General features: G+C 39.0%; 1 protein-coding gene and 1 long non-coding RNA gene across 3 annotated transcripts; both read left to right on the forward strand.

The window, feature by feature from the left end:
- Window positions 1-4,508: 4,508 nt before the first annotated feature.
- Window positions 4,509-7,545, forward strand: LOC131364407 (uncharacterized). The gene is made up of 5 exons (XR_009206468.1): window positions 4,509-4,682; window positions 4,796-4,884; window positions 5,052-5,163; window positions 5,252-5,355; window positions 7,490-7,545. It is a non-coding gene; the product is annotated as an uncharacterized LOC131364407 (long non-coding RNA).
- Window positions 7,546-46,750: 39,205 nt separating this feature from the next.
- LOC131365124 (uncharacterized) lies at window positions 46,751-51,860 on the forward strand. Of its 2 annotated transcripts, XM_058408751.1 has the most exons (5): window positions 46,751-46,805; window positions 47,366-47,704; window positions 49,078-49,218; window positions 50,413-50,462; window positions 51,416-51,860. In XM_058408751.1, the coding sequence occupies exons 1-5, from the start codon at window positions 46,772-46,774 to the stop codon at window positions 51,521-51,523; spliced, it is 672 nt and encodes a 223-aa protein (XP_058264734.1). In that variant the 5' UTR covers window positions 46,751-46,771; the 3' UTR covers window positions 51,524-51,860. The 2 variants fall into 2 exon arrangements, with proteins under 2 accessions (XP_058264734.1, XP_058264735.1); XM_058408752.1 differs by lacking the exon at window positions 50,413-50,462.
- Window positions 51,861-72,089: the final 20,229 nt, after the last annotated feature.

Genomic DNA, 72,089 nt, shown 5'->3' on the forward strand with positions numbered 1-72,089 from the left:
TGTACCCTGTGGAGGTGTCCAAGTAGATTATTTTGGTACTAGATTTGGGTCACAGCGTCACATGACCTAGAAGCTATTGAAGAAAGTGTTTTTTTTTTTCAGTCGTACAGAAATTTGTCGACGGTCCCTAAACTACCGCTTCCGAATGTCTGTCTAATGTTTGAATATCAAGCTAACTTCACTGCGGTCGTGTATGTCGCTGTACCTTTTAAGACATTTTAGCTTCAAAATTAAAAATCATAATGTCAATTATTTAAGCTGTTTTCTTTGCAAATCCCTTACTTGTTATAATGAGATACACTATATTGCCAAAAGTATTTGCTCACCTGCCTTGACTCGCATATGAACTTAAGTGACATCCCATTCCTAATCCATAGGGTTCAATATGACGTCGGTCCACCCTTTGCAGCTATAACAGCTTCAACTCTTCTGGGAAGGCTGTCCACAAGGTTTAGGAGTGTGTTTATGGGAATTTTTGACCATTCTTCCAGAAGCGCATTTGTGAGGTCACACACTGATGTTGGACGAGAAGGCATGGCTCTCAGTCTCCGCTCTAATTCATCCCAAAGGTGTTCTATCGGATTGAGGTCAGGACTCTGTGAAGGCCAGTCAAGTTCATCCACACCAGACTCTGTCATCCATGTCTTTATGGACCTTGCTTTGGTCACTGGTGCACAGTCATGTTGGAAGAGGAAGGGGCCAGCTCCAAACTGTTCCCACAAAGTTGGGAGCATGGAATTGTCCAAAATGTCTTGGTATGCTGAAGCATTCAGAGTTCCTTTCACTGGAACTAAGGGGCCAAGCCCAGCTCCTGAAAAACAACCCCACACCATAATCCCCCCTCCACCAAACTTTACACTTGGCACAATGCAGTCAGACAAGTACCGTTCTCCTGGCAACCGCCAAACCCAGACTCGTCCATCAGATTGCCAGATGGAGAAGCGTGATTCGTCACTCCAGAGAACGCGTCTCCACTGCTCTAGAGTCCAGTGGCGGCGTGCTTTACACCACTGCATCCGACGCTTTGCATTGCACTTGGTGATGTATGGCTTGGATGCAGCTGCTCGGCCATGGAAACCCATTCCATGAAGCTCTCTGCGCACTGTTCTTGAGCTAATCTGAAGGCCACATGAAGTTTGGAGGTCTGTAGCGATTGACTCTGCAGAAAGTTGGCGACCTCTTTCGCACTATGCGCCTCAGCATCCGCTGACCCCCGCTCCATCAGTTTACGTGGCCTACCACTTCGTGGCTGAGTTGCTGTCGTTCCCAAACACTTCCACGTTCTTATAATACAGCTGACAGTTGACTGTGGAATATTTAGGAGCAAGGAAATTTCACGACTGGATTTGTTGCACAGGTGGCATCCTATCACAGTTCCACGCTGGAATTCACTGAGCTCCTGAGAGCGACCCATTCTTTCACAAATGTTTGTAAAAACAGTCTGCATGCCTAGGTGCTTGATTTTATACACCTGTGGCCATGGAAGTGATTGGAACACCTGATTCTGATTATTTGGATGGGTGAGCGAATACTTTTGGCAATATAGTGTATGTATGGTGTTATAACACTACACATCACTTGTGTGTTGTAGTTATCCCCTGTCTCTCTGCATAGCCATGGAGAAAAGGTGGGAAGAAGTGTTCAACTTTCTTTCTCTGGGATCATACCCATCTGGGTATAGCAAGTCCCAGAAATTAAACCTTAGGAGGTACGCTTCGAAATTTGCAGTAAAGGGTGAGCATCTGAAATACATTCAAATTAAGCTAGCGTCTCGGCAAGATAGCCGTTTTATGATTCTAGTTCTTTAATGGATGTTTACTGCAGAGGGAGAGCTCTTTTTTGGAAGCAGAAGAGCCATAAAATCCAAAGATGATGCCAAAAAGCTCTTCAAGGATTTTCACTCCTCTCCAATAGGGGGGCATTCAGGCATCTTAAAAACAAGATCTGCTATCTGCTCCAGATTTTACTGTCTTGGCTTGGCATGTCCATCGATATTGACAACTGGGTATGTATTTGGAATTATTTTTTGAACTGTTGTGAAAATAAATATTAACAGCTTGTTTCTTAAAGGTCTTGGAATGTGACAAAAGCCAGAAGATTGGGAGACCTTTGACAGCTGCACAGTCGTTAGAGTGTATAAAGGTAAATGTTTACAGTTTTGTCTTGATAACAATAGCTATTAATAAAGAAATGTTGAAAATGTATTTTTCCTTGAGAGGTGTCTGCTGTGTGGGAGCTCATTGGTATAGATTTAACTGGACCTCCCAAAAACTGTGGCTGGCTTCCAGTATATTTTAACAGCCACAGATTATTTTTCAAAATGGGTTGAGGCTTTCCCATTAAGGAATAAAACTGCAGCTGAAGTGGGACGCCATATTTGCTCCATCATATATAGACATGGCTGTCCCAAAAGAATCCTCTCTGACCAGGGAAGAGAATTTGTGAATGAAGTATGTGCATTTTTTTTTACAAATACAAACCAGGAATTATTCCAGTGTGCTTTTTTTTTTTACAGTAACTTTTTTGTTTCAGCTCAACAACAGCCTCTGTGACATATTGGGAATTGACCGAAGTGTGACAGCTGCCTATCATCCCCAAACCAATGGCCTGGATGAGAAAATGACAACATTCCACCCTTGTGTTCCACCCTTGTGTTCCACCCTTGTGTTTCTTAGAGCTCTCACAAAATTGGTCAGTGAGAAGCAGAACAACTGGGATGTCTACTTGGATGCTACGTTGTTTTCATTGAGATCAAAGATGCAGACCACTACAAAATATTCTCCATTTCTTTTGATGTATGGGAGGGAGGCAGTTTTCCCCTCTGAGGTTCCTGTTGACATGCCGGTCAGTTTGTTTCTGGAGTCCTTTAAAAACTACTTGTAATGAACTTGGCAAGATGAGTTCATTTTCTTCACCAGTCATATATATATATACTTACATATTATTATTATTATTATTATTATTATTATTATTATTATATTAATATATTAATATATTTATCATATATATATATATATATATATATATATATATATATATATATATATTACTGTACCTTTTTTCTTTTTAGCTTTCCACTGTACTTCTTCTTGATGAGACAACTTGTGGTGCATTTCTGGACAAAAAAAGAATAATTGGGAACTAGTAAAAAAAATCAGCAGCAGAAAATATCACCAAGTTAACAACAAACAACAAACAAAATCAGGCCTATGAAAAAAGAGTACAGAAGAAGTACAAAAATATGGTTTATCGTGTCAGAGATGAGGTGCTGCTGTTCAACATGAGGAAGCGGGGAAGGAAGGGAGGAAGAATCGAGCCTGATTTTTCCGGACCTTATGTCATTCAGGCAATACATGGCAAGCTGGTTACATTTTCCAGTTCTGAAGGGGTAACTTTGAAGAATAGGTACAATGTCAGCCACATCAAGCCTTACAGAAGAAGCCAAACTGAAAGTCCAGTCCACAGTCAACGATCACCCAAGATCCACAAAGAAAGCAAGATGAGGCCATTTTCTGATGCCCACACTCACTGACCATGGGAGAGGATTCGGAAGTAACAACTGAAGACGCTTCCACATTGCCACAGAGGCCTTCAGTTATTCATTTTGCTCCCAAAAAAAACATTAAAATCCATGATGTCAGAATAGAGGTAAAAGCAAAATCACTACCTGAAAAGCCTGCATGCATCTGCCTTGAATATAATGCCTCTGGTTTAGTGTTTATTTAATCTAAAAGTTTACATCTCACTACATGTTGTAGAACTGTGCATGTGATAAATAAACAATCTTGAATGTTGAATGATTGACAGGATGCCTCAGCGAACGTAAAGGAAAGCATAGAGGAAGGAGGTCGTGATCACTGAGTTCTATGTTTGACAGTTGACCTGTTGGTCATTTGGTCACGTTTGTTTGAATGTTCAAATTGTGCATGTTGGCCTGTTGGCCATTTTGACCATTTTGTGGTTTGGCCATTTTGTGGTTTGGTCACTGCTTCTCAAATACAGTATATTGCCAAAAGTATGTGGATGCCTCTTCAAGTGAATGGATTTGGCCAGGTGTCATCATTGTATTGAAGGGGAATCTTAATTATGTAGCATGCAAAGACATTCTAGGGACCTGGGTGCATCCAATGTTGTTAGATAAACTCTGTATTCATTATACTGGGTTTAAAACTAAAAATTAAACAAGCAAAAGTAAGTATAGTGTTCAGGTGTCCATGTACTTTTGGCAGAACACCAACAGTAATAGTAAAAAAATCTGTTTTAACATTTATGTTGTGTTTTCACTTGGAATGCTGTGGGATGCAGAAGATGACGGCCGGGTGGAAGCAGTTGTTGGACCCTACAAACTGTATGATTCGTCTTTCCGTACTCTGTATGGGACCGAGTGGCTGGTTGGTGATGTAAGAGACTAAATATCAGTGTTGAAAATGTATTAAGAAATCTAAAATTGTTAAATTTATTTTTTACATCGCAGGTTATTGATGCATACTTGCACATGCTCACTGAAAGGCAGCAGGCAAGTGGGAATTATATTTATGTAGCTTTTCTTAGATTTTTCTTATAATCCAGCATTATAAATTTACATTTTTTTAAATACAGAAACCTGTTCACCATCTCAGTGCTGTTGTTGCAACTTCATTTTTTTCTGGACAATTCCAGATACTCAGAAAGGTTTTTAGTGGGTTGGTTACCTTTTTTTGGCTTATTTTACAGTCCAATATTATTTATCAGTGACATTATTTGCATGTATCTTATATATAGATAAGAATAACATGAATGAATTAAACATTTCTAGATTGTCAACATTTCTGAAAAGGCCTTGGTGTTGATTGATCCATTGGCAAATGAAGGTTCCTATGAACGTAAATTGCTACGAAACTGGAGGTAAGAGTGTCTGTAGTAAACTTTCACATTTAAAAACACATTAATTAGAGTTTAAGCTGACCTTTGCAATTTTACAGAGCAATGTTTGAAGCTCTTAATGTTAAGAGAACTGAAGCATTATTACTGGTCTGTGTTCTTCTTTTCATTTAAAAAAAAACAATAATCAGGAATTACTTGAGAATGACAGGCTATGGAGACCAGGGAGCAAAATGGACAGTACAGACAATGCAACACAACAAGCAGCATGAGTCCAGCAGCTGTGGCATTTTAGTGTTGATGGTAAACATTTTTATACTAATGGTATAGGCACGTTATACGTTTATAAGTAACTGAAATTACTATTATGAATTAAAATGACATTTTGCAGTTCGCAGAAGATTATCTCGTGAGGGAAGACATCAGTACTGTCCAGACGTCTGCACAAGCCATTAACAAGATTTGAAGTGGCTTGTGCACTGCTTCAGTGTAAAGGTCAGTGGCATCAAAAAAATATTTTTTTATTTATAAATCCAGAGGAGGACGAAGACAAAGTACAGATACGGCTCATCAGATGTTACTTGAAAGTTCTACTGACAGATGTTTACTTAAGTTAAAATACAGAAGTACTTACTTAAGAATTAAAGTGACGAATCGCATCCAAAATGTTGGGAAGAACTGAAGTTGATTGTTGATTGGCTGTCTCAGTGCCACCTATAGATTATCTAATCACGTTTTAGGAAGGAAACAGCAACAAAATAGCCAACTAAATAAATATCCTACTAAGGCTTTCCACACTTTTTTTAAATTAACATCTAATAAACATGAGTTTGGTAATGATATATAGGTTTGGGTAATGAGGTTAATTATTTCGGTAATGATAACTATACTAGTCTGAGATTTATACTGAGACTAGTCTGAGATAATGCAGAAAGAAACATAATATTTGCACAATCATGCATTTCAACGTTTACCTAAAAAACATGAACCATTTTACCATGGCACTAAAAAATAACTGACCACTGTATTTTTTTTCTTTTCATGTTGCTTCTTAGTCAGCTCTTCAGTTTTCTGTATTTTACCAGTTTGTTTTTGATTCCTGGAAGCAGAAAGAAAGCATTACATTAAATTAGTCTCATAACATGGGGGAAAATATTTTATATATACATCATATAGTATAGACTTGATGCTTACTGTGTGTGTGTGTGTGTGTGTGTGTGTGTGTATACTCTGTACATTTCATGTACATTTCCTAACACTGTAGGGTGTTTTTTGCTAATTCCACCTGCTGTAACATCTCCAAACCTAACCTCTCTCCCTCCTTCTGTACTCCTCCAGCAGTTCTGGGTTTCTGTAGAATTTTTCCCTGAACTTTGTCACCCTGGCCTTTGCTAAAGCTTTTTTTTTTCACACTTGCTGATTGTCTACAATGAAACAAACCATAAAGCAAAATATCAACATTTAGGAAATTTGAAATTAATATTAAATTCATAGGAGATATTTAAAAGTTATACACAATATGCTTAAATTCTCATTCCCATTATATAAGTTCTCTTTACCACAACTGGCCTTACATGGTTGCGGTGTATGAGAATGGTGTTGCGGAGGATGAGGTGCCTCAGGATGTTTTGCTAACAATAGAGAAGCCATGATGGCTTTACAATTGTTTTCTCAATGCATATAGTTAGACCTCAATAAAGTACATTTTCATAAAAAAATTGTAAATCTAAAAATTTTCGAAATGTGGAAAACTTTCTGTTTCGGTAATGATAATCAAAATGTCATGTTAACATTCTTACAATAGAATATTTAACATTTAACTGGAGAGATATAAAGAGATGTGGGATCTTACCTGGTCACCATGGTAACTGTCCCATGTGCTCCATCACTCTATCACACTTTATTTCCATTCTATATGTGTGTTTAAACAGTCCTCAAAAAGTGTTGTGGAGGATGAGAACATCAGGCATGGACACATCATTTTCCTACTTTTTTCCCCCATTATTATTATTATACATGAATATTCAGTAAATAATTTTTCTGTCATCTAGAATAATTTAGTAGAACTTCCATATAGTTTTTTTTTTTTTCAAATTTTTTATGTTAATTTGTTTAAATTAAATCATAACACACATTCAGACACAGCGGGACGTGTTGCCGTAATGAGAATTTCAGCAGATAATGCAGTAAAATAGAAAAATAATTCATTCTCATGTTGAAATTCCACATTGTGCAAGGTAGAGAACAGTATTGTCTTTATTCTGGTGCTTTTTTATATCATTAAATTACACATTTTATATTCAAAATCATTAGTGCCGTGGTGTTTCAGTGGTTTCGTGAGAATCACCCAAGTATTTGACCGCTTTGCAAAACATGACTTGATACTTGGTGGTAAAACCCTTGTTGGCAATCACAGACGTCAGACGTTTCTTGTAGTTGGGATATCTGTGTATATTGTATCTAGGTATGCGTGTATGAATATGTGAATGTTTGTTTATGAATACTCTGTTAAATGTATTTGCTTTCTCACTCATAACTAAAATATTTGTAGTGTAATGTGATTCATCTACTCATAGAGAATAAGTGAAGCTACTACTGTTTAAAACCTTATGAAAACCATTGTTTTTAGGGAATGCAGCATGGTGTGCTCCTCACTCGAACATCATGCCAACAAGAGCATGATTGAAATGGTAAAGTATAACAAACGTGTTCTGTATGATCAGTTTACTCCTAAACGTGTGTGCATATTACCATATTCTGGAGTCTTTTGTTTCTAATGCCTTTTTATTGATTTTGTTTCCTTTTTTGTAGGTGCAGTGTGATTCCTTGCCGTAGGTGAATGTTGAATGAGCCCAGTATGAGAAAGAAAGTTGTGAACCATATTTGTGCAAAAAATGTTACAAATAATAAATGTTCTGGTGTGGCAGATCCAGACACAATCTTCAAATACTCTCTGTAATTGTTTTCTTTAGTGTCCACAGCTGGTCTACTGTTCTGCTACTGATATAAAATTATTTAAAATAATCTGTCAAAGACAATTAGACAAGTTTTATTCAGCTACCGTGTCTTCTTAAAATAATTTAGGTAGTCAGATGTATAAATATCAGAACATGCTCCCCATGTTCTTACAGTACAGATGGTGTTAGAGGTGGTGTAATATCAAGTGATTTTACACTGGGAGCATTATTTGATAGGGGATCATGGTCTGTCGAGACATGCTACCCATGAATTCTTAATGAATAATCTTATAATGAAGTATCAAAACATGCTCCCGGCACTCTAACAGTACAATGAGCCCCTTTTAATATGCCACAACACTAAGAGTTATACCTTTAAAGTATATACACAACTGGACATGTGAACCCGTACGGTAGCATTTTTCAATAAGGTAGCGCGAATCGATAGAGTCTGCTAACGATTCGTGCTACGGTAGCATTTTTCGACAAAGCAGCAAAACTCAACAAAACACCAGAATTTCAAGCCCCAGCGGCTCCCACGCTGCAACTGCTGTGACCCAGGGATGAGTTTAATCTAGCCCCGAAAGTTTTATCCCGAGGAATTAATGTCATCGGTTCAGTTGAGCACTTTTGCTGTGTACTGTACACGATTTTGACTGACATCTCTCTCCGTACACACACACACACACACACACACACACACACACACACACACACACACACACACACACACTAGAACCGCTCTCGCGATACTTCAATGTCCTACACCTATCGGCTTTCACACCATGTGACTAAAACACCTTACAGCCCTTGAGAGGGACAGTAATAAAAAATGTCAGAAAACACAACAATATTATTCAGATAAAAGTCTAACTTCTAAGTTTTAATGTTAACACAGTTGATAAAAGTCCCTAACAAATGTATGTTGTGTCACAAAGGAGGCCCACTGTCTCTGATTCTGAAACCCCGTGACATACAGGACCCTTTAGAATATTATTCCATACACAAGACGTACAAAAGCCTTCAATTAAATAAGCCTAAAGATAGATCTAAATAAAATATAAACTGTTAAAGCACTAAGACATTACAGACTGAACATCATGACTTTCTATTATCCAGCTAATGCAGTATTTAAGTTAAAATACAGACATGGTTTAGGTGAACAGTGGACCAGAACAGACTCCATCATTCGGCTGTTCTGTCTACAGAAAAATAAATTCTCAGCTCTATAAATACTAGTATGGTAGCTGACCGTTTTACTCAAGTAAGAAGAGAAGAGAAGAGAAGAGAAGAGAAGAGAAGAGAAGAGAAGAGAAGAGAAGAGAAGAGAAGAGAAGAGGCTGTAAAAAATAAAAAATAAACAAAGAATAATACATACAGTAGTGGCATCATAAATCAGGAATAAAATAATAGGTGCATGTATAATATAGTTTTTTGTAAAATAATAATAATAATTATTATTTTTATTATAATAATTAATATAATATAATATATAATAATATTATTATTATTATTATTATTATTATTAATAATGGATCTACACAGCACTGCTTCACACACAAGCTGTAAAAGAGATAATATTGCATGGTATACCTGTGAGAAAAAATGTAATGAATTAACGAACTCATTTTTTAGTAGCAAGACTCTGAAATGATGGGAGGAGTCAGAAAAAAGACTGAATGAAATTTTCTAAAGTTGCATACTGTTTGTGTTCATTTGTGTTTATTATTAAACAATATTACATAAAAATACTCTTCCAGCATGTTATTCTTGCTTACCCCCTCTCCCTAATTAACTCCTGATGTTTTCAAATCCTAGAAACGTCCCTGGTTGTGACCATGAGAAAGTCTCACCCTGTGCTCTGACCACAGACTCCATAATAGGCATATGTGAAGAAATAATTCCACTGTGCTGTAATGTATGTGACAAATAAAGGCTCCTATTCAAATTGCCACTTTTGTCACTCACACCTGAAAACACATTTCCATTTATTTCAATGGATATCAAAAAATAACTAAACAGAAAAAACTAGCATCCAAATATAACGATCATACACACACCTTAAAACAGACCACTGAAAAATTAGAATGAAAATGGCAGCAAACAAAACTAGTATTATTTCAAACAGCATTGAAAGGGAGCCATCTGATTAAGGTTGTGTCCTCTTGCTGGGGTTGCTTGACCTTAGGGCAGCTTTTGACACCTTTGATCAAACTACTCTACTTGAGAGGCTAGTAAATTCAATTCAATTCTATTTCCAACATTTCCGAGATGTCTGCATGCCAGGCTAACAAATGTGATGGAACTAGCTAATTTTAAAAAGGTTGTTTCTTCTAGCTAAAAGGTAAAATTTGACCATTTAAGAATTCTAATTATTTAAATAAAGTATTATTTAATACAGAGAGGCTAAATAGAAACAAATGTTTACCTGCAGGTGAGCACAGAAATGAGCCACAGATTCATTATAGTACTGATGGCAAAATGCAGCTTTTCTTCCTAAAATTATGAAAAGGTTAATTACTTAAAGCCTATAAGACTATTTGATTAATACAGTTTCTCTGCTGCTGAGCACTTCACCCTGTTCATTGTGATGTCACATTGTGGGCGTGGTTAACATTCAGAGAACCTCCCTCAGAGATTTAAGGCCTTCTTCCATTTCCATGAGTTTTATAGGAGTTATTTGGCGATAAATAGAAGGACAGATTTGGTCATGACAGTCGAGTCTCATGAATTTAAAGTTACAGTGGTATTTTCTGTTGTTTTTACCAGCTGGGGAAGAAGTTGCAAGGCTGCTGATAATACATTTTCTTAGCTATTTATACATTAATTAATGTCATTTAGCTCAAATCTCGTTTTTACACGGATTTCTCTCATGCTGGAAGATTTAACAAAGTGAGACTTATGAATTATAAATGTTACTTCTTATTGCAGTATTCTATTTTTTTTTGTAAATGAAGGAATCGGTCCCTTTAATTACGGCTCAGTGTCATTTTTTTCAAACGGTGATAAAGTCGGTGATGTGTGGATGAGACTGATAACTTTTTTTTTTTTTTACTGTAACTAATAAAGAAATGATGATAATGTATTCAGTGTTGTTTTTGATCATCCAGTTATTCTGTTGTAGTACAAGTGTCAATGTTCAAATGTTCTCACAGACAGTGATTTATTTAAAAATACAAAAATATTAGAAGAAGAACTGGGAAGAGGAAGCCTTTATCACCACACATACATTACAGCACAGTGGAATTCTTTTCTTCACATAACCCAGCTGAGGAAGTTGGGGTCAGAGCGCAGGGGAAGCTATGATACAGCACCAGTAAGTTGCCGAGGGGGGACAAGTGAGAAGGGTCACACACCTGAGCGTTATAGTATTGATTATAGTAATTATAGTAATGATTTGTTCTCTGTTGTTTTCTGTTGCAGAGATAAGTGAGATAGATAGATAGATAGATAGATAGATAGATAGATAGATAGATAGATAGATAGATAGATAGATAGATAGATAGATAGATGGATGAGCACAATGAGCAGTGTGTCTGTGTGTGTGTGTGTGAGAGAGAGAGAGAAAGTAAAAGTGAAAGGAAAAATAAAAATCCCCCTTTCTCACCCACAGCTCTGTGTGCTCCTCACTCCGTCCCCGTCTCTCTCTCTCTCTCTCTCTCACTCTCTCAGAGATATTTTCGTTTCATTTTACAAGGTCATGTTTTGAATGAAGCAAATGTGAAACTAAAAGAATAATTGAATTTGAGTTGTTTATTATTATTTAAAGAGTTAAGCATCAGTCTCTAAATGTGTTTTGTTCCAGCGAGTCCCTCATACAGTAAATGATTCAAATCAGTCTGTTGACTTGTGTAATCCAGCTGTAAAAGACAGATGGTTCATTTGAATGGGCTGTTTTACCTCGTATTATGTCTGTTATGCTTTCATAATACATTCATGCTGTTGTTTATGCTTCATTTGTTGTTTGCTAATCTGGATTTAATTTTATAAATGAATGTACACATGCACATTTAGTTTAATTGGGTTGGGGTGTAGTGGAAAAAAAAAACACTACAAAGGGGACCATTGTCTTAGACCACATTTATTTACTTATTTAGGAATCCAAGGAAGAGAAAACATGAAAGAAGAGAAAAGAGGATGATCGCTGATCGAGAACAATTCACCCCTACATCATCTAGACAGAGCGAGAGAATCAAAAATCAATCAGTCAATCAATCAATCAGTCAATCAATCAATCAATCAACCACTAAACAAAAGCTTGATGGTGGTAGTTTTAGAATTTAACACTCACCTGTAATGCTTAACTTATTAACATTCTCTACAGGAGTTTCTTAAGGAGAAAAGAAAAAAGAGGAATATTAAAGATTTCATTTTAATATGGTGCCAGATCCACACGTGTAGTGATTCATGAGGCTCACCTTAACATTGCCTGATAAGATTTATAAAGGAAACTAATGAGTGCATCATAAACATTTATATAATATACACACAACCATTTGGAGATATGACATGATGTAACTAAACAGTGGATGGAACATAAAGACTATATTATTATATATATTATTATATAATAATGTGGTGTTTAATAAACAAGCAAACAAAATCAAGTCATTCAAACAAACAAATAACTAACATGTTTGGTTACATTGCAGCATAGTTTCTGCATGTAGACTGAAATAAATGTTGCAGACTTCAGTGCCATAACTTTGTGGTTCTTAATAAATCCAGCTGATAAGTTCATTCATTCATTGTCTATACCCACTTATTCCTAGGACTCCTAGGGTCACAGGGGTCTGCTGGAGCCTATCCCAGCGCACATAGGGTGAAAGGCAGGGGTACACCCTGGACAGGTCGCCAGTCCATCACAGGGCCACACATAGACAAACAACCACACACACACACTCACTCACTCCTATGGAGGATTTAGAATTACCAGTCAACCTAATGTACATGTCTTTGGACTGTGGGAGGAAACCGGAGTACCCGGAGTAAACCCACGCAGGCACGGGGAGAACATGAAAACTCCACACAGAAAGGCCCCAGTTCGACCCCAGAATTTGAACCCAGGACCTTCTTGCTGTGAGGCAACAGTGCTAACCACTAAGCCACCGTGCTGCCCAGCTGATAAGTTTCCTGCTGATTTTCTTCAGGGGTTTCTTTGGGTGAAAAAATAGAAAGAAATTCAATTTTATTTTTGACAATTTTTATAGATTCGTTCTTTATCTAGTTCATCCAGTTAGTGCCTGGACTTCAGGACTCAATGTTCCACCATCCTCAGTGAAGTTCATTAGATGTCTGATGTAAAGTTGCGAGGACCGACGGTGTGTATATTCTTACTAGGGGAAAAACAAACACTTTGTCATTGTACAATTTGTGAAGGTGCAGGACGCAACCCTGAAACTGCAAATGGTTTAGATTTCAGGTAAAGACACATGATGGTGATGACATTTTATAGCCGTCTTTATTTAATAATGGTAATGGAGTATTTCTCTGCTTTAAATAATGACATGGTTTAATATCTAGATTTAATTTATTTACATTCTGGAGTTTATTTTCTTAAATAAATAATGTAATGATTAATGTAATGATAATGTAAAAATCACATGTGAAAAATTAAATGTTAACAAAAACATCCACCATGTCTGTAAATCTGTGAAACGTGTACAAAAATTCATTAATTTTACATTTAAATTGTGATTATTTCCCTATGAAACTCGTGTGATTTTTCTCTAGAGTGGCTTCAGGGGCTGGAAAACTTACCCAGAAGAACTACAAAATTTACAAAAAAAAAAAAAGATTCTGAATGTATTTTAACTGTTTAAATTACTGTGTTTATGAATATCTAAAATAACTTTAATAAACATGATCATTCACACACTAACTAGCTCCCCAGGTACGTAAATACCAAGCCATTGTTACAGCACAGAGTTTACAGTAATTACACTACACTTGCTTCCAGTGACATTTACTGCACATTGTTGAGTGTTTATGTGTCTCATTTCTGAAATTCCACATCATGAAGAGTACAAATAAATGCAGAACTAATTTGTAAAATTTGTGACAGTTACTCTGTGTGAACACAAAGTGCACTCTCAGCATGCTGAAGTGGTTTATTCATCTACTATAACACTTACTTGGCAAATTCAGCTTTCTTTTTTTTTTATTCAAGACAGACATCATACTTTCCACCTGTTTAGTTATATTTAATGCAGTGGAATGTACAAAATGAGTCAGTTCCTGTTCTCACTTATGTTATAGCAGCTATGACGCTGCTATACAGTGAAATGAAACAGCGCTTCTCCAGGACCTGGTGCTACAGAAACATACAACATAAAGATCAAATATGAAAAAAACAGAGCTAGGCCCAAGGTTTTTGTCCTAGCCACATAAAGTGCAAAGTGTGCAGCTAGGTGCAAACAGCGCAAAGACAAGACAGTGCAGAAACAGTAGGTACAAAAACACAGGACACTGTGCTGAAAAAGAAAGTGTTATGAAATGTAAAAAATGAAATGGTATAAAAATAAAATGATGTACAGAGTAGCAGCGGTTGAGGTAGTGCAAATAGATATAGGCATAAACATAAATATAAACATAGCAGCGTAATGAAATAATAACAGGGTTTGACGTAATGCAATAAATAGTGAACAATATAAGTGATACAGGTGAAAGAGTGTGTGTGTATGTGTGTGTGTGTGTGTAAGAGAGAGAGAGAGAGAGAGAGAGAGAGAGATTTCTACAGTTCAGTTCTCTTTAGTCTCTTTAGTCTTGTAGTCTTCATTTTTTATTTGAAGTTTATATAGTCTAATTTTTTCTCTTTTGCCTGAATATTTTACACTGTCAGGTTTCGTTGTCTAAATCTTTACTTGCATATTGCAGTTAATTGTTCTTTTGTTTTCTCTCGGGAGAAGCCTTTTTTCCGGTTTTCAAACAAACAATCGGAGGAAAAACCACTCAGGGTTCATAACACTGAGACTGTGTCTGTTCCCCAAACCAAACGAAAATGTTTGAACAATCAGAAAATTTGTTTCAGTAACCTGATTCTAGATGATAGTGAATGCACAGCCAGCACCTTTGATCTGAAGCTAGGACTGTTAAATATAAGATCTCTGTCAACTAAAACACTTATAATTAATGAACTGATTACTGATCAGGAGTTCAGTGTTCTTTGTTTAACAGAAACATGGATTAAACAAAACGAGTACGTAGCATTAAATGAAGCTTGTCCGCCTGGCTATAGCTATATACATCAACCGCGTCTAACAGGCAGGGGAGGAGGTGTCGCAGTTATTCATGATAAGCTAAGCGCCACACAAAAACCCAGACATCAGCTCAACACATTCGAAGTTCTTTATACTAACCTAACGTATGCAAGTACTAATAATAAGTTCAGAGTCAATTCCACTAATTGTTATTTACAGACCCCCAGGGCCATACTCTGAATTCCTCAGTGAATTTGGAGATTTTACTTCAAACCTTGTTGTTTCTTTAGACAAAGCATTAATTAGTAGGAGACTTCAACATTCATTTTGATAAGCCAGAAGACCCTCTGAGAACAGCAGTTGTGTCCATCTTAGATTCATTAGGTGTTAATCAAAATGTAATAGGACCCACTCATAATGGAGGTTACACTCTGGATCTCATTTTTACATTCGGATTAAATATAGAAAACATAGGTCACTCTTCCACAGTCGGAAGCTATCTCAGATCATTATCTTGTTTCATTTAAAATGCGTCTTTGTCACGAGTTGCGCATTGTGCCACATTACCGTATCAAGCGTACATTTACTTCTGCTACTGCAGAGAGATTTACCGATAGTCTCCCGGAATTATCACACATGATTGGTTCACCTTCTGACCCTACAGAACTTGACCAGGCGACTGATTACCTGGAGTCAATGTTTCGGAACACCCTAGAAACTGTAGCTCCACTTAAAGGGAGAATAATTAAAGAGAAGAAACTAGCACCCTGGTACAACGACCACATACGAGCTTTAAAACAATCAGCTAGGAAACTAGAGCGTAAATGGCGTCAAACTAAATTAGCAGTATTCCAGATTGCGTGGAAGGAAAGCCTTCTGAGATACAAAAATTCTCTTAGTGCTGCTAGATCAGCGTATCTCTCTTCCCTAATCGAAGATAACAAAAACAATCCTAAATTTTTATTTAGTACTGTAGCAAAACTAACTAGTAGTATAACCACTGTAGAAAAGCGCACACTATCTATATTTAGCAGCAATGAATTATTTCAATGAAAAAACTGACAATATCAGGCAAAAAATTCTGACTATTAATTTAAAACCAAATTATTTGATATATTATCTAAAGAATTATCTAGTTATTTCTGATCAGAGCTTAGAGTGCTTCACTCCACTTCAAGAGCCTGATCTAATTTTGCTAATTTCTTCAAAACTTTCAACCTGCATTCTAGATCCTTTACCCACATCTTTCCTTAAACAGATATTACCAGTAGCTACTGAACCCCTTCTAAAAGTAAATAATTCTTCTCTAAGCACTGGCTATGTGCCTAAATCTTTTAAGCTAGCAGTTATCAAACCCCTGATTAAAAAAAAAAAAAAAAGACCTTGACCCCTGTCAGCTGTCTAACTATAGACCGATATCAAACCTGCCCTTTATCTCCAAGATCCTAGAAAAGGCTGTAGCACAGCAGTTATGTTCAGACCTGCATAGAAATAACATTTATGAAATGTATCAGTCAGGATTCAGGCCTCATCATAGCACAGAGACAGCACTGGTTAAAGTGGTCAATGACCTGTTACTGGCTTCTGATCAGGGTTGTGTCTCCTTACTGGTGCTACTGGATCTTAGTGCAGCTTTTGACACCATTGACCACACTGTTCTACTTGATACACATGTTGATACCAACATGTTGTTGGTGTTAAAGGAACAGCCCTCTCCTGGCTCAAATCTTATTTGACTGACCGTTATCAGTTTGTAGATCTAGATGGTGACTTCTCCATGCATACCAAGGTTATGTTCAGTGTTCTACAAGGTTCTGTCTTAGGCCCACTGCTTTTCTCCCTATATATGTTACCCCTTGGTGCAATTAATCGTAAACATGGTATTAGCTTCCACTGTTATGCCGACAACACACAGCTATATGTCTCAGCTAAATCAGATGAGAGACACCAGCTTATTAAGATAGAAGAATGTGTAAAGGACATTAGACATTGGATGGTCACTAACTTCCTCCTGCTTAATTCGGACAAGACAGAGGTGCTAGTACTAGGACCACATGCAGCTAGAAGTAAGCTTTCTGATTACAGAGTAACGGTGGATGGTCTTTCAGTTTTATCTTGTCCAGCAGTAAAAAATCTTGGTGTGATTATTGATTCTGGTCTTTCGTTTGAAGCTCATGTAGATAATATCACTCGAGTAGCCTTCTTCCATCTCAGAAATATTGCTAAGATAAGAAATATGATGTCACTTCATGATGCAGAAAAACTAGTTCATGCTTTTGTTACCTCTAGGTTGGATTATTGTAATGTCTTACTGTCTGGATGTTCCAGTAGGAGCATAAACAAGCTCCAGTTAGTCCAGAATGCAGCAGCTAGAGTCCTAACTAGAACCAGAAGATATGAACACATCACTCCTATTTTATCCACACTACATTGGCTCCCAGTTAAATTTCACATTGATTATAAAATCCTGTTACTGAACTATAAAGCATTAAATAGTCTCGCGCCGCAGTACCTGAGCGATCTTTTAGTCTTTTATGATCCGCCACGCCTACTCCGATCAAAGGGTGCTGGTTATTTGGTAGTACCTCAAGTAGCAAAGGCTACAGCAGGGGGCGGAGCTTTCTCTTTCAAAGCCCCACAGTTATGGAACAGCCTTCCAATTAGTGCTTCGGATTCAGACACAGTCTCAATGTGGTTGGATGCTTTATGTCCCGGGAAGCCTTCATGTCTGTCACCTTCTGGCTGTCCCTTTTAGTTATGATGTCATAGCTAGTCTTGCCTGCACTTTACACATAATCTACATTGTCTTTAAACATCACATGATCAGAATCATACTTAATATCTTTCTCTCTCTGTCTTTCTCTGTCGAGCTATACACCCCACTCCTGAGCTCCCAGTGTTTGCCAGTTTCCAGTGTGACCACTGCCCTACCCCTAGTCAGAGTCTCGTCGCTTGGTGGTGCTTACTCATGCTGTGGATGGCTGTCTGTGGACCAGGAGACAGCCATGGACAGAGCCACTTGGGGACTTTCACACAGTCAAAGATCTGCCATTACATCGGTCAGCTTGTGACAGCAAAGAATGTGTCTATAATGACCTTAGAAACTACACTGACCTAATAGGTCCTCATGGGCCATTGATTTCTGTTGTAGAAAGGACATTAAATCAGTTACAGTTACATTATTTACTGTTTAGTGTCACCTAAATGAGGATGGGTTCCCTTCTGAGCCTGGTTCCTCTCAACGTTTCTTCCTCATATCATCCCAGGGAGTTTTTCCTTGCTACCGTCGCCATGGGCTTGCTCATTAGGGATACAATAGTTTAATAATTTATTCTTATTTCTAGTTATTTAGTTATTTTTTTATTTTCATTTTTTCCCCTCCCCTTTCATACAATGTTCATTGTAAAAGGCGCTATACAAAATAAATTGAATTGAAGTGTAAACTCCTTTGTCCTGAAGATGCTGCACTATGTAAAGTTCGAGCTTTATCTTGATATAAACCTGCGCTACTGTCAGATCTGCTGTTATAAAGAATTTATCAACAACTTCTAACCAATCAGAGTCCAGAACTCAGCAGCGCTGTGGTTTTCTGATATCTACATACCATCGACTGAGAGCTTGACCCGCTGGACTAAAACCCATTTTGTAGATCTGGATCTCTCCACACGCCTCACAGACAGGTAGCTCTCGTAGGTTCCTGCATCAGTGAGTCTGACATTCTTCAGCACCAGAGAACAGTTTCCATTAAGCAGCTTGTCTTGAGGAACATCTACACGGCCCATATATCCTTCACCCTCGTACAGTTCCACACCCTTTCTCTCAAACACAGTCTCAGAAACCGTGCTCCACTGAACATGAGGTATTTGGACGGAGACGTTCCTCCACTCACACGGCAGGATAACTGTGGAACCCACTCGAGCTGATATCCAAGATTCTGCTATGTCTGTGGAAGCATTAAAAAAAACAATTTTACCACCTTTAGTCAATTATTTTATATTTGGAGGGTCAGGTTGCTGTAATTTTACTGACAGAAGACACATACCTATACTCGAAAGCCACATGATGCAAATATAATGAAGGGGGATCATGATTTGACTTTATAAAGTGCAGATTTTCTAAGATTTGCAAAAGAAAGCCACAATTAGCATGAGTACAGCTGATTTTCTGCAATGCACATCTAAACTTCACATTATGACTTAGCATGCATGAGTTGACAAGAAAGCATAATAAAAGACAAAACACAAGAATACATTATAACAATAAGATAAGATTTTTTTACTTTGTTTAGAACAACCCTTTCTGATTTCCCAATCAGTGACACTTTCACTTTTAAATTCATTCAATTTCAACTCTTTTTTTTTCTTTGTCTCTCATCACTTCACAGATTTAGATAAAGTTATGTCTTTCATGAATATCTATAATTTTAAACGATTTCACCTTTTTTCCACACATCCTCCTCACTTTTCTGAATAAAAGTTGCTATGAAAAGGAGTTAAAACACACTGCTGTACATCACTCCACCTCCACTGGCAGGATAAAGTGATAAGTGAAGATGAATGAATGACTGATTCATCTGACAATCCGTTATTTTGTACAATATTCTACACAGATTTGAACACAGCTTGAATGCAGCACTGTAGCTCAGAATCCAAAATGAGATTTCAGCATCACTGGAAATATTTAAATAATAAGCTTCATAAAATTGTCTTTAAGTGAAATACTGGAGAAGGCAATAACATCTAACAAAAACAAACTCTTATCAGCTTTTACATGTGTCAAAAACAACAACAACAACAACAACAACAACAACCTCGCCTTAGATTAAATAACTACGGAAGTCCTAATAGGCCTTGCATTATTATTTTTGTTTTCTCATGATTACGAGATTTCACCTGATGCAATTATGTCATTAAAAACTGTTTTTGGTTATGTAGAGATCACAATAAAATTATAACGAGAAAACAAAAGAAAAAAAAAATGCATGGCCTCTTGGAACTTCCGTAAAGAACTGATATGTGGTGATTTAAATATTTTTGCATTTTACCTTGTAGAAGAGACACTGTTTGAGGAAGAGAGAGAGAATAAAATGTATTTACTTTTAGTTTCATTGTGTGCAAGAGCAGTTACGTCACCAGAATGGAGAGAATCATGTACATTTAAAAGAAACGAAAGAAAAGAAAAGGTGAGACCGACACATTCATACTCAGACTACCAGGGTAAATGTGTCATATGAGTAAATGTTTAGCTGTTGTCACAGGCATGCCAGACCCGACCCCTCACCAGCGCTTTCACTCTCCGGAGTATTGATTTAGATCACCTGCACCTCTTCAGTTAATTACCTCCACTCACCTATTTAAGAGCACTCTCTTCACTTCATCCCTGTCTGGTCTTGTATAGACACTGACTTTATGTCATGTTTACAGCTGTTACCATTAGCTGCAGTGCTACCACTATTTTGCCGTATTACTATTACTATTTTGACAGCTATCTTCTTTTTTCCCCTCCATGCTCACTGCTCTCCCCGATTCTTCTCCCCTCCGTGCACGGCGTCTTCATCTCCTTCCAGCTCCAGCTTCCAGCTCCCAGCTCTCACTCTAAAGCTGAGTATTCTCCACCCTCCATTTTCCACCCGCATTTCCATTTAATAAACATACCCCTTCCAGAATTTAAACCCTCCGTTGTCTGTTCCTCTCTGGGGTTTTCTGACAGAAGACCAAACCGCTGAACAGCATGGATCCAACAGCTGCTGACACCATCCAACAGCTGGTCAGTGTGCTGCAGAGAGTGCTCCCCGTGCTGCGGATTCCACTGCATCTCACCCCGCTGTCACCACTGACTCCACCGCCTACCATTTCCTGGGCCACTGGTGAGATTCTGAAGTGGGGAGGAGGCTGCTTCCACCGCTGTTTTCCCGACCTCCTGCTCCAGGTACCCGAAACCCCGACCTTAGCTCTTCGGTCCACATCCATAGAGAGCCCACACCAACAACTGTCCATTCCTCCCCAATATTCGGATTATCAAGATGTGTTCTGTCCACGAAAGGCTTCCAAGCTTCCCCCGCATCGACCTTGGGACTGCTGCATTGACCTCCTTCCGGATGCCACAGTGCCCAGAGGCAAAATATACTCCCTGTCCCTACCGGAACACCGGGCCATGGAGGATTACATTCAAGAAGCTCTAAAGCAAGGCTACATCCGCCCTTCCAAGTCCCCGGCAGCCTCAAGCTTCTTCTTCATGGCCAAGAAGGATGGAGGACTCCGTCCATGTATAGATTACCGTGCTCTTAACCAGGTCACCGTGAAATACCGGTAGCCCATTCCATTCATTCCAGCCACTCTCGAACAACTGAGAGGAGCCCGGATCTTCTCCAAGCTGGACCTCCACAGCGCCTACAACTTGATCCAGATCCGCAAGGGAGACGAGTGGAAGACGGCTTTCATCACCCCTACTGGCCATTACGAATACCTCGTTATACCGTACGGCCTGGTTAATGCACCATCAGTTTTCCTGGGGTAAATGAATGAACTGTTCCGGGAGTACCTACATCGCTTCATCATTGTTTACATCGACGACATTCTGGTGTACTCTCAGGATGAGACCTAACACATTCATGTCAGAACCGTCCTCCAGAAACTCCGGGAACACCACCTCTTCTTAAAGGCTGTGAAGTGCTCCTTCCATTTGACTTCCACTAGCTTCCTAGGATACGTCATCAGTCCCGATAGCGTTAAAATGGAAGTGGGCAAGGTGGAAGCCCTCACTACCTGGCCAGTCCCCACCACGGTGAAGGATTTGCAGAGGTTCCTGGGGTTCGCCAATTTCTACAGGAGGTTTATCGGGGGGTACAGCTCCATCGTCGCCCCTCTCACGAACCTCCTCAAGAAGGGACCCAAGACCCTGCAGTGGAACCCCGAAGCCAACCGAGCCTTCCACCTCCTTAAACAGCGTTTTGTGTCGGCTCCCCTTCTCTCTCATCCGGACCCCGATCTTCCTTTCATCGTGGAGGTGGATGCTTCCACCACCGGAGTGGGGGCGGTTCTTTCCCAAGAGCATGGTAGTCTGGCATGACTCCATCCCTGTGCCTATTTTTCAAAGAAACTCTTCATGTGAGCAGAACTACGATGTGGGGAACAGGGAGTTACTGGCCATTAAGCTAGTCCTGGAAGAGTGGAGGCACTGGTTGGAGGAAGCACATCATCCATTCACGGTCGTCACTGATCATAAAAATCTACAATACCTTCGAGATGCCAAATGACTGAACCCCCGTCAAGCCCGGTGGGCCCTGTTTTTTACCAGATTCCACTTCAAGGTCACCTATCGCCCAGGCCCCAAGAATGGCAAGGCAGACGCCTTCTCCTGTATGTACTCCCCCGACGCTCCCTCCAAACAGCCAGAACCCATACTGCCGCCAAGCGTTTTGGTCTCTCCCATCCAGTGGAGCTTGGATGATGACATCATAGTGGCCAGTGCCCTGAGCCGACTCCCCTAGGATGTCTGTTGGACCGCACATACGTTCCCTCATCCATACGCCAACGTCTTATCCAGTCGGCTCACTCCTCCCTGGGCACGGGGCATCCAGGTATCAACCAGACTCTCACTCCTGCAAACCCGATACTGGTGGTCTGGCCTAACCTCAGATATCAAAAGGTACATCAGGGGTTGTCAGGAGTGTGCTATGGCCAAGATCCCTCGACAGCTACCATCGGACAAGTTGGTCCCACTACCCACTCCTCAACATCCCTGGTCACACCTAGGAGTGGATTTTATCACCAACCTCTACCCGCCTCAGATGGTTACACCTGCATCCTGGTGGCAGTGGACCGGTTCTCCAAGGCCTGTCACATTATCCCTCTTAAGGACCTTCCCACAGCCTTGGAACAGGCCTTCTGCGGTTTCCAGCACCTCTTTCAGAACCTCAACTGTGTCAATTCGTATCTCGTGTCTGGAAGGCCTTCCATCATCTAGGTGCGAGTTAGCCTGACTTCTGGGTATCACCCTCAATCTAACGGTCAGACTGAACGTAAGATCCAGTCGCTATCTGCATACCTTCTGCCACCACGAGCAACACTCTTGGTATCATTACCTCCCATTCCAACCTCCGTTGTTTCCCTGGTCAGACGAACCCTCCACAGTTCCCTCTGTTCAACATTGGTTCCAAGAGAGTGAGAGAGTCTGGAACTCTGCCCACCAGAGGCTGCAACAGGCCATCTGGCTCCATAAGTGGGCAGCGGACACCCGGAGGACGGAAGCACCCAAATACCAACCTGGACAGAAGGTGTGGCTCTCTACCACAGACATTCGGTTACACCTACCCTGCAAGAAACTCAGTCCCAAATATATTGGTCCGTTCATCATCTCACAGCTCATCAATCCTGTCACAGTAGAACTCCAGCTTCCTTCACACTACAAAATTCACCCTACTTTTCATATTTCTTTACTCAAACTGTATGTCTCACCAGTCTCTCCCCCTTCCTCCACAGAGTCCGGAGATGCAATGGATCCCCCTCTCCCTCCGGTGGAGATCCTGAGGTCCCGGCATCGTGGTGGCCGTCTCGAGTACCTGGTTGACTGGGAGGGGTATGGTCCGGAGGAAAGGTCATGGATCCCTCGTCACGACATCTTGGACCCCAACCTCCTCACGGACTTCCACACCCATCACCCAGAATACCCCGCTCTGCGTGCTAGAGGCCGCCCGCTGCAACGCTGAAGACCTCAGTCCTCAGGAGCGGACCGTGGGGGGGGGGGGTGTGGGGGGTTTGTCACAGGCACGCCGGACCCAACCCCTCACCAGCGCCCTCACTCTCCTGAGTACTGACTTAGATCACCTGCACCTCTTCAGTTAATTACCTCCACTCACCTATTTAAGAGCACTCTCTTCATCCCTGTCTGGTCTCGTATAGACACTGACTGTCATGTTTATGGCTGTTACCATTAGCCACAGTGCTACCACTATTTTGCCGTATTGTCCGGACTGCTACCTTCTCCTTTTTTCCCCCTCCATGCTCGCTGCTCTCCCCAATTCTTCTCACCTCTGTGCACGGTGTCTTCATCTCCCTCCAGCTCCAGCTCTCACTCTAAAGCTGAGTATTCTCCACCCTCCATTTTCCACCCGCATTTCCATTTAATAAACATACCCCTTCTGGGGTTTAAACCCTCCATTGTCTGTTCCTCTCTGGGGTTTTCTGATAGTTGTGGCTGTGATTTCTGTTTTTATTTTTAAATGAAGTATCCGAGTTATGTTTGAGAAAGGAAGTCTAACAATGGCATGAAGAAAAAGAGGAATTTCGGGAATTCATATAGGAATTCAGAACTCGAGCCTAAAGAATACAGTCACTACTGAGAACTTGATTAATGAATTGTATTAAATAAAAGGTATTTTAAGCCAAAATAAGTTCTTGGTAAATGTATACTTTTGCACTGGTCTCATAGTTCAGGTATTTACAGGAATGTCCATGTACATCCTCACAAGGATTATTTTTGGTGCATGCAAATGTTTTCCGAGCTAGCTGATTCAAATTATCCGTAAAATTTGGCATCATCTCTTCATTTAATTGTGCTTTTCCTTATTTATTTATCTTCAAAAATATTTTCATTTAACTAGCTCGTGAATTCCATGTTGATACTTCAAATGTTGTGAAAAACTACTCTTGAAACAGTATTTGTTGGGGGAATGTCGAAAGTCATTCACACAGATGTTGACAGGGCCGTGAAGAACAATTTCAATTCAATTTATTTGTATAGCACCTTTTACAATGGACATTGTCTCAAAGCAGCTTTACAAACGAGATACAGAGAAAGGAGAGGATAAATATAACTAAAAATAAATTATTAAACTATTTTATCCCTTAGGAGCAAGACTGTGGCGATGGTGGCAAGGAAAAACTCCCTGAGATGATATGAGGAAGAAACCTTGAGAGGAACCAGGCTCAGAAGGGAACCCATCCTCATTTGGGTGACACTAAACAGTAAATAATGTAACTGTAGCTGATTAATGTCCTTTCTACAGCAGCAATCAATGACCCGTGAGGAATTATTAGGTCAGTGTAGTTTCTAAGGTCATTATAGACACAAATTCCTTGCTGTCACAAACTGACAGATGACAATGGCAGATCTGTGATGGTGTGAAAGTCCCCAGATCCATTCACAGCATCAGTGACCACCACCAAGCGACAAGACTCCAAACAGGGGTAGAGGCTGTGGTCACACTGGAAACTGGCAAACACTGGGAGCTTAGGAGTGGACCACAGACTCTGAGATTAATGTAATTGCGGGATCCATGTGTCGGGGATGAATTGTGAATCGAGTGCACCGTGAATCGGTAGCAAAAAATGCAACGCAGAATTTGATTATAAACCTTCATGTGGCTTAATATATAGAAACGACGATAATAAAGCAAACCATGTACAGGCAAGCAGATAAGATCGTACTGTAACTGGACCTATTTGTTTGTATATAGTATGCATAATCAAAGTGTACACTGAATTGAGTCTTTTTTATAAAGTGCGTTAAGAATGTAACCCACTTGTCGAATTTAGTTCAATGGAAAAAAAAAAAAAAAATTTGGAGTCTCCGGTTCAGGGTCTCGCACTAAACACAGAATAAACAAAATGTGTTTCCTGCAGTGAATGGACTGCAAATCATGTCCTAACAAATCAGAACAGCGAGTCCTAACGGGTCAAAACACTCATTGGCCGAAGCAGGGGGTTGGGGCGGCTATAACCTCTCATTGGCCAAAGCAATATCATGTAACATGCGAGGAGGAGGTCACTTTAGTTCTCTATCCTGACATATATATTTACCACTGTGACAGACATATTTACACATTTACTCTCCGTTTGGACCTTTCGGCCACGTGCAGGTGAGTACAGTCGTTGATTTGGCCCGAGCTCTGAACTTTATTGTTCAGTCGTTGGTTTAACAGACTATTTTATCAATTTATATTGATCTGCTTTTGCTGGGCATGATTTAACTTACTATATGCTGTATAGTGGAAAAAAAAATCAGTTATTAGGCTGATGGTATCCTAAGTCTGTGGATACCAGTGTTAATGTATTCATTAATAGAGACTTCAGAGCATGTATGTTGCCAGACATGTAAATGTATAACTTTTTTTCTATTACAATAAAAAAACTTTTGCGTTCAGAATAAAGCCCGCCAACACCGGACACATCCCACTCTATATTTGGCATGAACACTCGGTTGTAATAGAAAAAAAAAAAAGCAACAAAAGTGCTCTGAAGTCTCTATTAATGAATACATTAACACTGGTTCAGTAGGTCACAGACTTAGGATAACATCAGCCCTAATAACTGATTTTTTTCCACTATATTTTCATTTCATCTGATTTTTTTATTTGATGTCTCAAATGAATGCCTTCAGCAGCAGAGTCCTTGGATGTGCCCTCCTGCCAGAATTCATACCCCCTAGGAAACCCACTGGTAAGATTCATACAACTACTTGCTTGATAGAATTTTTCTTTTGGGTTCACTCTCACTGTCTGCCACTACTTCCAAACTGATATCAGGGGAAAATAATGGCAAAAAACCAAACCTAGTCAGGGTTTAGGTAGCAATGCTTTTTCAGAGACAGACAAGGAGTCATAGACTTGGATTTGTCATTATCTATGGTATGTGTGATAAAAGGCATTTTGTATGGCTAACAAAAGGAATTTACGAAACAAAAAGCATTTAACGATGGATGTCAAAAGGTTGGCAGTTTGACCAAATCTAACATGTGGATATCATTGCAGTGATACAATGCATCAGTATGTGAGGTTGTAAATTTATTCGGTTTAGTTTGCTTTCTTCTGCCTATGTGATTTTATTTTTCTTTCTCAGTGCAATTTTCATGGGCAATTTAAACTAATGACAAATTATTAACAATCGATGCTTTGTTAAAAATGTTACATTTAACAAATGCACTAGGTCAGGGGTGCAAAACATACAGCCCCGGGCCATAACCGGCCTGCCTGATGATTCCATATGGCCTGCGTGCAATGCAGTTGCATATTTGTACAATTATCCACACACATGTGGTTCCTTATATAGGTCCTCTTGTCACCATCATGCCTACTGTTGGTTATTTGAATTGTTTTCCTACGTAACGTGAAAACGTGTGCAATGTGAAAAAATGTCTCTTTCCAAGAAATGGAAGGTGGATTCAGAACGCCGCATTTTTCAGGAAAAATGGACTACGGAATATCTTCTGGGAAATAAATAAAAAACCAGTTTGTTTACTTTGTTCCCAGCAAGTGGCCGTCCATAAAGAATTTAATATTCGACGACATTACGATACAAATCATGCGAAAAAGTACAGCCAGTATACTGGTCAGGCACGTACAGACAAGGTACAAGAATTGGTTGCAGCACTTAAAAAACAGCAGTCTGTTGTCACTCATAGTAGAGAGATTAATGATGCTGCCGTAAAAGTTAGTTATATCATTGCACAAGAAATCGCATCAAAATCGAAACCTTATTGTGATGGGGAATTTGTTAAGATATGCATGCTGAAAGCTGCTGAATTGGTGTGCCCTGAAAAGCGTCAGAGTTTCGCAAATATAAGCTTGTCAAGAAAAACGGTAGCAGACAGGGTCGGAGAATTGGCACGAAACCTGGAAAGTCAACTGAAGGAGAGGGTTAAAACTTTCACTTGTTTTTCTATTGCAGTTGACGAGAGCCAATGACTGATACGACTACTGCTAATGACATTTTCAATTGCCTGTTCGAGTCTTTGGACCAATTGGGAGTAAACTGGTCTTGTGCTGTTTCCGTGGCGACTGACGGAGTTCCGTCGATGTGCGGAAAGAAAGCAGGGGTTGTGAGCATATTACGGAAAAAGGTGAAATCTTGCGGAGGTAAAGAGTTCTGGGGAATTCACTGTATTATTCATCAAGAAGTGTTATGCAGCAAGTCCCTAAAAATGGACCATGTCATGAGTTTGGTAACTAAAACTGAATTTCATTCGCACGAGAGGACTGAACCACTATCAGTTTGATGCCTTGCTTAGTGAGCTGGATATTAGCCACGGTCTCCCCTACCACACGGATGTGCGTTGGTTTAGCAAAGGGGCAGTTCTTAAGCGTTTTTATGAATTGAGAAAGGAAATTGGACTGTTCATAAAAGATAAAGGAAATCGCTGAGTGAGTTGGATGAACCTGAATGGATTAAGGATCTTGCCTTTATGGTAGATATGACAAATCATTTGAACATTCTCAACACTAAACTGCAAGGCTGAGACAAACTTTTAACGGAGTATTATGACGATGTTCACGCATTTCAGCAGAAACTTAACCTTTGGGAGACGCAGCTTTCAGAGAACAATCTCACATTTCCCCTCTCTGGAAGACACCACCAACGGTGGCAACATTGATCGATTCAAGGTAAAATGATCAGAACGAAAGACTGAATTTCAGCAGCGTTTTCAAATACTGAATGAACTTGAGCCAAAAATCAAACTATTTACATCGCCTTTCTTTAGTAACCCCTCTGACGTACTCCATCTGCAGATGGAGTTGATTGACTTATAGTGCAATTCTGTGCTAAAAGAGACATTTGCCCATGTTAACTTGCATACCTTTTATCAATATCTTGTTCCACAATATCCCAAACTAGCAGCCTTTGCCTCTGTAATTCTGTGCATGTTTGGAAGTACATATATATGCGAACAGGCTTTCTCTGTTATGAAGGTAAATAAATCCAAACTGCGTTCTCACCTGTTACATGTTCATATAAATGACATTATGAAAGTGTCAATTGCTCAGACACTCACTCCAGACATTGATAAGTTGGTTAAGACCAAAAGATGTCAGGTGTTGAGCAATTCTACACATTAAGCCTCAGGTGTATTCGGTTCTGTTCTTGAATGGATTTTGTTCTTAATTGCCATCCAACAATGTTTATATTCATGCTGGGTTTTTTTTGTACTTTTGACATATATAAGGAGTCTCAAAAGTTGACTTGTTTACTCAGTCAATTTTTTTGACCATGTGAAATTTTCATTGTTTCCCTTTTATACATTGTCTGCTCTTTTTCCAGAGTTATTCTACATGCTGTGTATTATGTGTCTAATCCTGCCTATTATGGCTGTTATATTAAAATGTAAAAATGTAGTAATTAAAGTGTTACATGAAGAGTTAAGTGTGATTTTTTGTTCTCGACCCGCTTAAGGTAACATTCTAGCCAGTGTGGCCCTCTACCTCAAACGAGTTCCCCACCGCTGCACTAGTCTATTTTAGTCTGTTCTACTTCTCTAAATTCAAATTTCATGTTTATGATAGGTGAGCATATTCCTGTGGAGTACTTGCTGGCGCAGTCTAACAGAGGGGATCTGCTGCATGCTGAAATAGGCATCACTGTACCAGAGGTGCAAACTGAAGTTCAGGAGGATGAGTGTCTGGATGTCACAGTCTGTGATGTAACTGATATCAGTTTAGACACTTCACAGACCTCCAGCAGCCCTGACATTCTTGCTGACTCCTTATACCAGGTAATGTGACATTTTTCTTTCATCTAGGGAAAGTTAATTTACAGTTTCTCTGTAAATTACAGTTGCTCTTTAAGTCGAGTTGTCGCATGAATCTACTGGTAATATTTTGTTTAGCATTTTTGTAGTTTATTCCTGACTCACAATGCATAATTTAGGAAACCATTCTTGGAAGCAGTGGCCCTCATCTTACTGACAGTGACATTGAGGATATTTACTCCGGTGTGCCCGACGCATTGGCTCTGGTAAAATGGCTAAAGTTTGATAATCTGTAAATTGTGAAGAATAATTTCAGTTTTTTTTTACCGAAATTAAGGATTTTTTTTAAATTTTTTTAAACAGGACAGTCATTGTGATTCAAGGAGTATTCTTGGATGGGAGGTAGTGGATAACTTGGCAGCCTCAACTGCACCATTACTGCTTTGTCAACCAATGAGATAGCAGAGATCTTGTGATTGTATTCCTGTCTGCATGCCATGGACCAAACCCCCTCCAGATATTCACTTAAATCCAAGAAAAAGACCTTGCAAGGTCCATGGAGATCTTCACGGAAGCGTAGTGGCTCAGCCCCTGGTCAGCAAGTGGCTGAGAGGTGAGTTGACCTTTAGTGGATGCACACATTTTGTAATTTACATACAGACTGTGGAAGTATATTTCCGACAGTTTTCAAAAGGAATTGTGTAAATCATCATATCAAAATAGCAATTGCCTTTATTTGAAAATTGGCAGATGCATGTTCATGTAAACAAAAAAAAATGGTCATATGTGATTTGCATTTATTGAAATAATATTCTGTATATTTTTGTGATACTGTTATTGAAACGATTGTAATGATTGTAATGCATGATCAATATTCTAACGACGCATCTGTTTATCCACAGACTGTTCATGACTCATGGCCAGGCTGCCCAGAGACCTGATGCCAACAGGATTTCTGAATGTGTTTCCCTCAAGCTTTTGAAGGAAAATAAGGAAGCAAGAAATAGGCCTAAAGACAACAAGGGAAAAACCTAACCCTAACCCTAACCCATTCCACAGGCAATTCTCTCACATCAAGCAGCTGCTTGAAGACGGCAAAGAGCTGCTGGACCGGACCAACCTGGTTTTAGTAACCATAAACACTACTACAGTTTCTTCTTGGTGAGTTGGGCTTCAGTTCTCTACACTCAGTTCAATGATAAAAACTTTGCAATTGTTTATTCTAAAATGGATTTGTTTTTTCAGGCTGCTTGACCAGCAGAAGAGAACTGACCAGGACACCTTGCTACAAGGAGTGGACCTTCCCCAGCAGATCAGTGAGGCAAAAGATTTACTGCCAAAACTTAGAGGGCTCCCATCAACACCTGTTCAACATGGACATGCTGTCATTGAGTTCCAGGAGCCTGAAAATCTAGAGGGTGAGGCTGCCGTAAGCATGCAAGAACTGAGACTGCAGTGTCACAGACTCAGGCAGCAGGTGAACCTTTCTGTTCTGGGGTCCAGCAAGATCCTGAGTGGTTTAACTGGCCTGGGTTTTCAGATCAGCAGGGTCATCACCAATCAGTGCCAGCACCTCTGTCTCAGGATTGGTCATCCTTTCCGCCTTCTCATCGCCCATCAGCTCCAACACCACAGACCAAGGGGTGGTCATCCTTTCTGCGGGGTCCTCAACCATTAGCTCCAGAACCGCAGTCTCAGAATCGACAACATGCATGGAGACTGCAGAAGGCAGAGCAAGAGGAACAAGAGCATGTGGCAAGAGGGGAGCCACCAAGGAAGCAGCACTCTAAAGGCGGCTACGAGTACAAATGCAAAATATGTGGTCAGTCAACAAACAAGATAGAAAAGACATCAGATGCCAGCGAACTTTAATAAAAATTGATTCTCTTTCAACAGATCCTTCCCAGGATTGTTTGCAAACCAGAGGGGAAAAGCAGTTTTTCTGGTGCATGTCCTGTTCAGACCAAACCAAAGCCCTTTCAGGTGTTGTTTCACCTTCTTCCAGCACAGAATGACAGATCTCCAAATGACCAAGACCAGCTGCTTCATGCTGGATTAGGACGTCGAACTGGGAATTTAGATGAAAACATGACTCATGGAGGTATGTGGTGTGTAGCATTCCAAGCTGAACAGATGCACTTTACTCTCAAGAACTGATGTTTGTAAAAGATTTAATTTCCAAAAAAAAAAAACACTGTAAGAGCTGAATAAAAACAAACAAACAAACAAACAAACAAACAAACAGTCATTAGACATCTATTATATCTATTATATATAAATGTCCAAACAAACTTAAACTAATGGATACAGTTACAATCTAATTAGTCTACACAATAGTGTGAAAATAAATCATGAGCTAATTTAATAACCTTGTCTTACTGTGCTCAAATAAACCTGAATGATGTGAATTATTTTAACATTGACAAGGCAATAATACACTGTTCTGCTTAAGACAGTAACAATGAATCACACACTCTCTGAACAACGACATTAGCAAATGAAATGGTCATCCCTGATATTCCGAGCTTGCATATATGCTAACAACCCGCTAATAGTTAGCTAACAACTTAAGAGATCGCTAAAATACACACTTTAAAAGTATTTCAAAGTTTACCATACAGCATGAAATAAGAATGGTACCTTGTGCCCTTCATCGGCCAGGAGAGAGAGAAACCTTTTAAATGTATATTGTACAGCGTGTACCCAAAAGTTCATCTTTCTTCTTCAGCAGCATTAATTAGAATAATGCTTCACATACAAAAAAAGTGCGCCAACATACACAGTGCTGCTGCACTTCCTTTTCCAGATTTCAAAATAAAAGCATGTGTGAAAAGAAACTTAAATACTCTTGTATAAAAAAATAAGACAACACCAGCCTCTATGGCTGAAAGTAAATGTGACGACCCACTTCAATGACTGCGGAATTTAATGGTCATTTACATGGTGTTTGACAAACTGAATATGTTCAGAGATTTGTCTCTAGCTAGTTGGTTAATTTTCAAGTGCAGCATTGCTAACATGTTGTAATTTTAGAATTGTGTTTTGTTTTTCCTTTTAAAAAGGAATGCGATGTGCTCACTGGATTGTACCCAAAGTTGAAGGATGTAACAGGTGGATGTTTACTTTACAGAGCAGGTGGTAAGTTTTGGAGGCAGGTTATTGCTTCATTAATTTTTGTATGTGTAACGTAGATGTGTATAGTGTGTAATATTTTAATAACTGCATTTGTTTTCACTTGAAGGTGGTTGGGGAAGCAGAAAGCTTTTTGTGATAGCTCCAGCAGACTGTGGCTACACAGGGAGAATTGTAAAATCTGCAAGAGCAAAGGACATTTGTTGTATATGTAGCTCTGCTCCAGGAGGAGCTTGACACAAGTCCATTGCCACGGACATCTGAGGCCTTTCGGAATATGCCAAAGGCAATGTGTAAGAAGTGCAATTTGCTGTATCCTCTTCAAGTCCTTCCTGACTACATTAAATCATGCTCTGTTGCTGTGGTGGACAACAATGATGCCGAACCAGAGAAAAATGAACAGGTAATCTTGCTTATGTCACTCAAACTTGCATGTGTGAACAATTGTACTGTTGCTATATATAAAACACAGGGGCATCTCAATAAATTAGTATATCAAAAAGTCGATTTATTTCATTAATTCAATTAAAAAATTGTCAATATTTCAGGTGAGAACTTTCAATTTTGATGATTATGGCTTACCTGCAATTTTAGTAAAACTTGTTGTATCCATTCCATAGGCTTGCTGTCCTATACGTCAAGAACAAATGGCCCTCAATGTCCTGGAAATTCATGCCAGCGTATGTGGGGAAAGGTATACGAGTGATAAAATCTGTTATGCAACATTTTAATGTTTTATTTTTTTTAAATTGTTCAGTTCAATTCAATTCAGTTTTTGTATAGCGCCTTTTACAATGTCTAACAATGTTTAACATTGTCTCAAAGCAGCTTTACAAAAGAAGAAAACAGAAAGGGGAGAGGAAAATGAAATAATAAATAAAAAATAACTAATTAACTAGAAATAAGAGTAAATTATTAAATTCTATAATTAGACTATTTTATCCCTAATGAGCCTGTGGCAACGGTGGCAAGGAAAAACTTCCTGGGATGGAAAGGAAGAAACCTTGAGAGGAACCAGGCTCAGAAGGGAACCCATCCTCATTTGGGTGACACTAAAGAGTAAATAATGTAACTGTAGCTGATTAATGTCCTTTCTACAACAGCAATCAATGACCATGAGGAACTATTAGGTCAGTGTAGTTTCTAAGGTCATTATAAACACTAGTTCTTTGCTGTCACGGGCTGACAGATGAAATGGCAGATCTGTGATGGTGTGAAAGTGGCTCTGTCCATGGCTGTCTCCTGGTCCACACAGATCCATCCACAGCATCAGTGGGCACCACCAAGTGACGAGACTCCGACCAGGGGTAGGGCAGTGGTCACACTGGAAACTGGGAAACACTGGGAGCTCAGGAGTGGGGTGTATAGCTCGACAGAGAAGGTAGAGAGAGACATTAAGTTTCTGATCATGTGATGCTTAAAGACAATGTAGAATTATGTGTAAAGTGCAGGCAGGGACTCCGGCAAGACTAGCTATGACATCATAACTAAAAGGGAGATCCAGAAGATCACGGACTGTGATTCTTATCAGTAATGTACCTTAGTGGAAAGCCAAAAGTCTCCACAGCATCTTGAAAACAAGCCAGTGTAGTTGAAGTGAGGTTGTTAGGTGCAGCACCAAGGTACATTATCTATAAAATTAAATGAGGAGGAACAGAAAACTTGAATAACTTTCTTCACTTGTAAATTAACTTATGTAACTTAAGAGTACCTTCCGTGAAGCCATCTACACCTCCAAAAATGACTGTTGTAACTGAAATTATACAAATGTTTTGTTAACAGCACAAATTAAAACAGTAAAACGAGTAAACTCTTACTAGCCTAACGTTCACAATCTATTACTTACCGAATCAACTTGTGATTGGTGTCGAAGTGCATAATTGGCCTTGGCTCAGAGACTGAGTAAGTCCTTTGATCTACACACCCAATCATTTTCAAATGTGATAGCACTCCCCGTCAGCTCAGTGCAAACTGCACCCAGTATCCTTGTGCCTTCAAATGCCGCTCTTATCATTCTATAGCCACAGCGAGACATACTTTGCTTCAGAGCTGTTACAGAAGCATCCAACTCATCTGCGAGACTGCTATATAGAGCTCGAACTGAAAGATTATTATCTGCCATTCGTCTGAACAAAGTCCGTCTACTGATCCCTAGCATGTTGGCAATAGCGGGAACAGATAAATCCATGTCCAGTAGGTTTTTGATATGATCAGGTGTAACTGAGACGGACACCCCCATGCCACTTGTTCTTGCTGAATGATGACCACAGGGGTCTCCCTCCTGGGCATGTTCTGATAAATTAACAAGTTCTGCTATTCCAAAGATTTTGGTGGGATGTTCACCACCTCAGAAAAACCCACTCTTGTATGCAAATGAATTCCAGGTATTCCATGTCTATAGGAATATGCCCAAAATCATGCTCCATGCGAGAATGGAACTGCCCTAAAACGTGTTCCAAAAACAGATGCTGAGGTGCTTAATTTGTTTTAGTGTAACAGTAAATAGACGACACTTTAGTGTTAACTGTGTTATGATGCAAAATCTGTTAACATGGGAAAAAAGACAAAGAAAAAAAGACTGTACAAGTTTGTGTTAGTATGATTTATTTTTTGTTAAAAGTAAAAATAGTTTAACATAACATTGCTTAATGCTATTGGAAAATTAAATGTGTTGTAATATAGTAATTTGCCAATAGGTGTCACTGTTGTACTGACGACATTGGGAGTCACTGCAGTTCTTCTCTTCTACGTTTTTTTTTTCCAGTCGTGATGAATAAAAATTAAAAAAAAAAAAAAAAAAAAAAAAAAAAAAAAAAACACGTGAAACTTCAACAGTACCATACTGCATCTCTACCTGGTACACCAGCAGCACAGAGGCAGACAAGAAGGGGGTGATCAACTCGACACATCAAATCATTGGCTGATCTTTGCCTTCCTTATAGGAACTTTACACAGCCTCAGAAGGGTAGCAAACATCCTAAAGGACCTCTCTCACCCTGGACATCACTTATTTCAACTGTTGCCCTCTGGTAAATGGTTCAGGTCCATCTCTTCACTAACCAATAGGCTTAGGAACAGCTTCTACCCCAGCACCATACGGGAGCTAAATGCTGCTGGCTTGTGAACACACAAATGAGGAGGATCACAACAATCTGATCCAATATTTTTCTATGCGAAAGAACAACAACTTTGCACTCTGTATACCTCAGTATGTGTCAATTCACTTATACTTAGCATGTTTACATTCTGCTGCACTTTATATTATTTGGCATGTTTACATCCCGAGACTTTAATACACTCATTATATGCAAATCACTATTTAATGCAATAACTTATTAGTATCTATATAAATAGTATTTACTTATACTGTGTACAGCATTACAATAATCAACTTATCACTATTGCCTTGATGTTTAGGATGTATAAATTCCAGCACATTATGAGAATTGAACTGCAAGGACTGCTATAATTTTGTTATACTCAGAGGGGGTGTTTGAAGACTTACATTGCAATATTAATTAATTAATATTATATTAAAATAATATTAGTGGGATAACAAGTACGTCTCAGGATTTCAAGAGGTCTGATGAAGAGTCAATAAGGTTGAACCAAAACTGTTGTCTTTCTGCTGACACTGTATTTTGGCTGCAGTACACTCCTAAAGGGCAATGTCCAGCAAGTATGACATCCATGTATAAACCTAACTGGGGTAGATAGATCCATCCACAATTTGTGAATAACCTTTTTTTGGCAGCAGTAAGAGCAGCAGACAATAGTTTTTGATTGACAGAATGACAGCGATGTGGGTCCTTTTGGGTCCGAGTCTTCAGAAGATCCGACAAGGACCAGACCAATGAAATTCGGGAGCCATCCCAGAACATACGAATATGTACAATCTACTACATAGGTGACTGAAGGGGTCAGGTTTTTTCCATTTCATACAATAAACAGGGAGTGGCGTATGGCATAGGGATAAAATAGTAATATTTAATAATTAAATTAAATTTATTTTTATTACTACTTCTCTCCTTTCTCTGTTTCTCTTCTTTAGTAAAGCTGTTTTGAGACAATGTTCATTGTAAAAGGAGCTATACAAATAAATTGAATTGACTATGCCTTATAGCTTAACTTATAATAATGGGGTTTTTGAGGTAGCAAAACAATTCTCCCTGACAGTGTCCCAATCATAGTGTTAAGTTCACTTTCCCAGAAACCCTCAGTCAGAATGCTTAAATACTGTTGTATCACAAGTGATTTATAAATTATACTCACAATACCTCTAGAAGCCATAGTAGAATCTATCCAGTTTAATCACAGGATGAGGAGATTAACAGACCAGGGTAATCCATAAGCTTTCAGCACAGATCTTAATCTCAAGTACAATAAAAAGGGGAATCCTTGGAGAGAAAAAATGAATCATGTATCCTTAAGATCATTGTACAGGTCTTTGAGTGTAAATACTGCATTCAACCTAGCGTTGGGAAACCAATGGTTTGTTACCAGTACAAAGATTATTATTATGCCAAAAGGGGGTATAGTCACTGTAAGAATCTGAGGCTCTGAATCTTTTCTGCTGCTTTTCAATTTTTAATAGAATGGCATATAATTGGACCAAACTTTTCCAGAGCTTTCTTAGATATTCCAGTAAAGGGTAAATCCTCTAGACACAGTGGGTAAATAAAATTAGTTTAAGAGATCTATCCACATCTGGTATGAGAAATAATAGGACCACAAATCTGGTAGGGATAAGCCCCCATGAGGTTTTAGCCAGTGCACAGATTTAAGATGAATTTCACAAGATTTTGATACTACTGTATGGAGCTCTTTAGTCAGTAGGTGGTGCCAGAGGAAACACTGGTAAAGTTTAGCCTAGGAAGTATAGTCATCTTTATAGTGTCTATCCTTTCATGAAGAACCAAAGTGGAGACCTACACAGAAGATCACTCTTAATCTTATCAAGAGACTGATTGTTTCATTAAGAATTGTGAGAAGGGAAAACTGATTCTAAGATAAGTAAACTGTTCACTGACACCAATCATAGTGGGTAAAGTCTTAGTCTCTGGATTGGCAGATAAATTAAGGGGCAGAAGTATGGATTGTTCTAATTAATTTTATAACCAGACATTTCACCAAAATGTATCAAATAAATTTAAGCATTCCTTAACCAAATCTGAGATGTTTGATGTATACAACAAAATGTCAGCAGCATAGAGTGAAATTTTATGGGACGCATTTATGAAACTTACTGTAACTATCGCAGGACATTGCCTGATTGCTTGGACCAAAGGCTCTAATGATAGAGTAATGGTAATGGGGGGACAGCCTTGATGAGTACCCCTGCCAAGATCAAAGGAAGGGGACATAAGAGCCAGTGGGTACTCCGGCTGAGCATTCAGAATATACAGTTTCACTACTTGTAGAAAAAAAAAAAAGCGAAACCTGTAGAAAAATTTCCACTCAATTCTGTTCAATCCTTTCTCTGCATCTAAAGAGACAATTGCAGAGGAAGTTGTACAAGAGTCTGCTTGTTAATATGAAGAAGCTTACGTGCATTATCTGCAGCATATCTCCCAGTTAGAAAAACTGATTGATCATAGTCAATCAATCAAGTCTTCTATACGTCGATCCTATCTTAAGGCCAGGACTTTTGTAAAGCTGTGGTTTGGTCCCTGTGTAATGCCCTTTTCCAGGGTGCTGCTAGCAGTTTTGGGCCCTATGAAAAAAATTGAAGTTGGGCCCTCTACCTCACGCATTCTGCACCAAACATACAAACCAAGCTAGATATCCAAAATCTTGGTCTGCAGTTTAGTCATAGTACTGACCTCTGCCTTTTATTATTTGTTTTGACCACAACGTATCAGTATTCAGTCAGAGAACAACCATAGCTGTAGCTAGCAGATGATTTATTGTGCAAATGTAAATGTTATACAAAAATAAAAGTATAGTAATACAGTAATAAAGTACAAAAATAACTGAAAAATGCAACATTCTTAAATATGCATTACAAACACAAAAAAATATAGACTATGTATAAAAAAGTGCAATATGCAATACACTACAACAGTGACTTAACAATCAATGTGTCATAATAAAATTAGAAATGGTCTTTAACCTGCCAGTGACTTAAATGGCAAAACCCTGGCCTTCTCGCAAAATCTTCAACCAAATATTAAACAGAGTGCAAAATGAAATACATTGCAACAATGACTTAAAAATAAATTAGATACAACATAAATAAATTGGAATGGTCTTTTGTTTAACTGGCCAGTGTCTTAAATGCCAAAGGCTAAACGCCTGGCCTTCTTGCTGGCAAAATCCTCAATCAAATCCTTAAAATCCAGTCTTAAAGCCAACTGGCTTTCAATGGACAGTATAGCAAGGTTGTTCAACCTCTGAGACATGGTTGATCTCAAGTAACTTTTTATCAGTTTAAGCTTGCTAAATACCCTCTCTCCACTGGCAACAGTGACAGGAAGAGTGCAAAAGATCCTCAGGGCAATACACACCTCTCCAAAAATGCTCTGGAGTTGCATTTTATGAATTGCGTTTAGGAGAGCAAGAGGAGAACAACCAGATGGGAAAGTGGCTGAAAAAATGGCATTCAGATGTCTGATTTCATCCTCAAACTGAGGTGTGAGGTCCCTGGTATACTTACTTATGAGTGGCTGGCACACATTTGCAATTTCTCAGTCACTCAACTGCCCCACCTTTATTATGGCAGCAAATTCCTCTACAATGCTTGCAGTTGTTTGGAAGCATGTGTCCAAATCACAAATAATGTGGTCCATGGCAGTGTTGCAAAACACTTTGTCAGCACTGTCTTTCTGACCTTCTTCAGGGCCAGGGGTCTCATCAGAATCTCTCTCTTCCTCTCACAGCCCAGTTCCTTATTAAAATTTAGGTGACACCCCCATCTGAATGGCAATCAAGGATGCCTCTGAGAAGAGAGCATCCCAACCATCTCAGATTTTTCATCTCATTTAAGATCACATACATTAGCTGCCTCAGCCTCAAGGGAAATTTTCCCTGACTGAAGAATTATATTCCTATCATTAATGCATTGCAAAACTTTTACCCATACTGTCAAAAGCACAATAGCATCAAATGAGCTAAAATACTTTGAGTCCAAAAGCTTCTGCCCTGGCCTCATTTGAAAGTCTGCATGTGTTTAGAACGGTACTCAGGGCCTCTATTACATCCGGCAAGTGTTTTGCCACAGGTTTGACAGCATCAATTCGAGGACTCCATCGAGTGTCAGATAAGCTATGCAGAGAGCAGCCAACAGTGTCTTTGAATACAGCCCATCGCTCTGGACTGGCACTTACAAAACTGTACAGGCCCGGCGCATGTGGCAGGGCATTCAGGCGATCACCAACTACAGGACAACTTCACCTGCCTGTGACAGTGACGCCTCCCTTCCAGATGCGCTGAACGACTTCTACGCTCGGTTTGAGGCACAGAACACCACAACAGCGAGGAAGACCATCCCTCCTCCTAATGACCCAGTGCTTTGTCTCACCACGGCTGACATGAAGAGAACTCTATACAGAGTTAACCCACGGAAGTCCGCTGGACCAGACAACATTCCTGGCAGAGTTCTCAGGGAGTGTGCAGAGCAGCTAGCAGATGTCTTCACTGACATCTTCAACATCTCGCTGAGCAGCTCCATCATCCCTACGTGCCTCAAGACAACGACCATCGTCCCTGTGCCAAAGAAGTCCACGGTTTCCTGCCTCAATGACTACCGTCCCGTTGCACTCACACCAATCGTGATGAAATGCTTCGAGAGGCTCGTCATGAGGCACATCAAGTCACAGCTACCACCCTTGCTGGACCCCTTGCAGTTTGCGTATCGTCCTAACCGTTCCATGGAAGACGCCATCACCACAACCCTCCATCTGGCCCTCACACACCTGGACTGCAAAGACTCCTACGTTCGAATGCTGTTCATAGATTTCAGTTCAGCATTCAACACAATCATCCCTCAGCAGCTGATTAAGAAGCTGAGTCTCCTGGGCCTGAACACCTCTCTCTGCAACTGGATCCTGGATTTCCTGACTGGGAGACCTCAGTCAGTCCGGATCGGGAGCGGTATCTCCAGCACCACCACACTGAGCACTGGAGCACCTCAGGGCTGTGTGCTCAGTCCATTGCTGTTCACTCTGCTGACTCACGACTGTGCAGCAATGCACAGCTCCAACCACATCGTCAAGTTCGCTGATGACACGACCGTGGTGGGTCTCATCAGCAAGAACGACGAGTCAGCATACAGAGAGGAGGTGCAACATCTAACAGCCTGGTGCAGAGCCAACAACCTCTCCCTGAACGTCGACAAGACCAAAGAGATGGTTGTTGACTTCAGGAGAGCACAGTGTGACCATTCTCCGCTGTCCATCGATGGCTCCTCTGTGGAGATCGTCAAGAGCATCAAATTCCTTGGTGTCCATCTGGCGGAGAACTTCACCTGGTCACTCAACACCAGCTCCATCACCAAGAAAGCCCAGCAGCGCCTCTACTTCCTGAGGAGGCTGAGTAAAGCCCATCTCCCTCCCCCCATCCTGTCTGTGTTCTACAGAGGGACCATGGAGAGCGTCCTGAGCAGCTGCATCACTGCCTGGTTTGGGAACTGCACCATCTCAGATCGCAAGACCCTTCAGGGGATAGTGAGGACAGCTGAGAAGATCATCGGAGTCTCTCTCCCCTCTATCACAGACATTTACACCGCACACTGCATCCGCAAAGCCATCAGCATTGTGGCTGACCCCACACACCCCTCACACACACTCTTCACCCTCCTGCCATCTGGAAAGAGGTACCGGAGCATTCGGGCCCTCACAACCAGACTGTGTAACAGTTTCTTTCCTCAAGCCATTAGGCTCCTCAACACCCGGGACTGAACTGTTCTACACACACACACACACACACACACACACACACACACACACACTCAGGACTGAACTGTATACTAACTCTGTCTCTCACACACAGATACACACACTCTCTCTTGACTGTGTGGACACAAACACACACACAATTTATACTGTTCATTACTTACTGCACTACCTCTACCTGTCATCCGCTGCTATAATTATATTTATGTTTATTCTATTTGCACTACCTCAACTGCTGCTGTGTATTTTTGCACAATATTTTTGCACAATACTTTTTTCTCTACATCATTTCACTTTATCCATTTTATTTCACTTACATTCCAGTACACGTTCTTTTATTTCCTTTCAGCGCTAAGTGTCCTGTGTTCTTTTGTGTTGTCTTTATTGTATTTATTGTCTTTTTTGCACTGTCTTGTCTATGCTCTGTTTGCACCTAGCTGCACACTGTGCACTTTACGTGGCTAAGACAAACTTCTGTCCTAGCTCTGTGGTGTTGTTTGTTGTTTTGTGTTGAACTTGTTGTTGTATGTTTATGTAGCACCAGGTCCTGGAGAAACGTTGTTTCATTTCACTATGTACTGTGCCAGCTGTATGTGGTTGAAATGACAATAAAAGCTTCTTGAATCTTGAGGCGATTGATGTAGTCAAAAAATGTAGACACTTCAGGGCTTGAGCTTGCAGCATGTACACCCACAAGATTCAACGTATGGGAAGCACAAGGTGAAAAATGTGGCAAGACTATTTTTTTGTAATATTTGGGCCTGGACTCCCTTGATCTTCCCCGACATATTTGCCCCATTATCATACCCTTGCCCCCTGCAATCATTGATGTCTATCCCTTGATCCATAAGCACACTCTCTATAATCCCTGCTATTTCACTTCCCGTTTTCTTGTAGAAATCCTTGAATTCAAGGAATCTTTCTGTAATCTCCCAATCATCCATATTTTTAATGTAAGGCACATATCGTATGAGAACAACATTCTGCTCAGTTTGGGAAATGTCAGGCGTAGCATCACAAATGATCCCATAATATATGGCATCCTCCCTTCAAAATTGTTTTCTGTACTCTTTTGCCACACAATTCAATAAACTCACTTTGGATGTCTGAGCTCAAATAATGAGTTAACCTGCTTTCTTTTTTGGATGCCTTCACTTTCTCCAAGTGGTTTTACAACAGTGGATCATAATGGGACAAAAGCTCTAGAGTGCCTAAGAAATTTCCATTATGGACATCACCTAAGTCTTTTGTTTTACCTCTGAAAGGTAAATTCCTTGATGCCAAATGCAGAGTTACATCAAGGAGCCTCTTCAAGAGAGCTTTATTTCTCTCGATTTCAGACTGTAACTCTTTCTGCATTTGAATGTTGATGCCTCTTGCAGCTTTTTCAGAACACTCCAGGTTTTTCCATTTTAAATAGCAGTCCCCGTGAGCCCTATTATTCTCATGGTTTGGGAGTTTATCATACATACGACGCCACTTAACATCACACATCTTGTACCCCTTGTTGCTATTCAAAGAACTGTGAGAAGGTCTTTTCTGCCCATGAGAGAAAAGAACACGTGATGCAAAACAGTGCATCTGTACTCTCACTATAAATTAACCAATCCCTTTTCATCTTTTCTCTACCATTTGCTGCCTTAATGTATTTCAGGTAGTCTGGAAATGGCTTTCCCTGTGAATCATGAGGCATTTCTCTTTCTTCTCTTTGTGCCAATTTGCAAACAATAGTTGCTCTGTCTTTGTCACTTAATTTTGTAGGCCACAAACCTGGGTCAACTGATAGCAAGTCATGAGGCTCAGTATCTAAAGTGTCACTCTGTCCCTTAAACTGTAAGCTCCTCTCTTCATCCTCATCTGTGCTGCTGCTTCTACTGATACTCTTGAGCCTCATCTGCTAAAATCTCTATGTCCTCCCTGACAAACTGGCTTGAGGAGCATCCTGGCTCTGGCATATCTAAAAAGATATATAATTCATTCAGAACATGTCTAGAGCTTCTGTACTACAGTATTCTGTTGATATGGAATTAGTTTGACTACACAATCCGTTATATTATTAGAAATGGTCCACAAAAATAAATAAAACAAATTAAATAGATAGACAGATATGAAAATAGTATATACCCCATAACACTAGAGCGTTTTCAGCAATGTCTAACATTTCTTGATCATGAGCTTTCTAGGAAAACTTTGACAAGCTCAACAGATGTATGCCATTCTTGCTAGATATCTATGTGCACACAGTAGGCTATACAATGTTCAAAATGTTCCACATAATGAACCTTAATCCAAAACATTTAGCTTTATAAACTATAGATAATTGTGAACTGCCTGCCTGTAAAACACCAGCTAAAGTTGTTTGTTTGTGTGTGTGTGCACGCGCGTGTGTGATTTGCTGTTTTCTACATAAAATCATTCTACATAATGTATCATTGTGGAAAAAATAAAATTGGCATATTTAATATTGAATGAGTTAAGTAAGGCCATGACAGATTAAAATCATAGTGAAATTAATGCTTAAAATCAGAATGCGATGCACACATGATATTTAAAAAGGCAGGATCTCAGTGGCATACTGATTACCTGCTTCCTCAACTTGGAGAAGAGCTGGGGGAACATCATGTGGAAGAGCAGGTGAGGGTGAGGCTGCATCTGTATATGAGGTACACATATAGACCTCATTATAAGTGAACTAACTAGTTTTCTGCTAGCATACATGGTGGTAGTTAGTTAAAGCCTGCTATCATAGTTAGCCAACAAGAAACAAGAGAATGCTGGCAAGTGGCTACAAATTAAAGATCTATATCTGGATTAAAATTACATTATTTTCATTTTCAATGGTGAAAAATGTAAGCTATTGAATTAGAGTGTCGGCTATGAAAGTAGCGCTAACATTACTGCAAAGGAAGCTCCGTGAATAAACAAACCTTTCTTTTCAAAAAAATTTGTAAGTAATTGTCGGCCCTTCTTCTCTCTCTCTGCTTTGTTAAACCTTTCTTTTCGTTTCTGATGGCCGGATTTATGCTTCGTTGACTGAGGACATTGCTGCTTTAAACCGTTTACGATCTGACGATCTCACTCAGCAGTGAGTCTATAGGATACAGATGGACGGACAGAACCATGCAGTAGATGGGAGGAGGGGTGTAATTTGACCGGAGAGGCAGAAATAAGCCATTTTATTTCTTTCATATATAAATTTATGATATATTATATTACTGCTAATAATGTCATTATTAATAAAGCTGGTCTCTGGGGGCCCCCAAAGTTCATGGGCCTTTAGAATCATCCTAACTCCCCCCCCCCCTTAGCGGCACCCCTGCCCTTTTCTATCGCAAAATTAAGAGAATGAAGAATTGTTCCGTATGCTTTTTATTAAAGGACAAAAAGCTTATACATTTACCTCTTATAAAACATTTAGTGGTTTCCCATAATACTTAGGGGTCAGAGGCTGAATCCCTTAATCTGTTAAAACGGTGAGAGCTGCATAAATCAGCCACAAATGTACAGTTGTCACATCCCATTGGGAATCCAAACATCAGAGGGATCCCTCACCTGAGTTTTAATCAGTCACTTGACCCATTTACTGTTTCCCACGGACATTTAAGCAGTACGCACACATACCTGTGCGAGGTATCGTTCCTAGGTGACATACTGAGTGTTCATTATTCATTGTTGGAGTTCTGTGTTTGACTCTGCTTGTTCTTGACCACTGTTTTTGCCCCATGTTATTGGATTACTGTGTATGATTTCGCTCGTTTCTCGACCATGTTTATACTGTTTTGTGCTTTAGATTTGTTTGCCCGTTACTGTTTTCCGTTTTTTGACTCGCGTTTTGTTCTCTCGACAACGTTTTGTCTTTTGATCTCGGCTGTAAATAAACCCCTGATGGAATCTGCAACCAATGCCTCTGGTGCTTCCTTACAACAGTCCTGTAACAAGGATGTATTGATTCTCCAACTCCATCTGAGACTCTTCTATAAGGGTGATGGAGACCTTTTTGCATCTTAGATAATCTAAGAATTTGGTTCACTTAGTAGGGCTGTACAAAACACAATATAAATCAGTAAACACTCTGCGGTTCACCTGGATGCTGCACTCATGGTTGGGGATTTTAACAAAGCCAATTTCGTTGTGTAGCTGTACAGTGACAAGGTAATCTATTCTATTTTAAATAGGGCTAGATGAAGATCAAACTACCAATCAACACAACCCCCAAGGTGAGTGACAGGAAGTCTCTTAACTCCTACTTTCACTTAGAAAGCCCCTTGTCCATGGAAGGAAACAGCCCCCCCGGCATGGAAAACGATGTCTAAGCTTTACCAGTTGACAATCTGTTTCTCTTCACAGATCTGCTCTTACCCATAAAGGTGATAAAGAATAGCATAATCTTTCTTCGTAAAAATCAGTTGATCAGATACCTGTATGTGTGACTAGTGTATTGTGCTAATGATCTTCCTTGTTCAGCCTTCATCCTGCAATTGCTAAGAACAAATTCTATTCAAGTCTTCATCAGTGAGATGAATAAAATAAATTCAGAAAAGACTCATACGCAATGCACATGTTTAGAAAATGACACTGTTTGACCATATAGTACATAGTCATAGAAGTAAAATAATTTCACACACTATCTGGGGTCACCCAAATGAGGAGGTGTTCCCTTTTCTGTTGGGTTCCTCTCAAGGTTTCACCATATCATCTTGTCATATCATATCACTACTGTTACCTCTGGCTTTATCATAAAGCATTTTTAAAAAATTATATCTGGAATTGATTGTTCTGTAAAAGGTGCCATGTTAAATGTCCTTTATTAAAAGTGCTATACAAAATAAAATGTAATTTACTGAAGTAAATGCTGTAAAACAATAAAACCTTAAATAATGCATTTTATTTTCTACATTAATGTGAAAATTAATAAACCAAGTGAAAATTTATGAAAATGCTTCACCTTTAGTATTCACCATCCTTCTCCATCAGTGATCTCAGGTACACTTTGTACAGTTTTTAGGCCTAATAAGCAGTTTGTGAGCCTCTGACTGATTAATTCTTTTTTTATTCTTCATGACTGTATAAGATCACAGAAACACAGAAGGAAAAATGCTAGGGTCAGTGAAGACAATAAACAAGGCTGGTTACAAGAATTACCATGCAGGGAAAAAAGCTGCCATCAGCAGTGTTGATATGAAATGGCAGGATGTGTGGGTTTGTGGTTATTTAAAGCTGAAACAGCACCCCTGCAGCAGCAGCAGTAACCTTTTCCCCCTCGAGAGAGAGAATGGCCAAGCTGCTACTTATACAGCTGACAGTGAGTGAGTACACACGTCTTCTGCGTTATATGTTGACAAAAATGCAGTTTATTATGCTGTTCTACTGTGTGTAGTGCCGTTATAGGAAAATTAACAAATTATGTTGGAGTATTATGATGAAGCTTCTGCAAACAAGTGGTAATTTAAATAAAACTGGCACATCGTACTTTTTATCCATTAATAAACGTTAGTTCTTCTTGTCACTTGTGTTACAGCAGCTTTAAACAAACAAAAAAAACTCATGTTTCAGAGAAACTGCAGCTTTAATTCTGTCCATTACAAAGTGCTGACACTGGAGACTCCTTCCATAATGTTAAATAAATGTCTCCTTACAGAAAACTATAATCAAGTTTTTGTGCAGCATTTGCTGTACACATGCAAGTGAATGAATGATTACTACAGAAATGATAACGTAACATCACATAGTGCATCGCTTTTGGTGATCTTATATCTGTGATAAATTAAGGAACTAATTTTGAATAGCATAACAGGCTAAAGGAGTTAAATGTTGCATGGGAAAGAGATGATAAACCTGCTGTCTTAACACAGTGTTGTTCTTTCAGGTGTCTTCACCCTGAGTCTGCACGTCACTTTAGCAGACATCGTATCTGTTCATCCTGGAGATAATGTTACCCTGTTGTGCAACATCAGGAATTATTTGGATATATTTTGGTATCAAATCAAGTCTGAGGAGCTGAAATTAGTCCTAAGTGCTAAAAGAGGGAAACTGGACAACCATTTTTCCCTTAGCTACAGTGTCAATGAGAGCCACTTTGAAGTAAATGAAAACAGCAGTTTGTTGATTATTGGAGTTAAAGAGACAGACGTGGGATCTTATTACTGTGCCGCTCAAAACACATCACGCATTCAGTTTGGGAAACCAATCACACTAAAATTGACAGGTAGGTTTATTTTATTTTAACTGAAACCTAAACTGGAAGTGCATGTCAAAACAGGATGGTTAATTGTTAATGGGTTACACACACCCTCAAAAACAAACAAAAAAATGTAGATTTCTGTACCACACAAAGGAGACAAGAGAGAGTATGTTTGAGACTTGGAAATGTTCAGGGAGAAGTGTGGTTTTCACTTAACACCCAGAAACATACTATATTTTTTCTTTCTTCAATTTTCTTGCTGTTAACTTTTCTATTTTCTGTGCTTTCAATTTTGGACTCATTTCTTTTCTGTCTTGGTTTAAACTGGACTCAAACCCTCACATACCATACCAGTCACCCCTCTACAAAGGTGTGACCAAAACTAGTGTCATAGGTTGGTCTTAAATATCCTGCCTAGCAGGTGTGGGCAATCCAAATCAATCAGCCTGGAGAATTCAGAGCAACCGAGTTCTCTGGAACGGCTGCTCTCAGTGTTGCACCCTGGCTGTGTAAACAGGCTCGTATACACAGGGGCTTACACACAGCAACATGCACAGTTTGAATTTGATGAAAAAGTAATTTATACAGTAAAGGTGAACCAGGGCAACATATCTGATGCTTACACATGCTTTAGCCTCAGACTGTCCTGGTACTGCGTGTTCATGCAGTTTCAGCTAACACAGCAAGAGTATTGTAATATTTTGTGGCTAGTAAAGTCATTTTAAAAGCTGAATAATTTGAGTCTGTACTGTAAGAAATCACAACTGCTGATACTTTGCATTTATTACAATTTGACTTGAGCATCTCACTGCAGCTTATCAAAGTCAGATGTTAGTCAACATTCCCTGACCTGAAGAGCCTGCAGACAAAAATATATAGCTGCCTGATAATGGTTCACAGGGTCATATACTGCAGTTGATTTAATATTTCTGTACTTTCCAGCAGTGGTTTTGTAAATATATGTAACATGCACAATTACTGGATTACTGAATGTGTTACTGCAGTACAGCCTGAAAAAAAAAGGTTGTGCTGTTTAGAATAAGGACATGCAGAGTGGAATATAACATGAATATTGCACTTCATAAGTAACAGAGTGATGGACATGATATAGATGTAATCTTGTGTTAAATGGATTAAAAAAATAATTAATTTAATATAGAACTATATTAGCAGTAAAAAATATTTGTCAAGTGATCTCAGATGTCAGGTGACCAGGATTAAACACAATTTAAAGACACAAGTCTTAAAATTCTGTAAACACAGTGAGTCTTATCGCAGCTAACAAACAAAATACATTACAAAAGGTAAAATACATAAGGTGCATTATATATTAATTTCCACAAACATGCATTCAGCATTCATAAACAGTGATGTCTTTTGTGCTTTTTTATTTCCAGACAAAGCAAAGGAGGAAGGGGATGCCTCATATTCATATATGGACCGTTGCCAAATTTTAAATATAATCCTGACATGCGTGTGCTCCATCTCCTTCCTAACAAACATCATCTGCATTTGTGTTTTCAGTTCCCGAGTGCAAGGTAAGAACTAGTGTACAGATCTACATTAATGCAAGCCAGAATCAATACCCCCCCTTCCTGTTTAGCACTTTTACCCAGAATCTGGGAATTGTGTGCTGGCATACATATCAGACAGTAAAGATATATAGCTGAAATACGTATTATACACATACACACACACACACACACACACACACACACACAGCATAGTTTGACATTTGGGTCCAAAGGTCCACTAACAAAAAAAATAAATATTATTTCAGTATTCGTATTGAATATTTCACACTACCATTCGGGGTTTTTTTATTAATACTAATAAAAAAAACTAATTTTGGAGAGTGAGGTATGTATAAAAGTGTAACTTAACAGTGTGTAAGAAGCACATAACACCTTTGAGTTAAATATATCTCACTTCACAATAGCATCATATAAACAGGACATTCACAAGTTTCAGTGTCAGTTTCATTTGGTGTGGCGCTGGAAAACCCCTTCATATGGCGTAATCTAGCCACTTTTTAAAATCTACAGACTTTCCTAAACTGGAAACGTTGTTTGTATTAGCTGCTATAAGCAGAGATAAGGGAAATTTCTCAGATACATACAAACATGAACTGTGCTTTCTCTTCATGTTTTGTGTTGATTCTCTTTCAGTCTTTTTGTTTACATGGTCATGTGCCTGTGTATTTGTGTCCTGTCTTTGCCTAACCTGTAACTGGTTTTTACTTTGCTTCAATTTTATATCCTCCTGTATCTTCATGGTCATCTCATGCTCCATTTTTTAAAATCATATACACTCGGAAGTGTGTCCACTAGTTTGTGTTTGGGGTTTCCTGTTTCTGCGTTTCCTGTTGCTATTGGTATACCCCCAACTGCCTTGATTTCTTTCAGCCTGTTCTGACTGCATATAATAAGGGTCACAATTATTACATTTACACAAACAGAACACTTTGAGTATACACATTGTGTTTAATATACACACGTCATTAAAATACACCTTAAAATATCTCACAGTCATAACCTGAGGTAAAATTAAAAAAACTTAATTTAAAAAAATAAAATAATAAATATAATCATTTTAAAACTTTAAAAAAATAAAATAATAATAATTCTCAGCAATAACAGATTTCATTATTTAACTTTTGTTTCTTTACACAAACCTAGTTTTGATGGAAGCAGATGTTAAGACTGTCAGAGTGAATTGTGTTTCTCTTTTAGGAAAGTCATCACTCACATGCTGCAGTGACGCCAAACCCACTGCTGAGGAGGTAATCAGAATCATGAGCATATACACACACAACTTGGTATGCATGTGGTGCCAGGTTGTCCATGTGTGCCAGTATGTAGAGGGCTCTGATTGGCCAGGAAAAGGATTTACTGTTTTCTAACCCAACGGTCAGCATGAACTTAAGAAAAAACAACTCCTAATCACTGAGAGACAGACAGAAATGAACTGGATAAATTGTCTAGGTGCACTTGAGAAGAAAATATAACATCCGGTTTGAACTGGCATGAAATGATAAAGAAGTTGACATAAAATAACCCATAAACAGTAAAATGTCAGTGTTATAATCATGGTAATCATATAATCATGGCCTGGGCAAAAATGGACCAAAAATCATGGCTCTGAATGGTTTTACAGGAAATGGCTGAATGGTGATGCGCAACATTTGTCTTGATATTTTCTACAAAGTGGGCTAAATGTTGCAAGTGTAAGCTAGAACCTCTAGTGAAAAGTCACAAGTATTTATTAAAATAGACATGGATTAAAATAACATGCAAAGACATGGTGTCCTGCCCTGAAAATATACAGCTGCACAACAAACATTTAAATGAAAAAAAAATCCTCTTAAAAATGACTGGAATCAATAGCTGAATATAATAACAGATCAATAGTTTCTGATATCAGAATACAGATGTTTAGGTAGCAACGTGTTTTGAAACAGCTCCAACGTCTATGGGGTATGTCTGCTCTCAATAACAGAAGGTAATAAGTGCTGAGATATGAGCAATGTCCAGCCGCAGTTTACTGACTGTGAGATCCGAATTGTGATTGGCTCAAAGAAAACCCAAAAAAAAAAAGCAGGAAACAACTTGATTGGACCACATACCACCGAAGAGACCACAAAGAATGTTCACCTTGAGATGAAGGTTTTTTTCCTCATTAACATGAGAAACATAATATATGTAATAACATCACTTTTTTCCCTCTGTTTTGCAGGAAATAAATCTGCACTATGCCACTTTTACACACCAAAGAGAACCTGCTGATAAAAAAACAGATACTGGCGAGGTGATGTACGCCGGTATCAGACATCTCCCAGCCTGATGCCTAAACCTGAACTGATCCTGATGAACGTGATGAAGAAAAATATTTTGAATCATGTAAACTCCATAATATTGTTATTTATACTATTTATACTATCAGCATAGAAAAACACATTTTAAGAGCATTTCAGTTTATGCCCTAAAGTTACATGAATGAACTGTATGTTTTTAATATTTTTAATCTTGCTTAAAGCTAAATAAAATAAAGCTCAACAAAACATCCATGTTCAATTGACATCAATCTCAACTTCAGAAACAGCAGTTTAATTATTTGATCATTATTAAGCTACAAGGAGTCTCAGTTTCTTAAACAGTGATTTCAGCTGAGCCACCAGCTCTTCCACAAAAATTCATATGTAAATAGTACAAATAAATGTTTATATAGATTTAGAAATTTGAGATAATAGATTTGGAAAGGACTAGTCCGTGTTAAAATTGTATCTTGTTTTAATCTTTGTCACAAGAGTCAGGGACATTTATATATATATATTTATATATATACTGTATATATATATTTAACTTGATTCATTCAGTGTTTTCCCTTATAAAGACATGCTGACGTCACGTTCGCTGCATACTGGGGGTTGTAGTTTTCATCTGGTTCACCATCTTGGGAACAATCTTTTGTAGTCCTAACACCACGGTTAAAAAAAATAAACATTTGTAAAAGTAAATAATTTTAAAATGCTGTATCATCAATTTTATCACACACTGACTTTAAGAACACATTTCAGCTTTTAACATGCTAGCACTCCGTTCTAATGAGGCTAATCCGAGTAGCATAGCCACATCGTAAGCTTCACATCTTAGTATATAAAGAATAGCTTGAACATTTTATTCACCAAACAAACATCACATATACACTAGGACTGGGTTTTGTCCAAGCATGTATGCTGTTTCTACACAAAACAGCAGTGATGTGACGTTTGACACAGAGGCTTCGAAGCTTGTATCAAAAAAACGAAACCTCTCAGAGTGAAGCACTGTGGCAGAGATTGATTCGTTTTCCCATAAACATGTGATCTGTGACGTCTGAAGCTTTGTTTCGAAAGCAAACACGTGACTGCTTCACATTCTGGTTAAAAAATAGAGTGAATTTGGAGAGTCATTCGTTCTTCTAGTGAATTGTGAGTATCGTGCATCACAGAGTTGCAACCAACTAAGAAATATTTTCAGGTCATATCAACAAATAAAGTAAGTTTAATAATAATATTAATAATAATAATAATAATAATATTTAAATGTGTACTTTTGTGTACATTTTATGTGTTTATAAACACATAAAATATTACAGAATTTATATGGAAATATTACATGTACCCATTGTAATAGATGTGGGCTTCTTCTTTAGGTTGAGTGCTTAATTTGTTCTCAACAGTTGTCAGATAATAACACATTGTTAATGTTGAGACATTTCAGAGCAGAACACATCTTCAGACGATGGACCAACAGCTACAAGCAAACCAAGGTATAAGACTTCTGGTTACTTATTTATTGTTAGTCTATTGCAGTGTTTATAAAAAGCTCTTCAAAAGGCTGTCTATCCACATCTTCATCATCTTGCTCTGGAATTTTTTGTACTCCTGCCTCCTCAGTCCCATGTGAGAGAACATTCTTAAAGGCAGGGGAAGTAATAAATAAAAAAAGAAATAGACCTCGCCCACCACTGTTAAACAAGTTCTGTTTCTTAATATAAATCTTTAACGTCTTCCATTCCACACTTAATAAAAGATTCCCCAGTTTACAAGCACTTCAGCTGACCATACCACAATACACTTTATTTTGGTCATATATACTCCTACACAAGCCTTGCCTATGAAGTCATAGGTTTAGGACTAGGACAAAACTGTATGTGAATAAGCCTGTAAGTGTTGATCAAAGCAGATGCATATACATTTCTACAGTACAAGTTAATTCATCCCCTTTATCACTTCTTTCATTAATTCATTCATAGATTCGTTTATTCATAAAGTGTGTAGGTACATCAACACTACAATAATAATTTTTATTGCCTTTATTGTTTTAAGAGCACAAACTGGTTGATTTATTACGTGTAAAAATCAGAAATGGCTGCTTCCTCAGGGGCTTAATGGCAGCTATTAAACGTTTTGACCACAAGATTATTTGCACCTAGCTGCACACTGTGCACTTTACGTGGCTAAGACACACTCCTGTCCTAGCTCTGTGGTGGTGTTTTTTTGTGTTGAACTCTTTGTTGTTGTATGTTTCTGTAGCACCAGGTCCTGGAGAAACGGTGTTTCATTTCACTCTGTATTGCGTCAGCTATATGTGGTTGAAATGACAATAAAGCTTCTTGAATCTTGAATCTTGAAGATGTCACTACTGAGCACTGTGATGAAAAGCTTCTAGTAATGAAGCATTTTATGATACAGTTAAGGGGGAAAGCCTCGGTGCTTCACAAAACTTCATTTCACCATTACTACAAAACAGTACAGGTTTTTATTTACGTCACTTTACCTTAGCCCACAGTACCACAGATCTTAGGTAGCACTGGGTAGCTGTACTGGACTAAACCTCAACGGAGTTTCTACAGCAGAGTGAAGTGATTAAGCTCAGAACCGAAGGAGATTCAGAAATACTGCGAGAGATTTTTACACTTTCTGGTATAAAATCTATGAACGGCTCACTCACTGGAACACTCTCAGAGAAGCTGGATTATAGTGTGAGCTTTTCTGTGGCCTACTGATCTGCACATGAGAGAGAGAGGGAGGGAGAAAGAGAGGGAGAAAGAGAGAGAGAGAGGGGGAGAGAAATGGGGGGGAAGAGAGAGAGAGAGAGAGAGAGAGAGAGAGAGGGAGAGAAAGAGAGAGAGAGGATGGGGAGAGAGAGAGAGAGAGAGAAAAGGTAATTTAGACAGTGGTTAGATTGTTTTGCTGTATTAACTATATATAATGAGTTACAATGATATACTAATGCCATCACAAAAAAATGTAAACTTTGGAAACGTAATAGAAAAACAAAACACAGATTTATCAGGAGCAGGAGACAACATGGCTTGCACTTGTTTACAGACCTGAATTTACAGCCACATGTCATACATCAGCATGTACACTGTCCTCATTCAGGTGGGAGCAGCACACTGTATAATATAATTAAGCTTAATGTTCACGTCAAACATCAGAATGAAAAAAAATACTCTGATCTCTGTAGCTTTAACGTGGCATGGTTGTTGGTGTCAGAGGGGTCAGTTTTTCAGAAACAGCTGATCTCCTGCTGGGATTATGTTTTTATGTTCTGTATTTGTTTTCATTTTATTTTTTTCTGACATTCAACTCCAAGAAGCAAGTTCCCAAATGCAGCAAATACTCAGGAACGTCCAAACGACCCTCAGATCTTTCATCCTGCTAGTATGCTTTTCCTATTCCCATTAGTTTTTTTCCCCCTTTGTTGCTTTACATGTGCTGTTTGGCTGGACACATTACTGCTGTGTCTCCCACTTGGACACGTGATCGGAGAGTCTGCAGAGGGGATATTTGAAAAGGAAAAAAATCAATAAAGAAATTGATTTGGCACTTTTTTGGCAATGGTTTTATTTTAGGGAACCATGATTCTTCTATTCGATAAAATTGGTACCTAATTTAACAGTTGTGGGAGTGTCATGAATATTTAATCTTAAAGCTGTTAAACTGGGTAAAAACCTTTAACATTTAGAATGACAGACAAAAGCACACAGGATTAATCAAATAATTTATTCATCCATTCATTCATTATAATGATCCTCTTTATTTTAGAGAGTAGAATTAAAGCTGTATGAACTGATCCTGTAATTACTTCATTCAGCCTGTAAGCAGCACTGTTTAGTCATAAACAGCTCCTATAACAACCACTCTGAATCTATGTTTGTAATATTTATATTAAAAAAGCAATTAAAAATGTAAAGACAAAATGTGAAAGCCACTCAGATAAACACGGGAAATTTAGACACCTCAAAACTTCTGTTTCAAACACATTCATAGGTGGTGATTGTCCTTGTGATTCCCCCAAGCCTCCCCATGATTCATTTATTTCTATGTGTTAATTTTTTTTTGCATTATACTTCATTCTCATGTCATGTGTGAAGTAGTACTGGTCCTGACTGATTCACCCGAGGTAAATGAATCGATTCCACATATTAACTCATGATTCATGAGTCCGAGGTCTAAATTAACCCGATTCTTATTTGTCCTATGGCTGCTACCGTGCTTTTTTTTATGAAACAATACAGAACATTATATAGCTGATTCTCAGTGGACTCGCGGAGTCGGGTTATAGACTGATTCAGCTGATTCTCAGTGGACTCGCGGAATCGGGTTATAGACTGATTCAGCTGATTCTCAGTGGACTCGCGGAGTCGGGTTATAGACTGATTCAGCTGATTCTCAGTGGACTCGCGGAGTCGGGTTATAGACTGATTCAGCTGATTCTCAGTGGACTCGCGGAGTCGGGTTATAGACTGATTCAGCTGATTCTCAGTGGACTCGCGGAGTCGGGTTATAGACTGATTCAGCTGATTCTCAGTGGACTCGCGGAGTCGGGTTATAGACTGATTCAGCTGATTCTCAGTGGACTCGCGGAGTCGGGTTATAGACTGATTCAGCTGATTCTCAGTGGACTCGCGGAGTCGGGTTATAGACTGATTCAGCTGATTCTCAGTGGACTCGCGGAGTCGGGTTATAGACTGATTCAGCTGATTCTCAGTGGACTCGCGGAGTCGGGTTATAGACTGATTCAGCTGATTCTCAATGGACTCGCGGAGTCGGGTTATAGACTGATTCAGCTGATTCTCAGTGGACTCGCGGAGTCGGGTTATAGACTGATTCAGCTGAGCCTCCAAAGTGCATGAGCTGACATTCTTAAATGCCAATTTTTAGGAAAAGCAGTTTATGTATATAGTTATACTTTTTGCACAGTTTGCATTTTTATTCAGTTTGGTTGTTTTATTCCTTAAGATATTTATTTTTATTCCATTTGGATACTTTTACATTTAACATATTTAGTTTTTGATTAATATAACTAATTTGCACATTCATTTTTATATTTGTGTTAAGGGTTTTGTGTGTGTGTGTATATGTGTGTGTGTGTGTGTTGTGGCACTTTAAACTAAATTTTTGTTGCACTGATATCGTAAGTGTTGATTCTTTTGAATTTACACAGGGACATGTTTATCGTACCTGTTAGTGTGGGAACAAGCGCACATCCCCGAATAGTGAGAATAAATTTGTTAAAAGTTCTCGAAATAATCTAAATCATGATTAAACCAAAAAAAGGCCAAATAAGCTTCAGATTATATCTCAGATTAGAGTCTTGATGCACTCTGCCTTACTAAAACCTGGCTTAGACCCAATGAATACATTGGTCTGAAAGAGTCTACTTCATCAGGATATTTCTATATGCATGAGCCCCATCAGACTTGTGGAGGTGGGGTTTCAACTATCTATAACAATTTTCTTGCTGTTATTAAGAAAATAGGACCCAGGTTTAACTCATTCGAAGTGCTTTATTCACAAGTAATCTGCCGGATCTGTCTCAACTTCTTACTAGACCCCTAAATGCAGATGATCTAGATGAAGTTTCTAACAGCATAGGCACTATTTTAACCAGTACACTGGACACTGTTGACCCAATCCATTTAAAAAAGGTCAGAGTTAAAACACCTGCACCATGGTGTAATAGTCATACTCATGCCCTGAAGATAGCAACCTGTAACCTTGAGTGAAAGTGAAGAAAAACTAAATTAGAAGTTTTTAGAATTGCGTTTAAAGACAGTGTGTCCAGCTACAGACAGGCTCTAAAAGCTGCTAGGGCTGAGCATCTGAGCAAACTGATAGAAATAAACCAGAACAATCCCAGATTCTTATTTAGTACAGTGGCTAGAGTAACAAAAAAAAGTCAGATATCTGAAGAGAGTATATCACAGTTTAGTAGTGAGGACTTTATGAATTTCTTCGCTGTATATATATGAAGAGGGACTGATGATGGCCAGAGTTATAAAGTGGTTTGGAGGGGGCTGGGCTGTCTGCTGGCCCAATGCCATACATATACACAAACATATTAGATAAACTTTACAGTTTCTCGAGTTTGCACATTCCATTTTGTTTTGTTGCATGTTTTTCGGTTGTTTTCTGCATTGTCTTGCACTGTTTGCATATGTTGCACTTTATGTAGCTAGAACAAACTTTGTCCCTAGCTCTGTGTTGTTATTTCTGTTTTGTAAATATATATTATATATTGTCTATGTAGCACCAGGGTCCTGGAGAAACGTTGTTTTACTTCCTTATGTACTGTGTCAGCTATATATGGTTGGAATGACAAAGCTTCTGGATTTGATCAACCAGGCCCCAGACCCCGGGGTCAACCAAGAACACCAAGTGCTACAACCACACTTGTAAATCCTCCTATTGCCCACCGGAGGGAGCCCTAACCTTAATACTGACACTTCCAGATAGTGACAATACACTTCCTGTTAGCAGCCATTATTACCATGCTCACAGCCAACATTCTCCAAAGTATCATCAGTTTACCTGCGTACCAAGCTGTTATTGCACTGTTTTATTTCCTGTGTATGATTCGTTTTGCTGGTTTATGCCTTTGCCTTGACTTTTGCCTGTTTTACCGACTCTGCTACTGTCTTTAAACAGATTGATTAATCCACACATGGATCTTGCAAGCCAATCATTACAAAATGCATCATGGCTAAAATAATATAAAGGACTAGTAACATTGATTAGCTCTTTACAGTTGAGTCAGTTCTAAAATTTAAATGTGTTGGAAACAAGAAAAATAGACAAGCATAAGGGTTTGAATGACAAGAGCCAAATTGTGATGGCAAGGTGACTGGGTCAGAGAATCTCTGAGAATATTGACAGGAGGAAGTGGTTAGTACTTGAAGACAGCAAGATAAAAGTGACCCAAGGAAACAACCAGTGAAACAGACACAGGGTCTCAGGTGCCCAAGGCTCATTGTTTTCCATGATGGTAAAGGCTAGCCCATCTGGTTTGATCTCACAGAAGCGTTACTGTAAAATGGCTGAAAAAGTTCATGCTGTCTATGATAATGTGTCGGAGCACATTCATGTGTATGGAGTGCTATAGCTGCTAAATAGTTAAAAGTACCCATGCTGATCCATGAACACGACCAAAAGCATCTACGACAAGCATGTGATCAGAACTGGACCAGAGAGCAATTTAAGGTGGTCTGGTCTGATGAATTATGTTTTCATTTACATTATGCTGACAGCCAAGTGCATGTGCATCCCTTACCTGAGGAAGAGACACCAGGATACAATATTAATAAATCTACAGTAGATAGAAGTTTACACACTACTTACATTACTTTTTCACTTATGTGATCTAGCAAACAACATTACTCACTTATAGTCTTTTTGATAAGCATTTACCGACTTGGGAATCTTCTGTGCACAGCCCTTTTCATATAATCCCACAGGTTTACATTTCATTAGCTTTGGTTTACATCCACTGTATGTAACAAAATGTCAAATTAGCAAAAATACAACAGCACAGCTGTACATTAAATATCGCAATCCACACAACATAATGGGAGACAGTTCAAAAGAGGACAAAATGCTCATCTCACAGGTGTTGGTGCTCATATTACAGGATGAGAGCCACAGTATCTATGGTAATGTTGGCATACTACCATGAAGGATAATGCTAGATTTCTTTTGCCCTGTTTAATGAGCTTCATTGGTTATACAATAGACAAGAATGTATCTGGAAATCATACAAAGAAAAAAAAGTGTATATATTGTTTTATTGTATTCAATTCAACTTTATTTGTATAGTGCTTTTAGAAATGAACATAGGAAACAAAAAACATAGTGTTAAAATACCTAGATGTTAGACAAAAATAAATTTCAAATTATTCAGGCAAGTATAACCCTGTGGATATAACACCAGTAGGTGGCAGAATAGCTGTATGGTATTGAAACATTCCCAACCCTCCAAAAAGACTGTGTAATGTTTATATATGAATGAGGAGCTCTGTTCCAGCTAGAATAAAGACCTCAGGCTCTGCAAGACAAGCTATTGATTTTCAAACAGTGAATAATAATGTGTAAAGCAATTTGTTTGTTTGTTAATTTTACATGCTTGAAGCATTGAGTGTAGAACTGCTTTTATCTCAAACAAAGCAACAACTGAATAGTTTTTTTCCAGACAATGGACACATCTTATTGAAGACACTGAATAGAAGGACAGTTTGGATTTGGTTGGGAAGTTTGCTTGATTTTGTGAACAGGGCGATGTATTCCTTTCCTGTATTCAAATTCAGACTGAACCAAGATCTTTAACACCAGAACTACCATCTTTTACCAAATAATAATAAAAAAAAACCCTTAAAAATAACTTTGTTTAGATTAGATGTTTAAATTATGTTCAGTTTTACCTGTCCCACCAAGCACTTATAGTAACAAAAATCAAATGGATAAAGAGTGAAAAGAGGTAAACAATTTTGTTGACCATACAGTCAGAGTAACCTGTAGGAGTTACAGGATCTTTGTTCTGTTGATGTGATGAACTGAATACTTCAAATGACAAACTATTCAAAGAGAAATTGAATGTTTTGAACGTTTCTCGGGTAGAACTGGACATTTTGGATTCTGACTATTGAGCAGTTAAAGTATTGATTACCCAATTTATTGTATTAGAAAATGGCTGGCTAGCAGGGACGATTATAAAAGAGGATGATCAAAAAAAAAAAAGAAACAGAACCTCTTCATTGGACCAGTATGTAAATTTTCTAAATCATCATGATCATCAACATCATCTTTGTTGCAAGTTTAGAAAATTATTTGCATAAGAGAATAAAACTATAAACCTGACACCAAAGGTGGTGGGCACTAGGGTAACATCATCTGCAGGGCAGGGGGAAAGAGTGGCATCCTCCACAGGACCAGCACATGGAGCAACATCATCTGTGGCATCATATGATGAAGTGGAATCCCCCACAGAGTCAGGAATTGGAGAGATGTCCTTCACAGGGCAGGGATGTGAAGCCATGTCAAAGAAGGGGTAGAGAGGGTGGGTTGTTCTCAAAGTCAATGGCCCAATAGAGGATAGGCCTCAGAGCATGAGGTTGTCCTCAAGCTTAGCAGTGAGTTCCTGGCCATAGGCCATGTTCTGCTGCAATCTGTAATGTTATGGGGTGGAAGGAGGATACAAGTGCAAGAGATTTGTTGAAACAGATGACTCCAAACTGTACTAGAGTCTTTGTGACTGCAACTGGAAACCGGGCAATGGATCTGGGCATTAAACACAAAATGTACAGCTTCTCACAATTGTTCGTTTGTTGAAAAGTAGACAATATACTCTGAAATAGTCCTTGTTCTTTTTCTTTGTCAAATGAATCCATTTCACCTGTTGAACTTGTGAAGGCAGATGTCACGGTTTTCTTCTCAATGTCAGAAGAGTAAACAAATTAGGAGGGAAATGAGGATCTGCAGGTGAGGGCAATTTATTCCAACTTCACCTGTTGACAATAAAGTATAATAAATGTAAAGAATTATAATTGTACAATTATGTATATATTATATATATATACACACAAATCGAAAAACAAAATATATAAAAATTATATATATATAAAAAAAAAACACATGAGGCATAACATGACCACCTGCCACCAATGTGTTGCCAAAACAGCAATGTCCTGTCAAGGCATGGACTCGACTAGATCCCTGAAGGTGTGCTGTGGTATCTGGCATCATGTTAGCAGCAGATCCTATGCAGAAGGAGGCCACAGCCATCAGGGAATACCGTTTGAAAGGGTGTTCATGGTCTGCAACAATGCTTAGGTAGGTGGTACGTGTCAGCAGGACCCAAGGTTTCCCAGCAGAACATTGCCCAAAGCATGACACTACTTTGCCTACCTCGCCAGCTTGCCTTCTTCCCATAGCACCTCCTGGTACCATGTGCTCACGCAACTGGCCATCCACATGGTGTGAAAGAAAATGTGATTCATCAGACCAGACCACCTTCTTCCATTGCTCTGTGGCCCAATTCTCATGCTCATGTGCCTATTGTTGGCATTTATGGCAGTGTCCAGGGGTCAGCATGTGCACCCTGACCGGTCTGTGGCTATGCAGCCCCATACACAACAAACAGTGATGCACTGTGTATTCTGACACCTTTCTATCAGAACCAGCATTAACTTCAGCAATTTGAGCAACAGTATCTCATCTGTTGGATCAGACCACACAGGCCAGCCTTCATTCCCCACCTGCATCAATGAGCTTTGGCCACCTATGACCATGTTGCTGGTTCACCACTGTTCCTTCCTTGGACTACTTTTGTCTCAATGTATGAACATAGATTTCTCTAAAATTAGGCCAACATTAGCCATCATGACCAACATAAGCAGTGTCTGCCATTTCGTGGGAAAAAGCTGCTACACTGCTAGCCAAAGGAGAAAGTTAAAGATTTTCATATAGGCTGTGCTGTTCACCTGAAATCAGGGTAATATTGTAGAAAGATATTTGATCTGCTAAAATATAGAATATAGGGGCAAGCTCAGACCAGATGTTTGGGGGGTTTACCAAGCTGGGCCCATTATCCAAAAGGACATCTAGAGCGACCTGGGCAGGAAGCCAGGCACGTATCTGGAGCAGATAGAGATTGGGGCTGGACAAGGGGTGAGAATGGCAAAATATTGGCTTTACTCATCGCTGTCAAGTGAATGTGCTTGTAGAAAAGTCAAAAGAAAAAATCGATCTGAGGAGTCTGTGTTCTGCAATAGATAAATTTTCATATATTTACCCTTCTTTTTAACCTTTTGGCAATGAGCAGGTTCATTTATTTGGTTAACTGTTGTTGAATCTGTGGTTTTTCAGCCATTAGTTTGGTCATGGCACCCATTTATATCGATATGTTTGCTCTGCTTTCACTGGGCATGATTCACTGGTTTAACTTATACTATATCTAAAGTGATTAATATTAATGTGTTTATGTGTTTGATGTTAAGACAGAACTTGCAGACTTTTTTGCAGCCTTAAACTATGCGGTTTAAGAAACAGCATGCGCAGGTGCTGCAAGTTGAGCAAATTAGCAGGTCAAGAGCCTATAAGAGTGCGTGCCGATGGGCATGGATTTGCTTCAAAAGACACCTGCGACGTTAAAGTAGGTCCTGTAGAACTTGTCAAACCTGGATTATAACTGATCTAAAGCTAATACTGAACAGAAGCAGTTGAACTGCATTGAGGATGTGTACAAAATTAGTACATGTCTTTTTAACTGATTACTGTAGTTCCTTCTACATACAATTCTGTCAGTTAACCCTGTCCCAACTGGTGCAGGTGAAGTACAGCTCATAAGCAAGGTTTTGTTTTTAAACTCTGCATGGCTTGACACAGATTTATATCTCTGAGCTTATCTGTCTTCAAAATATCTCAAGAACTTTTCCGGAAATGTTCTGTCACATCTCTACACACACTTTTTCATAAAAGCAATCTTCACTGTACAGACACATAAAAAAATCTTTAATAAATCAGTGGATAAACACTTTAAATCTTTCAATTAAATAATGGACAGTAAAAGTACTACTTTAGAGCACAAATTCATTTATTTGTTCGGATTAGAGCCTCCAAAACTTCATTTTAGTTTCAAGTTGTAACACTACAAAATAGGGAAAAGTTCAAGGAGTGAAAAAAATCTACACGATGTGGTTTCAGTTTTAATTGGTCAGTGTTTTTCTCAGCTTTATTGTACATAATCACTGTGTTAGTTAAACTGAGATATTCCAGTAGAACGGTGAATATTAATCAGTATAAATCTATGATGTACAGTACGTCTGTGTGCTGAAGATTTTCAGATATTTAAATATATCTGCTATTGGCCAATCATTTTCCTGTCCTGCAGCATAGTATGAGACACCAGACTAAAACCCTCCAACCGAGTGATTTGGATAAATAAATAAATACAATGAAACATCAAACATTCAGCCTCTGAAAATGGCTTTCTGAGGAAAAAAGAAAGGGGGGAAAAAGCTTCTAAGGTTTAATAATATCTAAATGCAGTCATGAATTCACTGTAGCTTAAATGTAGTTATAGTAAAAAAAAATCCATGTACAGGAAACACCCTGAAATCTATAACTCTATAAGCCAGATGTAGTCAGAGAGAACACACCAATACTCCCTCAGTGTGAGGAAAGTAAACATAAGAGGAGAAAAATGATGCTGAGGACAATGGGCTAATGAATGATATAATTATGTGGAAGGGCATCTGGCATAAAACCTGTGCCAAGTCAAATAGGTGAACCAGATGATCCACTGAGGCAAACAGGGAGTGGCTGAAAGAACGACATACTGTAGTCTGTTAATTGTTCATATTTCTACTTCATGACTGAAGTTTTCCTGAAACATGAAGAAAACCTTTTAAACAAAATGAATAAACAAAATGACTATATTTTGTGTGATATTCAATGTCAGGCTTTTGGATTATTATTTTATGATTTATGATATAATAAAGTGTCAAAAGCAGCAAAATGGCAGTGAGACGGAAGCCTTTTTGGTTATGATAATGTCATTTTGAACAGTCTGTGTAACTGACAAGAAACAACAAATGTTGCATAGCCTCAGGTCACAGTCCTGAAGATTCTTACCATTTTGTCAATGCAGAAAGTCAGCTTCACTTCCTGTTAGGCGTGTTCACTGTTAGATTCGTTAGCCCACTGTAGGCAAATCATTTGGAGTATTCAAAATTCTTTTGATTACCTTTTCCAGTTCGGTCAGGAAGTTCACTTGAATTTTAGATGTATGTGTTCATTCACTTCAGCATAATTTAGGGAATTCTAAGAAAAAAAAAGAATTTAACACAAATTCTTCAAATGATTTGTGCTTATAGATATATGCATTGCTGAGATCATGTTTTTTGTACATTGCCAGTTGGAAATAAGCTTATGAGCTTTTTGAGCTGTTGGCCATTAGATGGTGCTGTCAACAAATTTACTGCATAGAACTGACTCAGTTCATGGTCCTGAAGGTCCTTTGCTAACTTCTGTTCAAACATGGCACTTAGATAGAAGCATTTCACAGCCTCACTCTGTGTATGGCATCTACGCTGTCGGGAGAGTTGGCTCATTATGGGCAAAGTGTTTGATGTATTGAAAAACCTTTGATTAATTCCTCTTATGAAACTTAAGTTGAAGACGTGTGCCAATTTTTTGGTGATTATTGGACAAAATTTGTAGGTGGAGTAGCAAAAAATCAAAAAATGGCAGAAATTGATTGTCATGAACTTGACCGGCAAATCCAGGAATGTCTACCATTTGGATCTTGGTTTAAAAGTTATGATCCTAATCACTGTCCAAATTTTGGCCCATATGTTGTTCTAATGGTGGTGCTAAAGTGCTGCACTTGGCCCAAATTTGGTCAGAATTTAAATTTGGCTAGTTAAACTCCCTGTGTAGGCATGTTTCCTCACTGAGACTCGAGTCAGTCGGTGAGGAGAAAAACAATGCTTTGAAGGTTGGCCGTTTCAGTCAGGCAAAAAGACAGATATCAAATTTTATCAGTTTTATAGGGTTTTTCAGCCTCCAATGCTCTGAGATGAGGACTGAGTAAACATCATCATAGTAAAACACATCAACAATAAAAAAAAGAATTCAGTTGACATGCTAACATGCTGTTGAGCTTAGAACAATTTTCACTCATTTTAGACATGGTGTACTGATGTTTTACTATAGTAAGAAACTCTTCATCTAAACATTTCACAGGGTTCACCCCGTTATAGCAGGTGTGGGGCACAGAGGGGCAGGTTAGTTAACCTGATTTACGTTTTTTGGAACCTGGTGTGTGACTGCTGCCTCTGCAGCATCTGAAGACCAAACAAATGGCTTCAAATCAAACAACGTTACACATTTTAACTAAAGCATTAAAAATCTATTAAAAGAATATACTCCAAACCAAACAACTCTACATACTTTCACCAAAAACGATTGAAATGTATATAGTATACAAGAATATACTCCCAATTAAACAATTCTACACACCTTTACTAAAAAAGCCTCTATCTATCTATCTATCTATCTATCTATCTATCTATCTATCTATCTATCTATCTATCTATCTATCTATCTATCTATGTTGCTATTTGTCTACGTACATATACACTATATTGCCAAAAGTATTCGCTCACCTGCCTTGACTCGCATATGAACTTAAGTGACATCCCATTCCTAATCCATAGGGTTCAATATGACGTCGGTCCACCCTTTGCAGCTATAACAGCTTCAACTCTTCTGGGAAGGCTGTCCACAAGGTTTAGGAGTGTGTTTATGGGAATTTTTGACCATTCTTCCAGAAGCGCATTTGTGAGGTCACACACTGATGTTGGACGAGAAGGTCTGGCTCTCAGTCTCCGCTCTAATTCATCCCAAAGGTGTTCTATCGGATTGAGGTCAGGACTCTGTGCAGGCCAGTCAAGTTCATCCACACCAGACTCTGTCATCCATGTCTTTATGGACCTTGCTTTGGTCACTGGTGCACAGTCATGTTGGAAGAGGAAGGGGCCAGCTCCAAACTGTTCCCACAAAGTTGGGAGCATGGAATTGTCCAAAATGTCTTGGTATGCTGAAGCATTCAGAGTTCCTTTCACTGGAACTAAGGGGCCAAGCCCAGCTCCTGAAAAACAACCCCACACCATAATCCCCCCTCCACCAAACTTTACACTTGGCACAATGCAGTCAGACAAGTACCGTTCTCCTGGCAACCGCCAAACCCAGACTCGTCCATCAGATTGCCAGATGGAGAAGCGCGATTCGTCACTCCAGAGAACGCGTCTCCACTGCTCTAGAGTCCAGTGGCGGCGTGCTTTACACCACTGCATCCGACGCTTTGCATTGCACTTGGTGATGTATGGCTTGGATGCAGCTGCTCGGCCATGGAAACTCATTCCATGAAGCTCTCTGCGCACTGTTCTTGAGCTCATCTGAAGGCCACATGAAGTTTGGAGGTCTGTAGCGATTGACTCTGCAGAAAGTTGGCGACCTCTTCGCACTATGCGCCTCAGCATCCGCTGACCCCGCTCCGTCAGTTTACGTGGCCTACCACTTCGTGGCTGAGTTGCTGTCGTTCCCAAACACTTCCACGTTCTTATAATACAGCTGACAGTTGACTGTGGAATATTTAGGAGCAAGGAAATTTCACGACTGGATTTGTTGCACAGGTGGCATCCTATCACAGTTCCACACTGGAATTCACTGAGCTCCTGAGAGCGACCCATTCTTTCACAAATGTTTGTAAAAACAGTCTGCATGCCTAGGTGCTTGATTTTATACACCTGTGGCCATGGAAGTGATTGGAACACCTGATTCTGATTATTTGGATGGGTGAGCGAATACTTTTGGCAATATAGTGTATATATATATATATATACTCCACTTTATAGGCCGGACCTCTTGGGCTGAGGGAAGTCTCTGTACTCAGGCAGATCACACTGATGTTTCCTCAACTTGAGAAAAGTAAATACATGAGGAAGGAAATGATGAGGATCAGCGGTCGAGGGCAATTTATTCCTGCTTCACCTGAAAATAGACAAATTATTTATTCTACACATTATTATACAAAAATGAAAGAAAAATAAACCTTTTAATCTGGACAAATAAGATTTAGTATGCATATACTATTTATTAGTATTTTTGAAATAAATATTTAAATTTGATATTTACTCACCTGACTGATTTGATGTTCCATCTTTCATCTCTTCATATTTTTTAAGATGAAAAATTAAAAGAAGAATTTTAGAAACATTCTACTCACACTTTCCTCTACAGTTAAATATGTTAACTTCATAACTGCAGGAGCATCAAACTCCTTATAAATAATATAGAGCAATAATATTATCCAGGGTTTCTCCCAGTCCTGTCCTGCATTTTAATTCTGTTTTATCTACTTCTCTTCAAAGTCTCAGTTGATGAGTGTGAGCTGAAACAGTAGTGAAATGCAGGACAGGAGGTGTGTGTTCTCCTCACTCAGTCTAACAGCCATGAAAAGCTTTAGAATTATCTGTGGAAACATTAAACTGTGTAGTGCTCTCTCAACCAGGACTGAGAAACACTGACATCTACAGGAAACATGCTGCTCAAGTGAGTGCAGGAACTTTCCAGACATTTTAAAATGAATGTACTGATGTGTCACATTCAGTATCATCTGAAACTTATCCACTTACCATCAACTGACAGTTTAACCGTCTGAACCAAGACAGATTTTTTTGTCTCGGGCAGTACCATGGCACTTCTGTAGACAAGAGCATCAGTAACACTGACGTTCTTCAAAACCAGGGAACAGTTTCCTTTAAGCAGCTCGTCCTTAGGAACATCCAAACGCCCCTTGTATCCTACACCCACAAATAACTCTTCATCGTCTCGCTCAAGTACAATCTCGGAATCAACATACCACTCAACATGATGTGTTTGGATGGACAAATTCCTCCATTCACATGGCAGGACAGCTGTGGAACCCACTCGGGCTGATATCTGAATTGCTGCAGAGACACAGAAACACCTGTATGTTTTATTTATTTCATAGACTCTAAATCATCCATACAGCTTCTGAATCATAGGATATAAAGGAAGCAAAATTAACCATAGGAATTTAAGATTCTTGACTTTCAGGCAAAATGTACAAGTACAGTATTTAGACCCCTCCATTATGCTTCATGCAATCTATACTACATATTCCATAATGGAAAAGCATTCTGTGTTATCTCCTGAGTCAGGACCTGAGATGTCCGGAGATCGCTGAAATGGACGGGACTGACAGCAAACCCAATGAAGTGTGTGAATGGGTGGGTGAAGCATGGTATCTGGGCTTCCACCATGGGCAGGCTCATCCCTAAATTGATATGAGAGAAGAAATTGCAGCCTGCCCGGGACCCAAGACCAAAAAGGAGGCGAGACAGTTTTTGGGTTTGGCTGGCTATTATTGCAGATTTGTACCTCAATATTCAGATGTTACCAGCCTGATCTCATCAGATCCCCTCCAATGGACAGATGCCTGCCAACAGGCATTCATGGAGGTACCACAATTTTACATTTTCCTGACTTCTCAGGTCCCTTCTGTTTTACAGGCTGACAGGTCAGACATGTCATCTCCTTTGGTGGAAGGAAGGAGTGCCCTGCCCATCAGCTGCAAACTCTTGATATTAGAGGCCAGGTACAGTGTGATAGAGATGGAGTGTCTGGCCTTCAAATATGCAGTCCTTACCCTCTGACACTATCTGCTGGGACAAGCCTTCACTTTCTATTCGAACCATGTCCTGTTCTAGTGGCTCCACAGGTGCCCTGTGCTGAACATCTGTTGCAAGCTCTCGATATTAGAGACAAAGTACAGCATTAGAGAGATGGAGTGTCAAGCCAATAAATATGCTGTCCTCACCCTCTGACACTATCTTCTGGGATGTGCCTTAACTTTCTATTTGAACCATGTCTCACTCCATATCACTGTGATGATTCACCTTCTGCAAGTTTCAACACACACAATCTCTGGAGCTCAATAAGAGTGGTCATTTTAGTGGTCACCATGGCCACCCCTTTTCTCTAATTGCTCCATTTAATCTCAGTCCTGATGCACACCTCTAATCTAATTTCCGACAAGCAATAAATCATTGTTTAAATTTACTTTTAATAATGTATTGATGCAACTCTGAAATAGATGTTATTGTACCTTATTTCCATCTAATTTACTGTGACTTCTATAATTAGTCAATATTTTATACAGAACAATTTACTTACCATATACTGAGAGTCTAACCCTGGTGATTTCTTTCACTTCTGTAGGGTTAGTACTGTCCACATTTTCAACTGTAAACGTTTTGTAAAAACGGTCTTCAGTGATTCTGACGTCCTTCAAAACCAGGGAACAGTTTCCTTTACGCAGTTCATCCACAGGAATATCCACACGACCCTCATATCCTGAACCTGAACTTGTAGCATTAATGCTTCGCTCAATTACAAGCTCATTGTTCATTTTCCACCGAATAAGTGATGTTTGGGTGAACACTTCAGTCAGTTTACATGGCAGGATGACTGTGGAACCCACTCGAGCTGATACAGTAATTAGAGGATCTTCACCATCTGTGGAGGGACAACATTATAAGCTATAGGATTTGTAGCGTCTTTTAATTGAAGCAAATTTAATTCAGTGGAAAGACACATGTCTTGTTGGAGTTGTAGAACATGGTCACTCACCCACACAGGCAGCCAACAACAAGATGTAAATATAAAGGAGGGACATGATGCCTGTGGAGTTTTTGCAGATTTACTGAAAATAAAAGAGACAAACCCTAGGTGTAACTCTGGCAATTTTATACCATGAAATAAATTGTATACTCTTATTTACAATCCTTTGTTTGTATTCATTTTAACTATCTTTGTAGATGTCCCGTGAGTTTCCTGGCATCCTATGGGTGGTTTTTAAATGAGTGTCATAACAGCACTTACGAAATAGAGAAAACTTTGTAGACTGACTTCAATCTCAGTGGTACTAATGTTATGTAGTAAGAAAATGAGACTATTAAGTCTAAAGCTAGTTTAACAAATGTTTTTTTTTCTGGCTGATGGCTTGTTTTACTCGGCAGATACTGGAAAAAAATAACTAAAAACTTGTATCAACTAAATATACCGCAGCTAAAATAAGTATTGAACACATCCCCATTTTTCTCAGTAAAGAAATCAAACCATACATGTCCATAAATTATGTGTAATCATGTGAAATGACACAGGGGAATGCATTTGACACAACTGTCCCAGATCTACTTAGAGACAAGCTCTCCCAGCTGAATGTGCCTGACTCCATGTGCAGTTGGATCATGGACTTCCTGACAGAGAGGCGGCAGTTTGTATGGCTGGGTAAGCATGTCTCTGACTGCTGGAACATCAGCACTGGATCCCCTCAAGGCTGTGTCCTTTCTCCTCTGCTATTCTCCCTGTATACCAACGGCTGCACATCTGGTCACCAGTCTGTCAAACTCCTAAATTTTGCTGATGACACCACCCTCATCTGCTTCATCTCTGATGGGGATGAGTCTGCCTACAGGAGTGAGATGGATCATCTGGTGACATGGTGCAGCATGAACAACCTGGAACTCAACTCTCTCAAGACAGTGGAGATGAAGGACCCAGCCCCCCTCCCCCTGTCATCCTTTATGACTCTCTGGTGACATCTGTCGAGTCCTTCCGCTTTCTGGGCATTTGTACAATTTCTACTATTTGCACTTCTGGTAGATGCTAAACAACATTTCATTGCTATGTACCTGTACTTTTTCTATGACAATAAAGTTCCTATCTATCTATCTATCTATCTATCTATCTATCTATCTATCTATCTATCTATCTATCTATCTATCTATCTATCTATCTATCTATCTATCTATCATTGTTAGTTCATGCACTATGATATACAAGTTCCTGTTTGTGAAACCTGATTTACATCATAATCAAGCTGAACTCAGTGACTGCTGAAATCCAGTTAAGCTTCATTAAACAATGCTAAGAGCTAAAGCCCTGCTCTATCGCTGCATTCCACCATTTCTGCTGGTTTTAGTTTGTAGATTAAAAGATAAAGCCACAGAAATAAATATTTCAGTTCACATATGAACAAGTGACTATACAATAATTCAGACAAGTGTTTATACAATTTTTTTACAGAATTATTTGGTGATTTTAACACAATGATGAATATGATCATTACCTGTAATTAGATTAAATTTGTGATACCTATTGACGATTAGGTAGATTATTAGGCATTGTCGAAAAGAACATTAAACTACTGAAAGCACAGTCCACAGATTGAGAAACATCGAAAGGAATACAAAACTCAGCCTTACCTCAGAGATGAAGAATATTTCTTGTGATTCAGTATGTATTTTATATAAAGTTTGAGTTTAGGAGGTTCTGCTATGCACCGCTGTTAAGTGTTGTATCAAAACAAAGACTGCCTGCAGGCGTTTACTCAGTGTTCCCAAACACCTCCCTCCAAAAAGCTCCGGTGACACATGCGAAACTTTCTGCTAAAATAAATTATAATAAAAAAATACTAAAGTTGTAAAAAAAAAAAAAGGTAAACACTTTATACAGGTCTTCATATGTGTCTCATAAAAAAGCATGCAACATGGGTGTATAGAGTGAATAGTAAATACATGTGTACATTAAGTAAAACAGGACAGAAAGGATCTTTTTTCCTCCTCTGTTGCAGACAATGCTTTAGAGACTTTATATTATTGTCTGTAATCTAAATGTACAGTGTCATTATTTAGGTCTGTACTTTTGTGTTTGCTTTTACCTTCAACATTTTTTACAGTGTTTTACAGCTGTGGAGGTCAATGAATATTTATTTAAATTAAACTTCTTAGCATAAAATATGACTTAAGTATGCAATATTTGTAAATAGCTTTTGTCAGATACTTTAAACCAGATGCCTCTGAAATGCTGCTCATATTTTTTCTCTCTGCCAGCTTGATAACGATGATGCTTGATTTATGATTGAGGAAGTGTCAGGCCTCTCTGTTGCGTGACTGAGCGTGAGCATGAGCTCACAGGACTCATGGGTGTGGCATG

This window comes from Hemibagrus wyckioides, linkage group LG14 (assembly GCF_019097595.1).
Source record: "Hemibagrus wyckioides isolate EC202008001 linkage group LG14, SWU_Hwy_1.0, whole genome shotgun sequence".
NCBI classification, from domain to species: domain Eukaryota; kingdom Metazoa; phylum Chordata; class Actinopteri; order Siluriformes; family Bagridae; genus Hemibagrus; species Hemibagrus wyckioides.

Coding starts and splice junctions, on each gene's coding strand:
- LOC131365124 (XM_058408751.1), top strand. CDS start 46,772: ATGGCCAAGCTGCTACTTATACAGCTGACAGTGA. Junction 46,806..47,365: donor ACTTATACAGCTGACAGTGA/GTGAGTACACAC, acceptor TTGTTCTTTCAG/GTGTCTTCACCCTGAGTCTG. Junction 47,705..49,077: donor AATCACACTAAAATTGACAG/GTAGGTTTATTT, acceptor TTTTATTTCCAG/ACAAAGCAAAGGAGGAAGGG.